We start from the raw sequence: 72,089 nt of genomic DNA on the forward strand, positions 1-72,089 counted from the left end.
TTAAAGCTGAATGTGTTAAGTTGCACCCTAAAGAGTGTTTATACTGTAACTATCGCGCTTATTACAAACATCTTAGTTGTTTTCATGAATACATTTGGAAAGGTTGAAATTGCCATATACAGTAAAATCACTAATGCTAATAGTAGCCGGTCTATAGTAAATCCAATTACCATCGAGCTAGCACATTTTGGAAGAGTGGAGCCCTACTTTACGTTAGAGCATTTTCCATTAAGCGTCCTTGCTTTTTTGGTGTTGAAAATTGTAAATTACTTAGAGGGAGTTTGACTGAGTAAGCCCTGAGTGATTGTTTCTTTGAGCCGGTGTTTAGTATGCATCTCACAAAGGTATCGAAACATGGCACTGTTTGATTTTACGTGAATCGATATCTAATAACCCTATCATGTTTACCTTTTGTAAATGACGAGACTAAATTGCAAGAAAAGAGAAACCTTTTGTGCTTATTGGAGAACATTTAGATGTTTACTGGCCGTACAGCTTTGCACACGCTGCAGGGCTGCTTGTATCGGAGCATTTAAATGTTTCTTTATTTCTTGCATACTCTACCACGTCAAACTCCTTGTGTGTTGAACATATATTGGCCAATAAATCTGAGTCTGATTATATCGGACCTGTTAAATGCAAGATTATGTATTGTAATCCCATTCTTGTGTTTTGCTCTTTACACACACCCCTGTCAGAAATGGTTTTGGTCAATCCAGTTTTCACAAACTACTTCCAAAACTACTTCCGTAACGTACATGACCGCCATAATCACAACACTAGGGGGAGCTCTACAAACCACGTTAATACCCAGATTCCGTTCTAACAAAGGTCTTAACTCATTCTCCTTCTTTTCCACATCAATATGGAATGCACTCCCAACAGGTGTAAAAGAAAGTGCATCTCTATCCTCCTTCAAAACCGCACTAAAAGAACACCTCCAGGCAACTACATCCCGAGACTAACACCCTCCCCCCACCACATCCCACATCCCCGGATTGTAATTAATCAAATGTTAATAATCAAATGTATATACTTGTTCTTATGCTTTCTGAGCTCACTATGTTCATTGTTCGGTGTACATATCCTACCAAGTCTGACCTACACTGTTACAATGTCCATTTCTCAGATGACATAATTGTTGATGACTGAAGTGCTGATATCAACCAAACCTAACTCCCCCGCCCCAAACCCCTCCACATCCCACCCCCCGGATTGTAAATAATGTGAATAATTAAATGTATATACTCTGATGATTAACTTGTGTGATGACTGTATTATGCTGATAGTATATATTTGTACCATGAATTGATTAATGTGGACCTCGACTTTAACAAGTTGAAAAACTTATTCGGGTGTTACCATTTAGTGGTCAATTGTACGGAATATGTACTGTACTGTGCAATCTACTAATAAAAGTTTCAATCAATCAAAAAACATTTCTTTGAAGTACAGTTTACATGTAATAGTCTGGTCAAACGTTGACTGCCTCCCAAACCTTAGGAGACGATAGTGCTCATTTCATTAATTCCGCGTTCAGCTATGTGATTATCTCAATAAGTAAGAGAATGTTGCTTACCAATAAATAGCGAACTGCTAACTACGGCTGATCAAATACATAACAGCCTTCGTACAAAAATGTGTGTTTTTGAAAATATTTGTGTAAACATGCCTAAAAAAATATCACGTTTGTCCATATCTTTCCAACATTCCACTTCCATTTACCGTATTTTTCGGACTATAAGTCGAAGTTTTTTTCATAGTTTGGCCGGGGGTGCGACTTATGTGTGAAATCATTAACACATTACCGTAAAATATCATCCTAGTCATGTCCGTTGTGCCCTTGGGCAAGACACTTCACCCCTTGCTCCTGATGGCTGCTGGTTAGCGCCTTGCATGGCAGCTCCCGCCATCAGTGTGTGAATGTGTGTGTGAATGGGTAAATGTGGAAATACTGTCAAAGCGCTTTGAGTACCTTGAAGGTAGAAAAGCGCTATACAAGTATAACCCATTTATCATTTATTTATTTACCGTAAAATATCAAATAATAATTTTCTTATGTGGTGACTTTAATATTGACTTATTGAACCCTAACAAGCAAAAGTCTATTGATGACTTCATTGATACAATGTACAGCATCAGTTTATATCCTAAAATCACAAAGCCAAGCAGAATTACAGGACACTGTGCCACGCTTATTGATAATATTTTTACCAAAGATTTTGATAATAACACTACAAGTGGTCTACTTATAACCGATGTTAGTGATCATCTGCCAGTTTTTACAATATATGATGGAAACTACAAGAAGAACATGGAAGACAAAAGGACATTTCGAAGACTGTGCACAGAGAAGAGGATGATTGCTTTCAAAATTGAGCTACAAAAGCAAGATTGGGACAATGTGTACAATGAAAATGAGGTTGATGAAGCATATGAACATTTCTTAAACAAGTTCATAATACTTTATAACAAACATTGTCCATGGATACAACTCAGTAATAAGCAGAGAAAGAATAATCAACCATGGATGACAAAAGGATTAAAAAATGCTTGCAAGAAGAAGAATACACTATATAGGAAATTTATAGCACAAAGAACTACAGAGGCAGAAATTAAGTACAAAAAGTATAAAAACAAGTTAACATACATACTACGATTATGTAGAAAAGAATATTACAGTGAATTATTGGACAAGAACAAAACTAATATGAGAGCAACATGGGGCATCCTCAATAGCATTATTAAAAATGGCACTAAGAGGGACTACCCTCAATACTTCTTAGACGGAAATAAAAAAAATGACAACATAAAGGAAGTAGTTGAAAGCTTCAATAATTATTTTGTAAATATTGGACCAAAATTGGAAGAAAGGATTCCAGACCCAGTTTCAATTGAGGACTATAATGATACCATAGAGCGAAATCCCAACTCCATGTTCCTCAGTAATGTGACACAGGAGGAAATAGTTACAATCGTGAAAAAATCTAAATCCAAAACTTCAACTGATTGTAATGAAATTGATATGGAAACGATAAAAAATGTTATTGAAGAGATCTCAGGACCATTAATGTATATTAGTAACCTATCATTTCAAACAGGTACATTTCCAAACAAAATGAAAATAGCTAAAGTTGCACCAATTTACAAGACTGGCGACAAACATCAATTTACAAACTATAGACCTGTTTCCTTACTTCCACAATATTCTAAAATCATTGAAAAACTGTTCAATAACAGATTAGAGAGTTTCATAAATAAAAATAGAATACTCGAAGAAAATCAATATGGATACAGAGCTAATGTTTCAACTTCGATGGCTTTAATTGAAATTACAGAAGAAATTACCAATGCTATAGATGATAAAAAATGTGCGGCAGCAGTTTTTATGGATCTAACTAAAGCATTTGACACAATTAATCACAATATTTTAATCAAAAAACTAGAACGATATGGCATCAGAGGGTTAGTCTTAAACTGGATAAGAAGTTATCTAATGAACAGGAAACAATACGTGAAGGTAGGCGAACACACCTCTACAACGCTAAATATATCCTGTGGTGTACCTCAGGGATCAATACTAGGACCTAAATTATTCAATCTATATATAAATGACATTTGTAAAGTTACAAAATATTTAAAGTTAGTATTATTTGCGGATGATACAACAGCGTTTTGTTCAGGAGAGAACACACAGAAGATACTACAAATAATAACAGAAGAAATTAACAAATTAAAAAGATGGTTTGACAAAAACAGACTATCGTTGAATCTCAGTAAAACTAAAATAATGCTATTTGGTAACAGTAGAAGAGAAAGTCAAACACAAATACAAATAGACGGAATAGAAATTGAAAGAGTAAATGAAACCAAATTTCTAGGTATAATGATTGATGATAAATTGAACTGGAAATCTCACGTAAAAAATATACAACATAAAGTAGCAAGAAACACGTCAATAATGAATAAAGCAAAACATGTTCTAGACAAAAAATCACTTCATATTCTCTACTGCTCACTAGTGTTACCATATCTGAGTTATTGTGCAGAAATATGGGGAAATAATTACAAAAGTACACTTCATTCATTAACGGTGTTACAAAAAAGATCAGTTAGAATAATACATAATGTTGGATATAGAGAACACACAAATCCTTTATTTATTGAATCAAAGATTCTGAAATTCTACGACATAGTGAATTTGCAAACAGCTAAAATTATACACAAAGCAAACTATAACCTGCTACCCAAGAATATACAACAATTCTTCTCAAAAAAAGAGGAGAAATATAATCTTAGGGAGAAATGTAATTTAAAAATTTGTATGCACGTACAACACTTAGGACCTTCAGTATATCAGTATGTGGAATTAAATTATGGAATGGATTAAGCAAAGCAATCAAACAATGTACTAATATGATCCACTTCAAGAAACTCTTCAAACTTAAAGTGTTTACAAAGTACAAAGAAGAAGAACCATGATAAACATTCTGAATGTATTTAACTCATCCATTCTTTCATTCTTTCACTCACAAAATAATCTTATCTCAACATATGAAATGTAACTTACTTCACCAATTATTATTTATTTACTTATTTTATTGTGATTACTTATGGAGTATATTGTGAATAAATTGAGAACAGGAAGTGAACAAAAGTTTTAGCAAATGTTATGTAAAAGAAAAGGGGTAGGATTAAATAAACTCTGCTTCTTCCTTCTCCTTTTCGAACATGTTGAAAAGAGAAACTGGAGATTGTGATGTATCATGTTGTATACTTGCATGTTCGAAATAAACTCAAACTCAAACTCAAACTCAAACTCAAACTCAATAATATTTGTGAAGATGTCTCTGGCTCGGGTTCTTCTTGGACCACCAGAAAAGGCACAACACTCTCAGATGCAGCTTTTACAATCGTTTTAATTTTTCCTGACACAATGTCTTTTGGCTTTTCAGCTCTCTCTCCCATCCAATGTCTCTCCTGGCTTTTCAGCTCTCTCGCTCATGTGTCCTTGCTTTCCAGCTCAGCCCCCTCTCATGGTCTCCGACGCTGCTAATAAAGGAACAGGTGATTAAAAAACTTGTTCCAGCTGAGTCATCCACTCACCTGTCTGCTGCTTCATGGCCGGCCTCCGCACACACCCCGCCCGCAGGGAACGCGTGAACCACACCCCCCTCCACATGCCTCCACCCCCAGATTCAGGCCGGGCAGCCGTCCGGCCGCGCCCACTCCCCCCACCCCCTATAGCGGGCCGAGAGAGGAAATTGGCCATGGCCATCTGCGCGCCCGGCCTGTGGACCACCCAGAAGTTGTAGGGCTGTAATGCCAGATACCACCGGGTGATCCGTGCGTTGGCGTCCTTCATGCGGTGGAGCCACTGGAGCGGTTTGTGGTCTGAGCAGAGACTGAAGGCACGCCCCAACAGGTAGTAGCGGAGGGCCCCAACCGCCCACCGGATGGCAAGGCACTCCCTCTCTACCGTGCTGTACCTTGCCTCCCGGTCCGAGAGTTTCCGGCTGATGTACAGCACGGGGCGGTTGACGTCCCCCACCCGCTGAGACAGCACCGCCCCCAGTCCCCGGCCCGACGCGTCCGCCTGCAAACAGAAAGGGATGTCAAAATTAGGCATGAGCAGCACCGGCTCCTCGCAGAGTGCTGTTTTTACCTTCTCAAACCCCCGCTGGCACTGCTCCGTCCACTGGACCAGTTCTGGAGCACCCTTTCGGGTGAGGTCAGTCAGTGGGCCGGTCAAGTCCGCGAACCGTCCCAAAAACTGCCTCACCTCTTTTTTTGTCTTGTGGGGTGGACAGGCCGCGATTGCCGCTGTTTTGTCTACCTGCGGCCGCACCTGTCCCCCTCCCAAGTGGTACCCCAGATACTGTACCTTCCTCCGGCCAACCGCGCACTTCGCCGGGTTGGCGGTGCGCCCCGCCCGCTTCAGGGACTCGAGCACCGCCCCCACCCGCCGCACGTGTTGTTCCCAGCTGCTACTCTGGATGATGACATCATCCAGGTAGGCAGCTGCGTAGGCAGCCGCGTAGGCAGCCGCGTATGCAGCACGGGGACGCAGCACTTGGTCCATGAGACGCTGGAACGTGGCGGGCGCACCGAACAAGCCAAACGGAATTGTCACAAATTGGTACAAACCGTCCGGAGTGCAAAAGGCCGTTTTTTCTCGGGACTCTGGTGACAAGGGAATCTGCCAGTAGCCCTTGGTCAAATCCAGTGTCGTGAAAAATTGAGCAGTTTGGGAAATAATATGAAACTGTGACTTCCGGTTCTGGTTCACCGTGCGTGACTGCTCGCTGACTAATCGCTGTTTCGAAAAAGCTAAGTATCGTTCTATTTGTGTGCTTTTAATTGTTCTGCAGCTTTCTTTATTACTTTCTCAACATATTTAGTAGTACTATTTAATTTGAAAATCACCCGATCTCTGTCTCACCACCCCTCCCGCAGCTAGCTAGCAGCTAGCTGCTAAGCTAACGAAGCTAGCGCGGAGAAAGGCGGCGCCGGTCGCCGGTCAGAAGGAATGTACTCCTGCACACCGTGACCAGGACTTCTCGGAAGACAGCAGGAACTTCACTCGGTGACAGAAAACACCGTGAGTATGGCTTCCTGCGCGTTTTGCACCTTACTCACGGAGAGGCTGGCTCTGCTAGAGGGCTGTGTCCGCCAGTTAGAGCAGAGTAATCTCGTAACTTTAGATGTTGCGGACACATCTGCTAGCGTTAGCTGTAGCGAGCTAACTAGCCCAGCCTGTAGTAGTCCTAAGCGGCCTACAAGCTACGGTGTACCGGTTGAGACGCATAATAGATTTAGCTCTTTAGCTAGTCCTACACCCCAGTCTACCGGGCACCACACCTTAGTCATAGGGGACTCCATCACCCGAAACATAAAGCTTAGCAAACCAGCCACAATTAAGTGTATCCCGGGGGCCAGAGCACCTGACATTGAGGCTAATCTTAGGGAGCTAACTCGCAACAGGCCTAGTAAACACGTACGACAGGCTAATCGCACCACTAGTTATGCGAATATAGTTGTACACGTTGGCTCCAATGACACTAGAATGAGACAGTCAGAGATTACAAAGAGAAACATAGCCAGGACTTGTGATCTCGCTAGAAAGATGTCCAGGCATCGAGTAATTGTCTCTGGCCCCCTGCCTGCGAGAGGCAATGATGAGAGATATAGCAGATTAGTCTCGCTTAACAAGTGGCTGGCTAGCTTCTGTAGACAACAGGGACTAATGTTTATTGATAATTGGCCCTCTTTCTCGGGCAAACCAGGCTTGCTGATGAGAGACGGCCTTCACCCTAACCAGGAAGGCGCCATCATCCTGTCTAAAAACATAGACTACTGTTTAAGTCACATTTGACTAACTACACTAGAGCAAGCCCGGTCACAGGCAATTACAGAGCCTGCTAGTCCGGGTGAGGAGTCAGTTAAGCTAGAACTAGCCAGCGCCAGGCTGGATAATTCCTGTACGCATAGCAATTTTCTTAGAATAACACACAACTCACATAATGTGTTTTCTGTTGTGAATGTGTCAAGGGTAGATATGCATTCTACTGAGGTGGCAAATCATGATGCGTTCAGTCGATCGCAGCATCAAGCAAACAATCTGAAAATTCCCGTCGTATCAATTCCTAGATAAGGTCGAAACTATTTAAAGTGCACTACGTATAATAAACGCAACATTATTAATATTGCTACTACGGATAATTTAAACAAAAACTCGTCAAAACAGCCCAATACTTATAATATGGGCTTTTTAAACATAAGATCATTGTCTCCCAAAACGTTATTAGTTAATGAGGTCATTAGAGACAACAATCTTAACGTCATTGGTCTTAGCGAAACCTGGCTCAAACCAGACGATTTTTTTGCGCTAAATGAGGCATCTCCTCCTAACTATACGAATGCGCATGTTGCCCGTCCCCTTAAAAGGGGTGGGGGGGTCGCACTAATATACAATGAAAACTTTAACCTTACCCCTAACCTAAATAATAAATACAAATCGTTTGAGGTGCTTACTATGAGGTCTGTCGCACCGCTGCCTCTCGATATGGCTGTTATCTACCGCCCCCCAGGGCCCTACTCGGACTTTATCAATGAATTCTCAGAGTTCGTTGCTGATCTAGTGACGCACGCAGACAATATAATCATAATGGGGGACTTTAATATCCATATGAATACCCCATCGGACCCTCAGTGCGTGGCGCTCCAGACTATAATTGATAGCTGTGGTCTTACACAAATAATAAATGAACCTACGCATCGCAACGGTAATACAATAGATCTAGTGCTGGTCAGGGGTGTCACCACCTCCAAAGTTATGGTACTCCCGTATACTAAAGTAATGTCCGATCATTACCTTATAAAATTCAAAGTTCTGACTCATTGTCAACAAACTAATAATAATAATAACTGCTATAGCAGCCGCAACATTAATGCTGCCACAACAATGACTCTTGCTGACCTACTGCCTTCGGTAATGGCACCATTCCCAAATTATGTCGGCTCTATTGATAACCTAACTAACAACTTTGACAATGCCCTGCGCAAAACCATTGATAGTATAGCACCGCTAAAACAAAAAAGGGACCCTAAAAGGCGCACCCCATGGTTTACAGAAGAAACCAGAGCTCATAAATTATCATGTAGAAAGTTGGAACGCAAATGGCGCGCGACCAAGCTTGAGGTTTTACATCAAGCATGGAGTGATAGTTTAATATCGTATAAACGCATGCTTACCTTAGCTAAAGCTAAATATTACTCAAATCTCATCCGCCTCAACAAAAACGACCCTAAATTTTTGTTTAGTACAGTAGCATCGCTAACCCAACAAGGGACTCCTCCCAATAGCTCCACCCACTCGGCAGATGACTTTATGAATTTCTTTAATAAGAAAATTGAACTCATTAGAAAGGAGATTAAAGACAATGCATCCCAGCTACAACTGGGTTCTATTAACACAGATACAACTGTATCTACGACGGATACTGCAATACAAAATAGTCTCTCTCTTTTTGATGAAATAACATTAGAGGAACTATTACGGCGTGTAAGTGGGATAAAACAAACAACATGTTTACTTGACCCACTTCCTGGGAAACTTATCAAGGAGCTTTTTGTATTATTAGGTCCATCAGTGCTAAATATTATAAACTTATCACTTTCCTCTGGCACTGTTCCCCTAGCATTCAAGAAAGCGGTTATTCATCCTCTGCTCAAAAGACCTAACCTTGATCCTGACCTCATGGTAAACTACCGACCCGTGTCCCACCTTCCCTTTATTTCGAAAATCCTCGAAAAAATTGTCGCACAGCAGCTAAATGAACACTTAGTGTCTAACAATCTCTGTGAACCTTTTCAATCTGGTTTCAGGGCAAATCACTCTACGGAGACAGCCCTCACAAAAATGACTAATGATCTACTGCTAACGATGGATTCTGATGCGTCATCTATGTTGCTGCTTCTTGATCTTAGCGCTGCTTTCGATACCATCGATCATAATATTTTATTAGAGCGTATCAAAACACGTATTGGTATGTCAGACTTAGCTTTGTCGTGGTTTAACTCTTATCTTACTGACAGGATGCAATGCGTCTCCCATAATAATGTGACCTCGGACTATGTTAAGGTAACGTGCGGAGTTCCTCAGGGTTCGGTTCTTGGCCCTGCACTTTTTTGTATTTACATGCTGCCGCTAGGCGACATCATACGCAAATACGGTGTTAGCTTTCATTGTTATGCTGATGACACCCAACTCTACATGCCCCTAAAGCTGACCAACACGCCGGATTGTAGTCAGCTGGAGGCGTGTCTTAATGAAATTAAACAATGGATGTCCGCTAACTTCTTGCAACTCAACGCCAAGAAAACGGAAATGCTGATTATCGGTCCTGCTAAACACCGACATTTATTTAATAATACCACCTTAACATTTGACAACCAAACAATTACACAAGGCGAATCAGTAAAGAATCTGGGTATTATCTTCGACCCAACTCTCTCGTTTGAATCACACATTAAGAGTGTTACTAAAACGGCCTTCTTTCATCTCCGTAATATCGCTAAAATTCGTTCTATTTTATCCACTAGCGACGCTGAGATCATTATTCATGCGTTCGTTACGTCTCGTCTCGACTACTGTAACGTATTATTTTCGGGTCTCCCTATGTCTAGCATTAAAAGACTACAATTGGTACAACATGCGGCTGCTAGACTTTTGACAAGAACAAGAAAGTTTGATCATATTACGCCTATACTGGCTCACCTGCACTAGCTTCCTGTGCACTTAAGATGTGACTTTAAGGTTTTACTACTTACGTATAAAATACTACACGGTCTAGCTCCGTCCTATCTTGTCGATTGTATTGTACCATATGTCCCGGCAAGAAATCTGCGTTCAAAGAACTCTGGCTTATTAGTGATTCCCAGAGCCCAAAAAAAGTCTGCGGGCTATAGAGCGTTTTCTATTCGGGCTCCAGTACTATGGAATGCCCTCCCGGTAACAATTAGAGATGCCACCTCAGTAGAAGCATTTAAGTCCCATCTTAAAACTCATTTGTATACTCTAGCCTTTAAATAGCCCCCCTGTTGGACCAGTTGATCTGCCGTTTCTTTTCTTTTCTCCTCTGCTCCCCTCTTCCTTGTGGAGGGTGGGGGGGCACAGGTCCGGTGGCCATGGATGAAGTGCCGGCTGTCCAGAGTCGGGACCCGGGGTGGACCGCTTGCCTGTGCATCGGCTGGGAACATCTCTGCGCTGCTAACCCGTCTCCGCTCGGGATGGTGTCCTGCTGGCCCCACTATGGACTGGACTCTTACTATTATGTTGGATCCACTATGGACTGGACTCTCACAATATTATGTCAGACCCACTCGACATCCATTGCTTTCGGTCTCCCCTGGGGGGGGGGGGGGGTTACCCACATATGCGGTCCTCTCCAAGGTTTCTCATAGTCATTCACATCGACGTCCCACTGGGGTGAGTTTTTCCTTGCCCTTATGTGGGCTTTGTACCGGGGATGTCGTTGTGGCTTGTGCAGCCCTTTGAGACACTTGTGATTTAGGGCTATATAAATAAACATTGATTGATTGATTGAAGGGTACTGCTTCGGGATAACGCGTTGCGTAATCCACCAGGACTAACACAAAGCGGTATCCCCGTGTGCTCGGGTGAAATGGTCCGATGAGGTCCATCCCAATTCTCTCGAACGGGACCTCCATGAGCGGTAATGGGCGCAAGGGCGCCTTTGGGGTGGCCGCTGGGTTCACCAGCTGGCAGTCCGGGCAGGCAGCGCACCAACGGCGCACGTCTGCCCGGAGGCCTGGCCAATAGAATCGGACCGTTACCCGATTAAGTGTCTTATCATACCCTAAGTGGCCAGACATGGGATTAAAATGCGCCGCCTGGAAAACCATTTCCCCGCGGCGTTTTGGCACCAACAACTGGGTGTGTTCCTCCCCGGTTTGAGTGTCACGGCCCACTCTGTATAATCTATCCCGAATAATTGAAAAATGGGGGAATACCCGTGCTTTCCCCGGGCGCACCAGCTGACCGTCAATATAATCCACCTGGTCCCAGGCCTCGCGCAAGGTTTCATCACGGGACTGCTCGAGGGGAAAGTCCTCAGTAGGTTGCATTGGGGGACCGGAGGGGCCTCCCGTGAAGCCCCCACGGGTTCCCGCTCGGCAGTACTGGATGAAGCCGCAACGCCGCTGAGAACCGCGCGGATACTCCCCTCGCCGACTGTCCGTGAACGCACCCCCACACATTGTGTCACCAAATGGTTAAATCCCGGCCAATTCGTCCCTAGAATTACGGGGTGCGTAAGTTGCGCGCTTACGGCAACCTTAACCTTATGCTTTTGTTCCTTATATACAATTTCCACTGGCACCATAGGGTACTCGTGCACATCCCCATGAATACACCTAATTTTCACCCGTGTCGCCTGCCTCAACGCCCCGGGCCAAACCAGGTTTTGTTGGATCATGGACTGTTTGCAGCCCGAATCCACCATCGCCCGATATGTACCCCCGTCTACCCTTACCAAGACACAGTACGTCTCCCCCAGATCGGGGCGGGTGGTGGAGGCCCGACAACCCGCATCACCTGCCCCACCTCCATCATGGAGCACTCCCGGCGCACGTGTCCGGGCCGTCAGCACCTCCAGCACACCGGTCCTGGGGTTTGAGGTGCCATCTGCGAGGGAAGCCCTCTCCCCGCAGCGCCGGTACCCTGGAATGCACAAATCGGAGATATTTTATGACCCCGTGTTCCCCCCCTTGTCGTCTGTCTCTGGGTGCGTGTTCTTTTTTTATGTCCGTGTGGGGAACCTGTTCGCTGGCTCCGGGTGGCTCAGGCTGGCGTGGTCGCCGCTGCAGAGGCCCCCCCCCCCCAACCCCCCCATAGCGGGGCGAGTCGCCGGCGGGGTGCTGGGGTGGGTCCCTCGGCCGTCTTGGTTGCTGTCTCCCGCTGTACCGCAAGGTGTTCCTCCGCCAGTTTCACCGCAGATTTGACGTCTGGGGGGCTGTGGTAACGTACCCAGGCGGAGGTCCTGGCCGGGATGGCCTCCACGAATCGCTCTAGAACGATGGCCTCCAGCATTTTTGGATCCAGCCCGTTGGGCTGGAGCCAACGGGTTGCTGCGTCTCGTAGCTGGAACGCCAGCACGAAGGGCCGGTCCCCTGGCCCCAACATCATGGCCCGGAACTTCCGGCGATGGTCTTCGGGGCTGCTGTCGACCCGGTCCAGTATGGCGCAGCGCAAGTTTGCATACTGCATGCGGGCGGTCGCTGGGAGACTCAACGCCGCCCGCTGCGCCTCACCAGGAGCGGCAGCAGCTTCGCGCCCCATTCCTCCTCCGGCCACCTGCACGATGTCGCCGTGGCCTCGAAGCCATCGAGGAATGTCTAGGGGTCCTCCCCCTCCACCATGCGTTTCATGGAGGACATTCCTCCCGCCGCCTCTGCTCTGTCCATTACTGCCTGCAGCACCTGTGTCTGCTGCCGGCTTGCCGTTGACACCTCGGCCAGTACTTGGCCAAGCGCCTCCAGCGGGGATGTTGTCGACATTTCTGTGGTCCGCCTTGTTGGGTGCCACTGTGAAGATGTCTTTGGCTCGGGTTCTTCTTGGACCACCAGAAAAGGCACAACACTCTCAGATGCAGCTTTTACAATCGTTTTAATTTTTCCTCACACAATGTCTTTTGGCTTTTCAGTTCTCTCTCCCATCCAATGTCTCTCCTGGCTTTTCAGCTCTCTCGCTCATGTGTCCTTGCTTCCTTGCTTTCCAGCTCAGCCCCCTCTCATGGTCTCCGACGCTGCTAATAAAGGAACAGGTGATTAGATAACTCGTTCCAGCTGAGTCATCCACTCACCTGTCTGCTGCTTCATGGCCGGCCTCCGCACACACCCCGCCCGCAGGGAACGCGTGAACCACGCCCCCCTCCACAATATTATTTAGCTCATTCAGCGATTAGGAGTGACAGATTGCTTGGTAAACGTATAGCATGTTCTATATGTTATAGTTATTTGAATGACTCTTGCCATGATGTGTTGCGTTAACATACCAGGCACGTTCTCAGTTGGTTATTTATGCCTCATATAACGTACACTTATTCAGCCTGTTGTTCACTATTCTTTATTTATTTTAAATTGCCTTTCAAATGTCTATTCTTGGTGTTGGGTTTTATCAAACACATTTCCCCAAAAAATGCGACTTATACTCCAGTGTGACTTATATATGATTTTTTTCCTTCTTTATTATGCATTTTTGGCCGGTGCGACTTATACTCCGGAGCGACTTATACTCCGAAAAAAACGGTAGTCTGAATTCAGTAAATCTAACAATGCTACCAGCTCACGACATTATTTCAAAGAGGCAACATTCTGTGATTTATCTACCGTATTTTCCGGACCATAGGGCGCACTGGATTACAAGGCGCACTGCCGAAGAAAGGTCTATTTTTAATCTTTTTTCATATATAAGGCGCACCGGATTATAGGGCGCATTAAAGGAGTCAGTTTTTTTTTTCTAAATGTAAAACACTTCCTTGTGGTGTACATAACATGTAATGGTGATTCTTTGGTCAAAATGTTGCATAGATTATGTTTTACAGATCCTCTTCAAGCTGCTTTCTGACAGTCGCTTCTGGATGCGCCGTTTTGTGGGCGGTCTTATTTACGTGGCTAACCTTCGACAGCGTCTTCTACCCGTCATCTTTGTTGTAGCGGTGTAGCGTGCAAGGACGGGAGTGGTAGAAGTGTCAAAAGATGGAGCTAACTGTTTTAATGACATTCAGACTTTACTTAAATCAATAACAGAGCAGCATCTCCTCGTCCGGAAACAACTACACCGGAAATGTGTCCCGTGAAAAAACGTCCGACCGTAACTCTAATAACTAAAGTTCTGTGGGTGAATAATGTAAACTCACTACACCGGTATGTTTTAGCACTTTCATGGCGAGATATAAGTAAAAACTGGTGAGATGCATGATTTATGATCCAGAATAGACTTACAGGGAGCAAGGAAGCAGCAGACCACTCGATGATGTAAACATAGGGTCAAACGGGAGTGATCACGGCGCCGCTATAAATAGCTATTCTTATAATATAAGAATAACTATAATAAAAAACTTATAATAACAAGATCACTTATACTTGGTTAATATTCAAATCATAAAATGTAAATGAGTATTGCTGGCGGTTTTTGAATGGTTATTTATTGGATTTTATGGGCGAAATGGAGGAGCTCCCATTGGCTCCACTGTAAGCAGACTTTTTTTCTTTACAAGTTAGTGTATTAAAAAAAAAAATCCACCCGGTTATATGTATTTCATAAGGGTTGTGAAGTATAGGCAAAATTCCAAAAATAGTGCAGTTCCCCTTTTAATTACAAAGACTACTTCTTGACTATGACAGCTTATTGTAGTCTTTACACTACTTTAATCTAATATCTTGGAATTGCAACAGCAATTTAAGTGAGAGGTGTAAGACAAGATACAACAGCACAGCACCGTTATGATCATCCATCCATCTTCTACCGTTTGTCCCTTTCGGGGTCGTGGGGAGTGCTGGAGCCTATCCCAGCTGCATTCGGGCAAAAGGCGGTGTACACCCTGGACAAGTCGCCACCTCATCACAGGGCCAACACAGATAGACAGACAACATTCACACTCACATTCACACACTAGGGCCAATTTAGTGTTGCCAATCAACCTATCCCCAGGTGCATGTCTTTGGAGGTGGGTTTTTATTATAGTTATTCTTATGTTAAAAGATGAACTATTTATAGTGGCGCCGTGATCACTCCCGTCTGTCCCTATGTTTACATCATCGAGTGGTCTGCTGCTTTCTCTCTTCCTGGCTCCCTGTAATTTTATTCTGGAGCATAAATCCGGCATCCCACCTGAACAGAAGAAGTCTGAGTAGGTATTCCGACAAGATGGTACACTTTGACAGCCATTTAGGACCAGAAACTGGCGAGGATGACATAAAAAGACGCTTGGTTAAACGAGTACGTCACAGGGAGAACATTCAAACTCCACACAGAAAGATCGAACCCAGGACCATTGTATTGCGAGGCATATGCACTAACCCCTGTACCACCGTGCTGCCCCGTCATGATCATCCATCCATCCATTTTCTACCGCTTATTCCCTTCGAGTCGCGGGGGGCGCTGGAGCCTATCTCAGCTACAATCGGGCGGAAGGCGGGGTACACCCTGGACAAGTCGCCACCTCAGCGCAGGGCCAACACAGATAGACAGACAACATTCACACTCACATTCACACACTAGGGCCAATTTAGTGTTGCCAATCAACCTATCCCCAGGTGCATGTCTTTGGAGGTGGAAGGAAGCCGGAGTACCCGGAAGGAACCCACGCAGTCACGGGGAGAACATGCAAACTCCACACAGAAAGATCCCGAGGCCGGGATTGAACTCACGACTACTCAGGACCTTCGTATTGTGAGGCAGACGCACTAACCCCTGTTTCACCGTGCTGCCCCCGTCATGATCATATGTTTTTTTAATTAAACAAATGAACATTTATTACCACATGAACATTTACAAAAGTATAAACACATTGGTACGGTTGAGTGCTGGTATTGATTACCATTTGACACGTCTCAGTTTAAATTTTTCATTGTACTGCCTGTTATTTCACTGAAAGTACATTATTTTTATTCATTTAAGCCATGTTTAAGTGAAATATGTTGGCCTGCTCTGTCACTCACAGCTTTAAGAACTTAAGGATGCCACAGAGGCTCCATCACTTCAAATTAGCTAACACATTCCACCTACGTAATTGAACAAAATAAATGGGTTCAATCAAGGCTTATCTGTTCCACTTAAAAGTACAAGGCTCAATCTCAGAACGAGAAAACCACACCTTGTTAAGTAATTGGGCACCTCTGCCCTTAATTATTCTTTCAATGCGTTGCTCTTCTTCCAACCAGCCTCTAATGAATAGAATTGTCCAACTAGATTGCTTTTGGATGCCTCTACCAACCGTGACCGTACATATCAAAACAGAAAGGATGGAAGAACAAAGTTCAAGCAAATTGTTGCATTGTGATCAATGATTCTTTTCACTTAAATTTCCATCCACTTTTGTACAATCTTCCTCAGTGTCTGATAGCTGAGCTGCAAGGAGAACTCTATCGACGTTTTGTCATTGGTCGTAGATAAAGACACATAACGTGTCAGGCTTGCTTGGCCTCCAGGGCCCCGCTGTCGTTTTCTTTCACTGCGCTTCTTCCTCTGCTACGCCACTGAGACTTATGATTTCATCAATTCTTCTTTCTGAGCTCGAGAACCAGACAGATAGGCCAATTACAGCAAGACAAAATTAGATCAAATGTAAGGATTTGAAACCTAGCCGTCATAGGAAGATGGATCACTTATGATAGGCAAAGTTAAATCTCTGAGGCTGCGTTTTTTTTTTTATTGTGTGGGTAAGAGGAATGAAAACCAAACATAATAATGTTAAGCGTCTATGCACACAATATTCATGAATTAAGCAGAATATGGTAAAGGGCAGGTGGTTGTCTTATTACAACTCATCATGGTCACGAACGCACCCCTATACATTAATTTCAAACAAAGTAATGATCTGTAAGTACAAGACCTGTATACAAAGTATAGTTAGAATGAGATATAACGGTATGTGTCTAACACGTAGCTACAATGAGGAAGAATAACATCGCTTATTAATAAAGGTGTCTCAATACAACTTTTTTACTTTCGATACAATTCCGAAATTGGAGCTTTGATTATTGGTAATTACTGATGTTGATCACCAGGAATCATAGACACTTTGTTATGATCCGTTGCCCGGATCATAGTTTGTTTACGTTTTATGTCACTCGTTGGCATATTTACCAACCCTCCCGAATTTTCCGGGAGACTCCTGAAATTCAGCGCCTCTCCCGAAAATCTCCCGTGACAAATATTCTCCCGAAAATCTCCCGATTTACAGCCGGAGCTGGAGGCCACGCCCCTTCCAGCTCCATGCGGACCTGAGTGAGGACAGCCTTTATTTACGTCCGCTTTCCCAAGATATAAACAGCGTGCCTGCCCAATCACGTTATTCCATACGCCGATGAGCATGGTGCAGATGGAGAAGATCTTCTCACCGTCCGTGTTGGCGCACATGTTGCCAAAGCCGACGCTGGTCAGGCTGCTGAGGGTGAAGTAGAGGGCGGCGATGAACGAGCTGCGCACCGAAGGGCCGCCGACCGTGTTGTTGACGTAGGGCATGTCCAGGCGTTTGCCCAGCTCATGGAGCCATCCTCGGGGAAGAGACGGGAGGATAACAGGGTGACAAGAACTAAGTCATCCAGACCAGAGATAAATTGTATAATTATGTTTATCTTACCTAAAAATAAATATATGTATTAATGTAAAAAATAAAATAAAAATACATTTCTACTATATTTTGCTAAAAACATCAAAATTAATTGTATTTTTATTTGTATTTTTTCTGACTCCTTATTACATCCAGCCATATAATTATACATTAAAATAAACATATTTGAAATAATTAAATTTAAATGATCATAAAAATGTATTTAAAATGACCATATTTAATCATTAAAATAATTGCTTGTTTATCAACAACTTTAGCATTTTATTCAATACATTTTGAAGCTCTCAGAAGCCAAATTATGTTATATTCCTTAAGATTTATTTATGCAAGTTTGAAGTATCCATTATCTAAACACAGTTTTGTTTGCATCCTTTCAGGATGTACATATATATATTTATATATATATGAAATACTTGACTTGGTGAATTCTAGCTGTAAATATACTCCTCCCCTCTTAATTACGCCCCCAAGCACGCCCCCAACCATGCCCCCGCTACACCCCCGACCAAGCCCCCCACTTCCCGAAATCGGAGGTCTCAAGGTTGGCAAGTATGCTCGTTGGCTTAGTTCTGTTTCAGCACCCTTGTTTTGTGTCTCCTTGATTACCATGTTTATTTATTGTTTTCACATGCCTCTGATTAGTGTTCGGCACGCTCACCTGTTCCCGGGCACTAATCAGAGAGCTATTTAGTCCTGCCTTTTCACCACACTCAGCCCGGTGCTTTTGTTTGCTTTACGCAACTGTGACATTTGATGATTTCTGGTTCCCTGTGTTTGTCTTGCGCTAAGTCCCGCCTTAGCGCTCCTCGTGAGCGATCCCGTTAGCTTCCAGTGCTATATGCACGTTTGTTTTGTAGCGTTTTCCCTGATTTATGAGAATAAATCATTCTTCTTACCGGCAAGCTGCTTCCTGTCGTCCCGCCGCTTCCTGGAAAGACGACCTCCGGCATCAATATGCCTCGACCATGTTACACACTTTTTATTATTGTGTAGTGTGGAATGTTAGAAAAAGTTTAATAAGTGAAAGTATTTAAACACAGAACAATGGTAGTTATGAGAAACACTAACCTATTTATTATTATCTGTCTACATTGGACTTATGCTGTCGTTAAGTTACAACCCCCGTTTCCATATGAGTTGGGAAATTGTGTTAGATGTAAATATAAACGGAATACAATGAGTTGTAAATCATTTTCAACCCATATTCAGTTGAATATGCTACAAAGACAACATATTTGATGTTCAAACTGATAAACTTTATTTTTTTTTTGCAAATAATCATTAACTTTAGAATTTGATGCCAGCAACACGTGACAAAGAAGTTGGGAAAGGTGGCAACAAATACTGATAAAGTTGAGGAATGCTCATCAAACACTTATTTGGAACATCCCACAGGTGTGCAGGCTAATTGGGAACAGGTGGGTGCCATGATTGGGCATAAAAGTAGATTCCATGAAATGCTCAGTCATTCACAAACAAGGATGGGGCGAGGGTCACCACTTTGTCAACAAATGCGTGAGCAAATTGTTGAACAGTTTAAGAAAAACCTTTCTCAACCACTTATTGCAGGGAATTTAGGGATTTCACCATCTACGATCTGTAATATCATCAAAGGGTTCAGAGAATCTGGAGAAATCACTACACATAAGCAGCTAAGCCAGTCACCTTTGATCCCTCAGGCTGTACTGCATCAACAAGCGACATAAGTGTGTGAAGGATATCACCACATGGGCTCAGGAACACTTCAGAAACCCACTGTCAGTAACTACAGTTGGTCGCTACATCTGTAAGTGCAAGTTAAAACTCTCCTATGCAAGGCGAAAACCGTTTATCAACAACACCCAGAAACGCCGTCGGCTTCGCTGGGCCTGAGCTCATCGAAGATGGACTGATACAAAGTGGAAAAATGTTCTGTGGTCTGACGAGTCCACATTGCAAATTGTTTTGGAAACTGTGGACGTCGTGTCCTCCGGACCAAAGAGGAAAAGAACCATCCGGATTGTTGTAGGCGCAAAGTTGAAAAGCCTGCAACTGTGATGGTATGGGGGTGTATTAGTGCCCAAGACATGGGTAACTTACACATCTGTGAAGGCACCATTAATGCTGAAAGGTACATACAGGTTTTGGAGCAACATATGTTGCCATCCAAGCAACGTTACCATGGACGCCCCTGCTTATTTCAGCAAGACAATGCCAAGCCACATGTTACATCAACGTGGCTTCATAGTAAACGAGTGCGGGTACTAGACTGGCCTGCCTGTAGTCCAGACCTGTCTCTCATTGAAAATGTGTGGCGCATTATGAAGCCTAAAATACCACAACGGAGACCCCCGGACTGTTGAACAACTTAAGCTGTACATCAAGCAAGAATGGGAAAGAATTCCACCTGAGATGCTTAAAAAATGTGTCTCATCAGTTCCCAAAAGTTTAATGAGTGTTGTTAAAAGGAAAGGCCATGTAACACACATGCTCTTTCCCAACTACTTTGGCACGTGTTGCAGCCATGAAATTCTAAGTTAATTATTATTTGCAAAAAAAAAAAAAAAAGTTTAAGAGTTTGAACATAAACTTTTTTTTTTTTTTTTTTTTTTATGTCACTCGTTGGCATATTTACCAACCCTCCCGAATTTATGAGTTTGAACATCTCCTCTCTGAGCTGCCACCTTAATGTGGTAGAGGAGTTTGCGTGTCCCAATGATCTTAGGAGCTATGTTGTCCGGGGGCTTTATGCCCCCTGGTAGGGTCTCCCAAGACAAACTGGTCCTAGGTGAGGGATCAGACAAAGAGCAGCTCGAAGACCTCTATGAAGAAAACAAGCAAGGAACCCAGATTTCCCTTGCCCGGACGCGGGTCACCGGGGCCCCCCTGTGGAGCCAGGCCCGGAGGTGGGGCACGATGGCGAGAGCCTGGTGGCCGGGCCTGTCACCATGGGGCCCGGCCGGGCACAGCCCGAAGAGGCAACGTGGGTCCCCCCTCCAATGGGCTCACCACCCATAGCAGGGGTCATAGAGGTCGGGTGCGATGTGAGCTGGGCGGTAGCCGAGGGCAGGGCACTTGGCGGTCCGATCCTCGGCTACAGAAGCTAGCTCTTGGGACGTGGAACGTCACCTCGCTGGGGGGGAAGGAGCCTGAGCTAGTGCGCGAGGTGGAGAAGTTCCGGCTAGATATAGTCGGACTCACTTCGACGCACAGCAAGGGCTCTGGAACCAGTTCTCTCGAGAGGGGATGGACTCTCTTCCACTCTGGCGTTGCCGGCAGTGAGAGGCGACGGGCTGGGGTGGCAATTCTTGTTTCCCCCCGGCTCAGAGCCTGTACGTTGGAGTTCAACCCGGTGGACGAGAGGGTAGCTTCCCTCCGCCTTCGGGTGGGGGAACGGGTCCTGACTGTGGTTTGCGCTTACGGGCCAAACCGCAGCTCAGAGTACCCACCCTTTTTGGATTCACTCCAGGGAGTACTTGAGAGTGCTCCCCCGGGTGATTCCCTCGTTCTACCGGGGGACTTCAATGCTCATGTTGGCAGCGACAGTGAAACCTGGAGAGGCGTGATTGGGAAGAATGGCTGCCCGGATCTGAACCCGAGCGGTGTTATGTTATTGGACTTTTATGCCCGTCACAGATTGTCCATAACGAACAACATGTTCAAACATAAGGGTGTCCATATGTGCACTTGGCACCAGGAAACACTAGGCCGCAGTTCCATGATCGACTTTGTAGTTGTGTCATCGGACTTGCGGCCTCATGTTTTGGACACTCGGGTGAAGAGAGGGGCGGAGCTTTCTACCGATCACCACCTGGTGGTGAGTTGGCTGCGATGGTGGGGGAGGATGCCGGACAGACCTGGCAGGCCCAAACGCATTGTGAGGGTTTGCTGGGAACGTCTGGCAGAGTCTCCTGTCAGAGAGAGTTTCAATTCCCACCTCCGGAAGAACTTTCAACATGTCACGAGGGAGGTGCTGGACATTGAGTCCGAATGGACCATGTTCCGCGCCTCTATTGTCGAGGCGGCTGATTGGAGTTGTGGCCGCAAGGTAGTTGGTGCTTGTCGTGGCGGTAATCCTAGAACCCGTTGGTGGACACCGACGGTGAGGGATGCCGTCAAGCTGAAGAAGGAGTCCTATCGGGTTCTTTTGGCTCATGGGACTCCTGAGGCAGCGGACAAGTACCGACAGGCCAAGCGGTGTGCGGCTTCAGCGGTCGCAGAGGCAAAAACTCGGACATGGGAGGAGTTCGGTGAGGCCATGGAAAACGACTTCCGGACGGCTTCGAATAAATTCTGGACCACCATCCGCCGCCTCAGGAAGGGGAAGCAGTGCACTATCAACACCGTGTATGGCGAGGATGGTGTTCTGCTGACTTTGACTGCGGATGTTGTGGATCGGTGGAGGGAATACTTCGAAGACCTCCTCAATCCCACCAACACGTCTTCCTATGAGGAAGCAGTGCCTGGGGAGTCTGTGGTGGGCTCTCCTATTTCTGGGGCTGAGGTTGCTGAGGTAGTTAAAAAGCTCCTCGGTGGCAAGGCCCCGGGGGTAGATGAGATCCGCCCGGAGTTCCTTAAGGCTCTGGATGCTGTGGGGCTGTCTTGGTTGACAAGACTCTGCAGCATCGCGTGGACATCGGGGGCGGTACCACTGGATTGGCAGACCGGGGTGGTGGTTCCTCTCTTTAAGAAGGGGAACCGGAGGGTGTGTTCTAACTATCGTGGGATCACACTCCTCAGCCTTCCCGGTAAGATCTATTCAGGTGTACTGGAGAGGAGGCTATGCCGGATAGTCGAACCTCAGATTCAGGAGGAACAGTGTGGTTTTCGTCCTGGTCGTGGAACTGTGGACCAGCTCTATACTCTCGGCAGGGTCCTTGAGGGTGCATGGGAGTTTGCCCAACCAGTCTACATGTGTTTTGTGGACTTGGAGTAGGCATTCGACCGTGTCCCTCGGGAAGTCCTGTGGGGAGTGCTCAGAGAGTACGGGGTATCGGACTGTCTGATTGTGGCAGTCCGCTCCCTGTATGATCAGTGCCAGAGCTTGGTCCGCATTGCCGGTAGTAAGTCGGACACGTTTCCAGTGAGGGTTGGACTCCGCCAAGGCTGCCCTTTGTCACCGATTCTGTTCATAACTTTTATGGACAGAATTTCTAGGCGCAGTCAAGGCGTTGAGGAGATCTTGTTTGGTGGCTGCAGGATTAGGTCTCTGCTTTTTGCAGATGATGTGGTCCTGATGGCTTCATCTGGCCAGGATCTTCAGCTCTCACTGGATCGGTTCGCAGCTGAGTGTGAAGCGACTGGGATGAGAATCAGCACCTCCAAGTCCGAGTCCATGGTTCTCGCCCGGAAAAGGGTGGAGTGCCACCTCCGGGTTGGGGAGGAGATCTTGCCCCAAGTGGAGGAGTTCAAGTACCTCGGAGTCTTGTTCACGAGTGAGGGAAGAGTGGATCGTGAGATCGACAGGCGGATCGGTGCGGCGTCTTCAGTAATGCGGATGCTGTATCGATCTGTTGTGGTGAAGAAGGAGCTGAGCCGGAAGGCAAAGCTCTCAATTTACCGGTCGATCTACGTTCCCATCCTCACCTATGGTCATGAGCTTTGGGTTATGACCGAAAGGACAAGATCACGGGTACAAGCTGCCGAAATGAGTTTCCTCCGCCGGGTGGCGGGGCTCTCCCTTAGAGATAGGGTGAGAAGTTCTGCCATCCGGGAGGAGCTCAAAGTAAAGCCGCTGCTCCTCCACATCGAGAGGAGCCAGATGAGGTGGTTCGGGCATCTGGTCAGGATGCCACCCGAACGCCTCCCTAGGGAGGTGTTTAGGGCACGTCCGACCGGTAGGAGGCCGCGGGGAAGACCCAGGACACGTTGGGAAGACTATGTCTCCCGGCTGGCCTGGGAACGCCTCGGGGTCCCACAGGAAGAGCTGGACGAAGTGGCTGGGGAGAGGGAAGTCTGGGCTTCCCTGCTTAGGCTGCTGAGCCCGCGACCCGACCTCGGATAAGCGGAAGAAGATGGATGGATGGATGGAGTTTGAACATCAAATATCTTGTCTTTGTAGTGCATTCAATTGAATATGGTTTGAAAATGATTTGCAAATCATTGTATTCCGTTTATATTTACATCTAACACAATTTCCCAACTCATATGGAAACGGGATTTGTAAAATGGAGGGGTAATTATTTTGTTGAGACACCTAGTTTTAGACTGTAAGATTGTTCAATTAAAATTACGTACAACTAGCTTGTGTGCTATTGTGTCCATAGCTGTTGTGTAGCTTCTCGCTCCTAGCAGCTAATAGCCTACCATAGTTACCTTTTGTAAATGACTTGATCTAAAATACAAGAAAAGACCAACCCTGTGTGCTTATTGGAGGACATTTAGATGTTATCTGGCTGTCCAGCTTTGCACAAGTAAACACGCTGTGGGCCTTATGTCGGAATTTACATGCAAGCTGACATAATCCAACTTGTTGCTGATATCGGACTGATATCTGATATCAATATTGGATCTGGACACCCTTAATTATTAGCTAGCTCTTTGCACTTCATTTTGCCTCCCAAGTGAAAATTCAACTTATCTGGTGACAATGCACCAAAGAAAACAAAAAAATTTAAAATTAACATAATAAAAAGCTCAGTTTGACTGTTGCCACCATCATTACGGATAAAGATGGTATCCTAGAGCCTGTTTAAAAAGGTTTGCTTCAATGACCGCAAGATAATTACCAAGCACTGAAGGGGTCCATACACTGAGACCATTACTACTGAGACGGAAATGGAAAGGTTGGTTGTGCTTTGGCTGGAAGAACAAAAAGCCAATCTGTATCCCAGCGAGCTTCATGTTGATTCAGGAGAAGACAAAATATTGTTTGAACCTTAAAAGAGGGCGTGGAGTGAAAGCCAAGTGTTGAGGAAAAGTTGCTTTATGCGATTTAAGGCTCCTTCTAAATTGCATAATCTTAATGTTTAAGGCGAAGCTGCTGGTGGGAATGATAAGGCAGCAAATGAGTTTCCCGATGTGTTGGCTGAGATTACAAAAAGAAATAGATGCATGGAATTAGTCTCTTTTTTACTTGTTCATTCAATTCTGGTAATTAGTATTTGTATTACTGTATTTAGTTGTATTTTGCCCGTTATGTGTTCTAAGTACAATGTGAGCAACTTCAGTGTTAAAACTGTACTATCATAAAACTTTTTGCAGTGACTGGACTACTAACTACATTATTGCCAAAAGTATTTGGCCACCTGTCTTGACTCACATATGAATTTGAAGTGGCATTCCATTCCTAACCCATAGGGTTCAATATGATGTTGGTCCACCTTTTGCAGATATTACAGCTTCAACTCTTCTGGGAAGAGTTGAAGCTGTGTTCTGTGGTTACTTTTTGGTTGGCCAACGGTTTACGTTGTATTGCGCACACCCCCTCCCCTCCCCACACCCACACCCACACCCACACCCAGACACAAACAGAGCGCGCCTCCGGCTTGTGACACAAGAAATTCAGAAGGACGACACTGCAGCGCTCCAATAAAACACACTCAGATCATCTGTTTCTAGCCGATACTACATAACAAATAACATAACATAACGCATTAACGCATCATGTAGTAACGGTAACTGAGTTACTCAATATAAAAAATAACGCGTTAGATTACTAGTTACCGCCGAAACTAACGGCGTTAGCGTTAGTCCCAACACTGGTGAGGTCACACACTGATGTTGGTCGAGAAGGTCTGGCTCTCAGTCTCCGTTCTAATTCATCCCAAAGGTGTTCGGTCAGGTTCAGGTCAGGACTCTGTGCAGGCCAGTCAAGTTCATCCACACCAGACTCTGTCATCCATGTCGTTATGGACCTTGTTGGCAGAGGCCCGCTCCAAACTGTTCCCACAAGGTTGAGAGCAAGGAATTGTCCAACATGTTTTGGTATCCTGGAGCATTTCACTGGAACTAAGGGGCCTAGCTCAACTCCTGAAAAACACAGGTGGCATCCTATGACAGTTCTACGCTGGAAATCACTGATAGCGGCCCATTCTTTCACAAATGTTTGTAGAAACAGTCTCCATGCCTAAGTGCTTGATTTTATACACCTGTGGCCGGGCCAAGTGATTAGGACACCTGATTCTGAGCATTTGGATGGGTGGCCAAATACTTTTGGCAATATAGTGTATGTATTTATGTTACTTGTGTGCAGTATTAAACTTGTGGGGTGACCCCAAGATTCAAAGACAGAAGGCGACATGCAGGTAAAACTATTTCAATCATGAAAAAGCAGGTTGCGTCAGGGTAGACGAAGCAAGGGACTCAAAAAAAAAACCTTTTAAAGCCCAGCTTCAAAAAGGACGACAGAAAACAGAGGCATACAAATTGCAGAAAGTAAAACAACGCAGAATACAAAACATCGCGCAGTAGAGCAAAGCACAAAACAATGGCTTTGAGAGGCTTCCTGATTGCCAACCAGGTGCAGGTGTCTCTTGATCGCCAACTCGTAACAGGTGTGTCTCCTGATTTTCAAACTGGGACAGGTGAGAGAGCCAGCACAACACACAACAAAAAGTAGTGGAACTAGACAATAAGAGGAATTGAAAATCCTAATATTGTCATGTCTGTGACCATGTTGTGTTTGGTTATGTTTTGCTTGGTTTTTGGACACTTTTAGTTCCTGTTTTCACTACCTTGCTTTGTCACCATAGCAACCATTAGTTTCACCTGGTTCACATCCTCATGTCACGCACCTGTCTCATGTTTTCACATTTTGCGTCACGCACCTGCTGGCGACATCACATTCACTCTCTACACACCCTTTTTGATGATCCGTGCTGCTCTTTTTCATGTCCTTTTCTCGTTTCAAGTAAGTTCTATTTATTCAGGCCATAGTTTGCAAGTTTTGTTTTATGTCCATAGTTCTGCCTTCGTGCTAGTGTTTTGTTTTCATAGCCACGTTTTGTACCTCCGCTGTGAGCGCCTTTTGTTTGTTCCTTTTGAGTGGTAAAATTAAAAGATGTCATTACCTTCACGCCATGTCCGGTCCAAGTTCACTTGCATCTCGGGAAAACAACCACTCCATAGTCCACGTCCTGACAAATATAAACCTGAGAAATACTAAAAATGCAATGGGGAAGCTCATCTGTTTACTTTGTGTTTACTCTGTGGTTCAGTAAAAACTGTTTCCAAGAAATAACCTGTAGAGGCACTTTTAAGACAAAACTTCACAATTTTGACGGAATCCATCCCGCAATATCCCGTGATAATTGACGGGTGGGGTGTATCTTGATTTGAAAATGTGGACCTGTGAAAGACTCTGGGCTTTTGTGACTTATTGTGATGAGTAGATGCCCCCAATAGAGCGGAGGAAATACTGCATGAATGTGCACTCCTCTAGTTTCACTGACTTCATTATTTGGGGGATGTATGGTGGACCAACTAAAAAGCTATGGTGCGCCGTATGTGGCGCGCAGGCCGCCTCTTGAGAACTCCTGTTTTCTGTTTTTTTCGTTGACCATTTTTGTGTTTAATTGTAGCATTTGGACCATTACTGACCGTTTTCCCTGTTGGCCACCGTATTTATGTCATCATTTTTTTCTACCTTAAAACACTTCATTGTGGTCTAAATAACATGTAATGGTTAAAGTGAAAGTTAAAGTACCACTGATAGTCACACACACACTAGATGTGGTGAAATTACCCTCTGCATTTGACCCATCCCCTTGTTCCACCCCCTGGGAGGTGAGGGGAGCATTTTGGTTCTTTGGTCAACAGTTTGCATCGATTATATTTTACAGACCATCTTGAAGCCAGTCTGGAGAAAAAGAAGGAACATATTGACTTCAACGTCTGACTCGCGCAACGATCTTCAGGTAAATTTCTACCATTTATGGAGATATCCGCTCAGGTCATATGTTGGAAACACGTCACACATTGGGCAAACTCCAATTGACTCGTTTTGAGGAAGTATGAAGGAAGGCAATATATTTTTTTAAATTAATAGTTCCTCCAGGCCTCCAGGGTTTGATTTCTAATTTCCAGCCCAAATACACAAAAACAGGTACCAAAAGTTAAGAAAAACTGGTTTTGCAAAAGTTTGATTATACAAGCAGAAAACCTATGTAAATATGACTAATTTGAAGCCACTTAAATACTAACTTACAGATAGCACACATACAAATATATGAAAACAAAGTGGTACCTCAGGATATTAATTTAATTGTTTTTTTATGCACCTCGTACAATGATAAACTTGTGTTGCAAAACAGCGTTGCCCATTGAAATAAATCCATTTAATCCATGCTCGGTCCCCTCAAAACATAATTTTAATATGTAATATGCCTTCTAAAAATAAAAACTAACTTTGAGATAAGAACTATTGAATGAAAAACAGTACAATGGAATGAGGTCCGAAAAACTACAGTAGTTTCGGGAATTTCTACAGTATCTCCTTACAGGTGCTTCTCTGTCAGCGTCTTCATATTTTAATGGATAAATGTCCGCCGTTTAGATATTTATTATTATTATTTATTACTGGCTGGTCACCAGTGATGGTACTAGCCGTTATTTTCGGTGGTAACTAGTAATCTAACGCGTTATTTTTTATATTCAGTAACTCAGTTACCATTACTACATGATGTGTTACTGCGTTATTTTACGTACTTTTTTATGTAGTATTGGCTAGAAACAGAAGTTCTGAGTGTGTTTTATTGGAGCGCTGCGGTGTCGTCCTTCTGTGTCACAAGGAAAAGAAAAGTCATGCTTTGTGTGGGTGGGGGTGGGGGGCTCCCAGACCGTAGTTGAGGAGCGCAGGGGAGAGGTTCCTCCAGGGCCTATGTACTTCGGGGCTAACAACCTTCACTTTACCCGGCAATGGGTCTTTACAGCTCCGGACTCGAGGGTGAATGACGAGGCCTGCGGTTTGTTGCAACTTTGTGACTTTATGGGTGTCTTGCACGCAGCCATCCACCAAGCTAGAGCACCTGCTCTCACTCACTGTTGCCACTCCCTCACCTCTCTCGCCCACTCACTCACTGACGTCACTCACCTCACATGCTGTCATATCTTAAAGGGCCACACACACACATAAGTCGAGTTTCTAAACATGGAGACATTCTCAATACTTTTCTTTTGTCGAGCACAAAGAAAATAACATTTTAGTTAAATGTAAGTTGTGTCTTGGATCAAAGATCCTATCTACTTAAAGTTAAAGTTAAAGTGCCATTATGTTGCAGCTATTTAAAATAGTTTTGTCAATTTGTTCTGGCCTGAAATAAATTGGCCCTTTGAAACAAACCTTTGTCTTTGTGTGTTGTATGTAGACCACATTGCTTTCTGAATTCAGTGATGCAAATGCATGTCAAGTTGATCAACAGATTGTATTATTCTCCAGTGCAATAACAGTACTGAAATGAAGGCTGAAAGGGCATTAATGGGAGCTTTTAAAAAAAAGAAGAGAAAAAAAAAGTAACATAGTTACTTTTCACAGTAACACATTACTTTTTGGTGTAAGTAACTGAGTTAGTAACTGAATTACTTTTGAAATAAAGTAACTAGTAACTGTAACTAGTTACTGGTTTTCAGTAACTAACCCAACACTGCTGGTCACTGCCCTTCACATTTCCATCTCTAGCTATAAGATCATACTAGCGAGTAAGAGTGGATGTTTTGGTCAGATCTTACGGGGTTCACTGTGACATTCGCTACACCATCTAAGGCATACCAATTATCTAAGTGACAAAACTTGTGAGCTGGAGTACTCGTATCTTGGGGTGCTACTGTATTGCATCGCAAAATACCAATATCTCTAAGAAATACATAGATTAGCAGTTAAAAAAAATCATCATCCGTTATCTCTGCCTGCAACATATTCAGCAGGGAAATACATTTGCAAAAGCACTAATTAGGTCACTACCAGCTTCGCTAAATTACATTTTTCCTAAAAAGACTATTTATCAACACTTGTACTTGTAAATCAGCATCTTCCTGCAAATCACGTGTCTCTATCTACTGGAAAAAAGACTGTGAGCTGAACCAGACCGCCTATCCCCAAAGCAGCAATCAGTGATAAATGTTGAGCATACAGGAATAAATTATTTGGGGGTATTTAACGTTGACAACACTTGCAATGCCGTGTGGCTATTTTCAGCCAACTTTTTCCCAGCTGATTAATTTGAAGAGGTCATGAAGCTGAACATGAGATAACAAAAGTGACACTGTGCTTAGAAGATGTTTCTCTGAGTTATTAAAGATGATTTATAGTTCAATTTAAGCATACCTGGCCTCCAAATTTACACACAAAAATGTCTTGTTCATTAGTGCTAGGTTTAAGATGTTTTGTGCTACACTTTCCTGTTATGTGATGGTAAACAGGGCGTTGGATGCAGTGGTGGAACACGTGTATGACACAGAAAGGGTCTTTAACTTCATTAAGGCACAATGTATAAAACAACAGAGAAAAAACAAAAAGTAAATCAAGTGATCCCTTGATTATATAACGGGGGTGTGGCAGACGTTATGGCAATGCTATTCAACTGGCGGCCCGAGTTCAATTCAAAGGGAGAGACTTTCTTTTGCAGACAATTTCCTAAATCACTGGTGTGCTTCTGTTGTTTTGAGTATTTAATAAGCACATTGGCAGATCCCGCCAATGACATTTTAACCACTGTAGTGCACACTTGCATTTTACATAACAGGGCTATCTTGTCCTGAAATGTGGGACTCGGAAAAACAAAATAAATAGCCCAAAAACATACATAGGATGCTGGCTCTCGTAATAGTGAAGGTCATACTTGCCAACCCTCCCGGATTTTCCGGGAGACTCTCGAAATTCAACGCCTCTCCCGAAAAAGTAGTGGACTACCAAGTGCTTGGCAGTGAAGATCTTCCTCAGGAAGCAAAGATTGACCAGTTTTGGGCCATGCTAGGGAGAGATGGAAGATTACAGACTCTAGTGCATTTGATGAAAGCACTTTAGTGCGTGCCACACAGCAATGCATCATCAGAGAGGTTGTTCAGCATGGTTAGAAAAATAGTGACAGAGAATAGAACAATGATGGACAATTCAACCCTTAACTCCTCAACAATGAGTAGATGAGTGTTATGTGTGTGTATATGTGTAAATAAATGAACACTGAAATTCAAGTATTTATTTTATTTATTTATTTATTCATATATATATATATATATATAATAAATATATATTTATAGCTAGAATTCACTGAAAGTCAAGTATTTATTTTATATATTTATATACTGTATATATATATATAAATATATATATATACATATACATATATATATATATATATATATATATATATATATATATATATATATATATATATATATATATATATATGAAATACTTCACTTGGTGAATTCTAGCTGTAAATATACTCCTCCCCTCTTAACCACGCCCCCAACCACACACCCCTCCCCACCTCCCGAAATCGGAGGTCTCAAGGTTGGCAAGTATGGTGAAGGTGCAAGTCTGACCACAGGGGCCATATTTATCAAGCGTCTTAGAATTACTCCTAAGAAGTCTGCTAAGAGTTGACTTATGAGTAAAGAAATTCTTCGCTGAAAGCTGCACTTAAAAGTTAGTTATCAAGCGTCTTACTCACACTTTCAGCGAAGTGTAGGACTGAATCTTAAGTGTCACACTCGGAGCTGAATTATGACATTACTATGTGCCGTAAATGGAATTTTAGGTGACGTCATTTCTGTGTCCATAGAAATGACCAATCACGGAAGAGAATCCCTTGTCTAAGAAGGAGAGGTGTTTGTTATGGGAGATTAATTTGCGGCATATTAAATATAAGCCTGGTTGTGTTGTGGCTAATAGAGTGTATATATGTCTTGTGTTTATTTACTGTTTTAGTCATTCCCAGCTGAATATCAGGTCCCACCGCCTCTCACAGCATCTTCCCTATCTGAATCGCTCCCACTGCCCTCTAGTCCTTCACTCTCACTTTCCTCATCCACAAATCTTTCATCCTCGCTCAAATTAATGGGGAAATCGTCGCTTTCTCGGTCCGAATCGCTCTCGCTGCTGGTGGCCATGATTGTAAACAATGTGCAGATGTGAGGAGCTCCACAACCTGTGACGTCACGCTACTCGTCTGCTACTTCCGGTACAGGCAAGGCTTTTTTATCAGCGACCAAAAGTTGAGAACTTTATCGTCGATGTTCTCTACTAAATCCTTTCAGCAAAAATATGGCAATATCGCGAAATGATCAAGTATGACACATAGAATGGACCTGCTATCCCCGTTTAAATAAGAAAATCACATTTCAGTAGGCCTTTAAGTTTATGACATCTTGAGCATGCCGTCTCTTTTGTTTTTCAGGCCGAGGTGAGTGATTGCGACTCAGCAGAGGAGACAGATGATCTGCAGGCACTGCGGAGACAAAAAATTAAAAGTGCTGCAGCTCCAAGAGGAGTACTACAGCTTGGCTTTAAAAAAAAAAGAAAAGATACCGAGTGACTAATAAAATGAATTGATAAAAGCCACTGTATCAATGATTTATTGTTCTTACCCAAAGTGGAGGTTGGCGAAGTGTTGTCTGAAGGCTGCCCCATCACACGGATGGATGTTGCCAGGGACGCTCGCGTCTCCATCTCCTCCCTCATCGTCATCATCGTCTGCTGGTGGGAGTGGGACATTGCACTCCTTACAAATGTTGTGCAGTATTGCACATGCCATAATGATGGCACTCCAGACAGAGTGTGCCGTATTTCTGAATGCAGAACATGAAATCTGCGTTTCCACTGGCCAATCCCCCTCTCCACCACACTTCGTGTGCTTTTGTGTGCCCTGTGATAAGAATGAACCCTCCGATTAAACCATGTATGATGTATATGTTTTTAATTTAAAACAATTAGGCATTTTGTTTGGCTTACCTATTATAGTTAATTTGTGCTTGTGTCTGTGGCATCTGAAAAGGGGTAAGAAGCCAGCGGCGTAAAGGATATCCTTCATCCCCAATTAGGTGACATCCAGGTGTCACAATGTGCCCCTCAAAAAGCTGCTTCAGACCACTTTCATTTAGTATCCGTGCGTCATGGGTGGACCCAGGCCACTTGGGTACCACATCCAAGATTTTATAGTCTGCATCGAACACTACTGGTACCTCTTCCTATTAACAAACACATTCTCGTCCACACTTGGAGCGATGATTCTTACATGTGTACCCTCGATTGCCCCGACCACTCCAGGGAAGCCAGGTACCTGCATGAATGCAGTTTGCTTCTGCTGAATTATCCGGGCTGTAGTTGGAAAGTCAATGAAACGCATGACGAGGTGAAGAGCAGTAAGGGCCATTATTGTTTCCATAACAATTCTGCTTACTGATGGTTGTGATGGCCCCAAATCATCAGCGTTACACTGTTGCATTTTCCCAGTGGCGAGATATCGAAGCATTGTGATGACCTTTAGTTCTGCTGTGAAAGCTCTGCTGCGTGATGTTGCTGATGAGATGACGCCCCTTATTAAATCTGTGACAAAAATAATACCCGCTCTGTCTAAACGATACCGTTTCATCAGCTGCTCGTCATCAAACAAAGTTTGCGCACGTCTCTCTCGCCTCAGTGCCATCCCCCGCTGGCAACTCCTAACCACTTAGGACACCTCTGAAGGTCTCTTAAATATCGTGGAGAGTCGGAGTGATTCTTAGACTTAAGAAAGTTGATAAATAGCTTTTATTCTTAAGTTTGAGAGTAGGACTAAATTTCGCAAATTCTCAGGACTTAAGTGTAAAATGGCACTCTAAGACGCTTGATAAATACGGCCCCAGGTCTTTATCTTTCTGAAAATGTGGCCCCTAGAACAACTTAGTTGAATAGCCATGCATACCTCTCCCAGCATGACGACCCAACTCGGGTGTCAATTTTGTGGCTGAAATGATTCAAGGGTTCTAACAGAGCAAACCGACTGCGTGGTTCTGGCATGAGGATGCTTTATTCAAAAGTAATGGGGGTATTTCTAAAGACCACTCCATGTGCTACTTGGTTGTCGCCGCTGTTGACTCACTGAGTCAACTATAGCGCAAATAAATTGTTATAGGATGTTGGGGACGTCTCTGCGCTGCTGAGCTGTCTCCACTCAAGATGATCTCCACCTGGCCCCACTATGGACTGGACTCTCACACTATTAACTAGATCCACTATGGACTGGACTCTCCCGATATTATGCTAGATCCACTCGACGTCCATTGCACCGGTCGCACGGGAGGGGTTGGGGGGGGGGGGGGTTGCCATGTGGGATCTGAGCCAAGGTGGTCGTTGTGGCTTGTACAGCCCTTTGAGACACTCGTGATTAAGGGCTATATACAAATCGCGTTTCCATATGAGTTGGGAAATCATGTTAGATGTAAATATAAACGGAATACAATGATTTGCAAATCATTTTCAACCCATATCCAGTTCAATATGCTACAAAGACAACATATTTGATGTTCAAACTAATAAACATTTTTTTTTTTTTTTGCAAATAATCATTAACTTTAGAATTTGATGCCAGCAACACATGACCAAAAGTTGGAAGAGTGGCAATAAATACTGATAAAGTTGAGGAATGCTCATCAAACACTTATTTGGAACATCCCACAGGTGTGCAGGCTAATTGGGAACAGGTGGGTGCCATGATTGGGTATAAAAACAGCTTCCTAAAAAATGCTCAGTCTTTCACAAGAAAGGGTGGGGCGAGGTACACCCCTTTGTCCACAACTGCGTGAGCAAATAGTCAAACAGTTTAAGAACAACGTTTCTCAAAGTGCAATTGCAAGACATTTAGGGATTTCAACATCTACGGTCTGTAATATCATCAAAAGGTTCAGAGAATCTGGAGAAATCACTCCATGTAAGCGGCATGGCCGGAAACCAACATTGAATGACCGTGGCCTTTGTTCCCTCTGACGGCACTGTATCAAAAACCGACATCAATCTCTAAAGGATATCACCACATGGGCTCAGGAACACTTCAGCCAAGAACACTAAATACAGTTGGTCGCTACATCTGTAAGTGCAAATTAAAGCTCTACTATGCAAAGCGAAAGCCATTTATCAACAACATCCAGAAACGCCGCCGGCATCTCTGGGCCCGAGATCATCTAAGATGGACTGATGCAAAGTGGAAAAGTGTTTTGTGGTCTGACGAGTCCACATTTCAAATTGTTTTTGGAAATATTCAACATTGTGTCATCCGGACCAAAGGGGAAGCGAACCATCCAGACTGTTATTGACGCAAAGTTGAAAAGCCAGCATCTGTGATGGTATGGGGGTGCATTAGTCCCCAAGACATGGGTAACTTACACATCTGTGAAGGCGCCTTTAATGCTGAAAGGTACATACAGGTTTTGGAACAACATATGCTGCCATCTAAGCGCCGTCTTTTTCATGGACGCCCCTGCTTATTTCAGCAAGACAATGCCAAGCCACATTCAGCACGTGTTACAACAGCGTGGCTTCGTAAAAAAAAAAGAGTGCGGGTACTTTCCTTGCCCGCCTGCAGTCCAGACCTGTCTCCCATCGAAAATGTGTGGCGCATTATGAAGCGTAAAATACGACAGCGGAGACCCCGGACTGTTGAACGACTGAAGCTTTACATAAAACAAGAATGGGAAAGAATTCCACTTTCAAAGCTTCAACAATTAGTTTCCTCAGTTCCTAATCGTTTATTGAGTGTTGTTAAAAGAAAAGGTGATGTAACACAGTGTTGAACATGCCCTTTCCCAACTACTTTGGCACGTGTTGCAGCCATGAAATTTTAAGTTAATTATTATTTGCAAAAAAAAAAAAAAGTTTATGAGTTTGATGTTGTCTTTGTAGTGCATTCAATTGAATATGGGTTGAAAAGGATTTGCAAATCATTGTATTCCGTTTATATTTACATCTAACACAATTTCCCAACTCATATGGAAACGGGGTTTGTAAGTAAACTTTGATTGACTGTTTGATATGTTTCATCTTCAGTTGAGGCTTTCCATGGATGTCGGCGATCCATGCTGCCAGACAACCACCAAAAGTACCAATAGGCCCTCCCGCACGTTCCTAATGGCACACAAAGACCTCCACAGCTCAAAAGGCAGGTGCAGCAAAAGAAGCCTCCTGCCTCTGGTGACTAAGCGGCCGCAGCTAACCTGCCCCTGCCTCCTTCGCACAGAGTGCTGACTCCGTATGCCGGGGCTTCCAGCGTCTACCAGGGCACAGTGGGGGAGCAGCCCTGCCGCCAGTTGTGTCGTCTCCTTGCTGTGGTCAAAGCTGGACCTTGCTAGCTGCAGAGGCACCCGTTCAACGTTCCTCCACCGACTTGAAGACACTGGGTGAAGGATGCTATCAAGACATGACTGTGTCCAAGTGCATAGTTGGGGACAAAAGGGGTTCAGCAGAATGAGGAGACAATCTTTTATCAGCAAGTCTGCAACCGCCCCTCCGACTACCACCAAACATTCATACAACAATGTGGGTTGCACTGGAGGTAAGGTGGGTGAAGTTTATCACACCAGGACACAACAGCAGTGACTGGGATAGAAGGAACAGAGTTTGAACCACCAACCTCCACTTTCTGCACATTGTGCTCTTCTTCCTAAGCCAGGGGTCAGCAACCCGCAGCTTTCGAGCCGCATGCAGCTCTTTAGTGCCGCCCTAGTGGCTCCCTGGAGCATTTTCAAAAAACGATTAAAAATGGAAAAAGATGGTGGAAAAATATTTTTTGTTTTAGTACCGGTATGTGTTTTGTTTGAGGACAAACATGACGCAAACCTTCCCAATTGTTAGAAAACCCACTGTTTAATATGTTTGTGTGTATGCTTCACTCATGACAGTATTTGGTGAAAATCGTTTTGTCCTACTAATATCGGTTCTTGAACTCACCATAGTGTGGATTGTGATGCAAAAGTTTGTTTACATGTAAAATCTTCCACTCCTTTGTCTCATTTTGTCCACCAAATGTTTTCTACTGTGCGTGAATGCACAAAGGTGCACTTTGTTGATGTTATTGACTTGTTGGAGTCCTAATAAGGCATATTTGGTCAGTGCATGACTGCAAGCTATTCAATGCTAACATGCTAGTAAGGCTATACAGGGTGTACATATTGTATCATTATGCCTCATTTGTAGGTATATTTGAGCTCATTTAATATCCTTTACTTTTATCCCCTTTGTATATTATTTAGTTTCGCATGTCTCATGACACATATATGTATGTAATATTGGCTGCATTTCCGATAGTTGTTTGTGTGCCATGTTGTTCCAGACCACAGCAAACATTACCTAGCTTGCCAAAGATTGTAATAAATCTATTAAAAGAAGGCAGCCTGCCGTTTCCTTTAACTTGGACACACACATCTATACCTTTTGGCCATTAAAAACCAGTGATTTCCAGGTGTTATCTCACCTTCTGAGTAGCCTCTGATTTACTAATAGTTTCTAATGTTGTAAAAATGTGTAGAATAAATATTACATTTCAACATTTCTGTCAACGAAGATTTGCTTATAATATATGAATATTAGTCATTTTGATAGTAGGCTAATATAGCTTAATATAGACACTTACATAATGTGTTGCCTTCATTCTAAGTCTTTTCATTTTTTGCGGCTCCAGACAGATTTGTTTTTTAACATTTTTGGTCCAATATGGCTCTTTCAACGGTTTGGGTTGCCGACCCCTGGTCTAACCTTTCCCAAGACTGGATTGCATACTATACAGATACTTACAAAACACAGACAGATTATAGGTAAAAAACTAAAAAAAACAAAGACGGGTGGCACAAGTTTAAGCAAAGCAAAATCAGGTAGAGTCTATCAAGGCTACAACACAGCATGGCAGAAAAAGAATGTACCTGATCCAGTGAGCAGGTGGTTTTAAGCAGGGTGGGAGGATGAATGGTGGACCGGGATTGGCTGGCTAATTAACAGGAGGAATGATGAACAGCTGGGAACAGGAACCGGTTGATTGGCAGCAAAGACAGTGAATGAGTGTGACATGCAGAAACAATAGGGGAAGAAACACAAACAAACCACCACTACGTGGAACATAACATACATTCACACAAACATACACACTCACACACACACACACACACACACACATATATATATATATATATATATATATATATATATATATATATATATATATATATATATATATATATATATATATATATATATATATATATACACACACACACACATTTAAAGTTAAAGTACCAATGATTGTCACACACACAATAGGTGTGGTGAGATTATCCTCTGCATTTGACCCATCACCCTCACCCCCGGGGAGGTGAGGGGAGCAGTGAGCAGCAGCGGTAGCCTTGCCTGGAAATATTTTTTGGTGATTTAACCCCCAATTCCAATCCTTGAGGCTGAGTGCCAAGCAGGGAGGTAATGGCTCCCATTTTTATAGTCTTTGGTATGACTCGGTTTGAACTCAGGACCTATACATGTACATTATATATAACTACGTATATATTTATAATGTATGTATGTGTATATATATATATATATATATATATATATATATATATATATATATATATATATATATATATATATATATATATATATATATATTTATATATATATATATTTATGTGTGTATGTATATATATAATGAATGTATGTGTATATATCAAATCAAATCAAATCAACTTTATTTATAAAGCACATTTAAAATTTACCACAGGTATAAATATATATATATATATATATATATATATATATATATATATATATATATATATATATATATATATATATATATATATATACACACATACACACGAAGGTAGCAAAACATTACGAACCAATTAGGACCGCCGGGTGGGATTTCATAGATGTGACGTAGGGACTGTTTGATTCAAACAACAATGGCAGCACGGAGCGAGGAGTCGTGTGCTGACATAGATTCTGCTATTGCAACCCTTTTGCGACATCGATCAAATATTAATTATTTAAAAGGTGAACAGAGAACGGATTTGAAGGCATTTATTGCTGGCAAGGATGTCTGGGCTCTTCTTCCAACCGGGTTTGGATTTCCCAGCGTCGCTCTCATCAGCGACACGTGTTGATTTTCATGTGAGTGGTTGAAGTAGCACGTCATTCAAGATAATGGACAAGGGGTTTATCCAATCACATACAATGATTTTTTTTTTTTTACAAGGCCCCGCCTTCTGAAATACATCTCCTATTGAGAACTCCCAGATCCTTGTGTGGAGCTCGGCGAACGACAAGGATCTGGCGAGAGTCAGGTTAGGTGTGACATTCACACTAAGCTGAGTCATGATGCCATTTGCTTGTCATTGTGGTTGTCCAAGTAAACAAAGCTGGACAGCTGGCAGATCCTACTTACAGCACTTACGTTTTGTGAATGAGCGGTGCTCTTTGAAAGGTGAATGGGCTCTCCTGGTACAGAGTGGCTCCTCCATGCTTCATTATTTTTACATGCACTCAGTAAAACTGAAGTTCATGTCAGGCTAATGAGGCACATGGTAAGGGCCAGGAACAGCATAAAAGTCTTCCGGTTATTGGGGGAGGATCACAAGCCACGGCGGTGCTTATTCTAAAATAACCACGTCTGATAGAAATTCAAAGCTAGGAGCCGCTGAGGTGCACGAACCTGTGTTGTTCTACGCTCAGGGAAGCACATACACTTTTATTGAGAAATGATCCATATATGCTGCTCAAAGGATCCTAGCCAACATTTGCAACTTTTCAGACATATGTATAAGTTTAAAATGTTGTATTCTTGTTAGGTGTGTCACAATCTGATATTGATATAGGATATCGGTTCAATATTAGCAAAGAAACAAGGTATCAGTATTGGCCTATATCTAAAACGTCTGATACAAGCAGCCTGTCCTGCTTTTGCCAATGCCTCTTTTTGCTAACTTAGCAGACAGCCTTTGCTTCAAACTACTTTTAAAACTGAACATATATAAACTAGGGTTGTAGGGTATACGGGTACTAGTATAGTACCGCGATACTAATGTATCATTTTCGGTACTATACTGTCTCTGAAACGTATCAGTCCCCCACCCCTGTGCCCGCGTCGAAGTCACGTCGTGTCGTCGTGTCATTGCTGATTTACTAGCAAAGAAGCATGTTCCGCAGCACTCAATCACGGAGTACTTACAAACAGACAATGTGTGTAGACAGAAAAGGGAGAATAGACGCATTTTGGTCTAAAAACTAAGGATACAGGTGAAGTTATAACACTAAAACACCCTCAGGAAGAGGTGCTTTAAGACATGGCTATCTAGCTAGCGGCTAACGTCCATCCGCCGTCGACAGTGTTTTAGCTACTTGTAAATCACTAATCCTCGCCTCCATGGCGACAAATAAAGTAAGTTTCTTACAAGTATCATTGTTACTGCAGGACGAGGAATAGCTAAACATGTTTCACTACACACCGTAGCTCACCGGCATCAAAATGTAAACAAACGGCATTGGTAGATCTACACCTGAAAGCCACTGTAATGATACCAAGTACAGGCATGTATCTAGTCGATACTACCATGATTACGTCGTAGTAATCATGGTATCACAACATCTTCTTTGTATGATACTGTAACTACGTGGTATCAAATTGATACCCATATGTGCGGTATCATCCAAAACTAATGTATAGTATCAAACAACAGAAGAATAAGTGATTATTACATTTTAACAGAAGTATTGATAAAACATGTTAAAAGAGAACATAAGCAGATATTAACAGTAAATGAACAAGTAGATTAATAATTAATTTTATACCACTTAATCCTTAATAATGTTGACAAAATAATAGAATGATAAATGACACAATATGTCACTGCATGTCAGCAGCTAAATTAGGAGTATTTGTTTGTTTACTTACTACTAAAAGACAAGTTGTCTAGTATGTTCACTATTTTATTTGGGACTTAACTGCAATAAGAAACATTGTCATGATCCTTCACCCAGGTCATGGCATGATTTCTGTTAAAGGCCTATTGAAACCCACTACTACCAACCACGCAGTCTGATAGTTTATATATCAATGATGAAATCTTAACATTGCAACACATGCCAATACGGCCGGGTTAGCTTACTAAAGTGCAATTTAAAATTTTGCGCGAAATATCCTGCTGAAAACGTCTCGGTGTGATGACGTCAGCACGTGACGTCACGGATTGTAGCGGACATTTTGGGACAGCATGGTGGCCAGCTATTAAGTCGTCTGTTTTCATCGCAAAATTCCACAGTATTCTGGACATCTGTGTTGGTGAATCTTTTGCAATTTGTTCAATGAACAATGGAGACAGCAAAGAAGAAAGCGGTGTATTGCGGCAGGTGTTGTGCTGGATAACGCACCCCCGCCGTAGAATGCACCCCCTGACTGTTGTGCCGGATAACACAGCCGGTGTTTCATTGTTTACATTCCCGGAAGATGACAGTCAAGCTTTACCATTGGCCTGTGGAGAACTGGGACAACAAAGACTCTTACCAGGAGGACTTTGAGTTGGATACGCAGACACGGTACCGTGAGTACGCATGCAGCTGTGGCTTCCAAACATTTGATCGCTTGCCCGTACGTGCGTGCCGCTATGTGCATGTCACGTACGTAACTTTGGGGACTTTAGGGAAATATATGTGCTGTATGAACTTTCGCGCCTTTGCACAGCTGCGCTTATTCAGAAATCAACACACCGGACGCTGATGAGACTCCACATAAGCCGGTGCGCCTTGCGTCTCAGCGCCAGACCATAGCCATCTGTATCGCACAGTAAGCTTCTAACTTATCTAGCTCCTTCCCGATGACCATTTTTGCTCTCTGTGTCCACTCTCATTGTGTTGTGTCCTTTTCCCTCGTCCCGCAGTATTCGTTGGTGTCCTCGTTACAAGCTGTGTGTCTTATCTCCCCGGACCTCATCTGGATCTCTTACTGCCTGCCCGGATCTCGACCCCTCGCCTGCTTACGGACTCGGACGCCTCTCTCCTACCCTCAACCTCTCGCCTGCTCACGGACTACCGAGCCAGCCTCACCCCCTTTGGACTTCCGCACGCTTCTCAACATACACTTTCAACACCTCCTGGTAACACTGTCATTGTAAACACATCACTTGTTATTTGATTACACACTCATCGCTATATCTAGAATAAATATGCCTAAGGCTAAACAGTATTCCTGCCTAAGTGCCGTCTTCTTCTCCCCTGAAACGTTACAGTATGTTCTGGCCATGTGCGAAACAGACGGCACAGGGAGAGCTAGATCCACGCCCCCTTCCCGACCTGTCGGCTATGTACGCTGTCCTCCAGCAGCACCAGTCCCGCTTCTCCAACCTGGAAAATAAGCTTGAGGCTGCCTTTGCTAGTTTACTGGCCAGAACTGCCACTTTTAGCCCGAGTCTTCCTTCTCCACCTGCGCTGGACCCGAGCGCCTCTTCGGCAGCCGCTGCCTGAAACCCCCCGTACGTCTGGGAGCCCAAGATTGCTAGCCCCAGATCATTCTAAGAGGATTTTGATCCATGCCGGGAGTTTTTGGTACAGTGTGAATTAATTTTCAAACACCAGCCCTCAGTCTGACGGTGCCAAAATTGCATTTATTTGTTCACTCCTTTCGGGTAGGGCTCTTAGATGGGCCACAGCAGCAATCGACCGAAACAATGGGTTGGGCACCGACTATGCTGCTTTCCACGCTGAGTTCCGAGCAGTATTCCACCTCCCGGTGGACGGGGGGTTTGCCCCCTCTCGTCTCCATTCTATTCAACAGGGCTCCCGCTCTGTTGCCGAGTACACCCTTGAGTTCCGCACCCCTGCGGCCGACAGCGAGCGGGGGGACTAGGCTCTTCAGAGCGCGTACAGGCGCAGACTTAGCGAGGCCGTGAAGGACGGATTATTGCGGGACCGGCCAACTTCCTACCAAGCTCTCATTGAGCTGGCACTCCAAATGGACTAGCGTCTTATCGAGCGAGCCGCGAAGCGAGCACAGCGAGCCAGCACCATAGACTCCAGACCGGCATTCCTTGAGGCACGGACTCCCGTAAGCTCCACCTCGCTTCCCAAGGCCCATCCAGCTGACCGCCCTTTTTCAATCTGTATCTCCTCCCGTGCCGGTCAGAATGGAGGAGCCCATGCAGCTAGGCAGATCACGCCTAGCGGCGGGGGAACGTGAAAGAAGGTTCCGACAGCTCCTTTGCCTCTATTGCGGGATGGCCGGGCACGTCATCAGGAGCTGTCCTACCCGGCCAAAAGACAAGGCTCACTAGCTAGTGGAATCCTGGTGAGCCATACCTCTGTTCCCCAAACCAACAAGGACCCTGGCATTCCCCTTCCTGGCGACCCTGTCCTGGAGCTCTAGAAGTCTGACCGTTGGGGCCTACCTGGATTCTGGGGCGGACGACAGTTTCATGGACATTGAGTTTGCTTGGACGGACCCCCCCTCGGGCTCCTATCCTTGACCCTATCTGGAAATCATACAGAGGCCTTAAGCCTCTGGGTTCTCATCGCTCCACTAGTCCTCGGTCGCTCGTGGCTTCGCAAACACAACCTCCACATCTCTTGGTCCACAGGTGGGGTCTTAGCATGGAGCACAATGTGCCACGCCCACTGCCTTAAGTCGGCAGTTCCCCCGTCAAGAAGTCCTAAGAACCATCTTTATGTGAATGCTGAAAAATGTGAATTCCACGCACCTTCGGTGGGACTTTTGGGGCATATTATAGAAAAAGGACATATCAGACATGACCCCAAGAAGGTCGAGGCAGTAAGGGAGTGGCCCCAACCCACCACACGTATGAAACTGAGGCGATTTTAGGGGTTCGCTGGATTCTACCGACGATTTATTCGGAACTTCAGCAAGGTAGCTGCCCCTCTCCATGCACTCACCTCTACACTTACTCCGTTCAAGTGGGCCAAGGAGGCCAGTATCGCCTTCAGAGGCCTGAAGGAGAGCCTTAAGTGCCGTCTTCTTCTCCCCTGAAACGTTACATACTCTTACCGTTACTCCACCTGCCTCTGGTGGTGGCTGATTTCATCTCTCGGTTTTCTTCTTTTCTTTTGTCCAACATTATTATCACATATTGAAGCGCTAAGGCAGGGGTCCCCAAACTTTTTGACTTGGGGGCCCCATTGGGTTAAAATAATATAATGTAATTTATCCATCCATCTTCTGCCGTGTATCCGGGGCAGCAGCCTAAGCAGGGAAGCCCAGACTTTCCTCTCCCCAGCTACTTCTTCCAGGTCCTCCCGTGGGATACCGAGGCGTTCCCAGACCCGCTGGGAGACATAGTCTCCCTAGTGTGTCCTGGGTCTTCCCCGTGGCCTCCTACCGGTCAGACATGCCCTTAACACCTCCCCAGGGAGGCGTCTGGGGTACATCGTGACCAGATTCCCGAATCACCTCATCTGGCTCCTCTCGATGTGGAGGAGCATTGGGTTTACTTTGAGCTCCTCCCAGATGACAGCGCTTCCCACCCTATCTCTAAGGGAGAGCACCACTACTTGGCGGAGGAAACTCATTTCGGCCGCTTGTACCCGTGAGCTTGTCCTTCGGTCATAACCCAAGGCTCATGATTATAGGTGAGGATTGAAACGTTGAATCGACCGGTAAATTGAGAGCTTTGCCTTACGGCTCAGCTCCTTTTTCACCACAACAGATCGATGCAGGGTCCGCATCACTGCAGACGCCGCACCGATCCATCTGTCGATCTCATGATCCACTCTTTCCTCACTCGTGAACAAGAATCCGAGGTACTTGAACTCCTCCACTTGGGGCAAGATCTCGTCCCCAACCCGGAGATGGCACTCCACCATTTTTCGGGCAAGAACCATGGACTTGGAGGTGCTGATTCTCATCCCAGTTGCTTCACACTTGGCTGCAGACCGATCCAGTGAGAGCTGAAGATCCTGGCCAGATGAAGCCATCAGGACCACATATTATGCAAAAGCAGAGACCTAATCCTACAGCCACCAAACCGGATCCCCTCAACCCCCTGACAGCGCCTAGAAATTTTGTCCATATAAGTTATGAACAAAATTGGTGACAAAGGGCAGCCCTGGCAGAGGCCAACCCTCACTGGAAAAGGATCTGACTTACTGCTGGCAATTCGGACCAAGCTCTGACACTGATCATACAGGAAGCAGACTGCCACAATCAGACAATCAGATGGTCCGATACCCCATACTCTCTGAGTACTCACCACAGGACTTCCCGAGAGACACGGTCGAAGGTCTTCTCCCAGTCCACAAAGCACAAGACCGGTTGAGCAAAATACCATGCACCCCAAGAACCCTGCCGAGAGTATAGTAATAATAATAATGCAATTTAATTATAGACAAATCCAATGCAATTAATTCAATATCTACATTACCACACTAAATTCAGAACTGTCTAAGATAACGTTTTAATAACTTGTAGTTAAAAATTTTAAGGAAAGAAATGTTACTTTCTGATTATTTGTTCCATATTATGCACAACTGAGAGTGTGTGTGTGTGTGCCTGATTTTAAATGTTTACCAAATTGCAGAGGGAAGTTTGCCAAACATGATAAACATTTAAAAATATAGTACAACCAGCTTCGATGAAGCCCGTTTTTTGGGGAAAATCAATCCAGACACTGTCATGTGGACCCGCGCGTGCCAACACATGCACTTGTAGCAGACACCACACGCACACACATGCGCACGCACGCACGCACGCACGCACGCACGCACGCACACACACACACACACACACACACACACACACACACACACACACACACACACACACACAAGCACACACCAACAATAACCCTTTTTAGCCACAGAGCACAGCGCTGATTAAAACATAATTGTGTTTTTGTGAGAATCTTATCCTTTTGCTGGCTGGTAAGTACAGCAGACACAAACATCAGCGTGGATCTATGTGCTGCAGCTTTATTTTCAACTCCTATGTATACAACTTAGCAATGTAGGTAACTGCACCAACTTAGCAATGTAGGTAACTGTACATTCCCAGTCCTTCAACAAGCGCTGTCTTTTTAGGACTCAAAGTACCGTATTTTCCGCACTATTAGCCGCCCTGGGTTATAAGCCGCGCCTTCAATGAACGGCATATTTCAAAACTTTGTCCACCTATAAGCCGCCCCGTGTTATAAGCCGCATCTAACTGCGCTAAAGGGAATGTCAAAAAAACAGTCAGATAGGTCAGTCAAACTTTAATAATATATTAAAAACCAGCGTTCTAACAACTCTGTTCACTCCCAAAATGTACGGTAATGTGCAAATGTGCAATCACAAACATAGTAAAATTCAAAATAGTGCAGAGCAATAGCAACATAATGTTGCTCGAACGTTAATGTCACAACACACAAAATAAACATAACGCTCACTTTCTGAAGTTATTCTTCATTCATAAATCCCTCGAATTCTTCTCCTTCGGTGTCCGAATTAAAAAGTTGGGCGAATACGGGATCCAAAATGTCCGGCTCCGTCTCGTCGAAGTAATCGGAGTCAGTGTCGCTGTTGTCCAGCAGTTCTGTGAATCCTGCCTTCCGGAAAGCTCGGACCACAGTTGTGACCGAAATATCTGCCCAGGCATTTACGATCCACTGGCAGATGTTGGCGTATGTCGTCCGGCGCTGTCTCCCTGTCTTAGTGAATGTGTGTTCGCCTTCGGTCATCCATTGTTCCCACGCCGTTCGCAGTCGTGCTTTAAATGCCCTGTTGACACCAATATCGAGCGGTTGGAGTTCTTTGGTTAATCCACCCGGAATGACGGCGAGTGTTGTATTTGTGTGCTTCACTTGTTTTTTGACACCATCTGTGATGTGGGTGCGCATGGAGTCGTATATCAACATGGACGGAGCTGCGTGAAAAAAGCCACCCGGCCTCTTTGCGTAAACTTCCCTTAACCACTCGCTCATCTTTTCTTCATCCATCCATCCCTTCGAGTTAGCTTTTATGATGACGCCGGCTGGAAAGGTCTCTTTTGGCAGGGTCTTCCTTTTGAATATCACCATGGGTGGAAGTTTCTGGCCATTAGCATGGCAAGCTAGAACCACAGTGAAGGACGACTTCTCATTCCCTGTGGTGCGAATATTCACCGTACGTGCTCCCGTTGTATCCACAGTGCGGTTCACAGGAATATCAAAAGTCAGTGGAACCTCGTCCATGTTGATAATGTTCTCTGGCCGGATCTTTTTTTCAGCTATCTTGTTTTTACAATATGCACGGAAAGTAGCCAGCTTTTCTTGAAAGTCTTTAGGCAGTTGCTGTGAAATAGTAGTCCGTGTGCGGATGGAGAGATTGCGTCTTTTCATGAACCGGAAACACCAAGAAGCACCACCTTTAAAATCATCCAGGTGAAGTTCGCTTGCTAGCGCTGTTGCCTTCATTCGAATAGTGATGGTGCTGACACTTCTGCTTTCTGCTCTCTGCTCAACAACCCACTGTTCGAGTTTGTCCTCCAACAGTTGCCATCTTGCTTTGTTCCCTCGGAAACTCTGTTTTGTCTTCTTTACCTGGCGCAGGTCATCTTGTTGCTTCCTCCACCTACGCACCATTGATTCATTTATGTTATATTCTCTTGCTGCTGCTCTATTTCCGTGTTCTTCGGCATGACTTATTACCTTAAGTTTAAATTCTGCGTTATACGCGTGTCGCTTAGTAGGAGCCATTTTGTGGTCTTTACAGATGTAAACACACAAAGGAAATGAAACGTAATACCTGCGCGCTTCTTCTACGGGGGCGGGTGGTTGCTTACCGTAGAAGAAGAAGCGCTTCCTCTTCTACGGGGGCGGGTGCTTACCTTGGCAGTTGCTTACCATAGAAGAAGAAGCGCTTCCTCTTCTACGGGGAAAAAAGATGGCGGCTGTTTACCGTAGTTGCGAGACCGAAACTTTATGAAAATAAATATTTATATTAATCCATATATAAGGCGCACCGGGTTATAAGCCGCACTGTCAGCTTTTGTGAAAATTTGTGGTTTTTAGGTGCGGCTAATAGTGCGGAAAATACGGTATATACAAAACCCAAAACCAGTGAAGTTGGGACGTTGTGTAAATCGTAAATAAAAGCAGAATACAATGATTTGCAAATACTTCTAAACTTATATTCAATTGAATAGACTGCAAAGACAAGATACTTAACGTTCGAACTGGAAAACTTTGTTATTTTTTGCAAAAAATAGCTTTTTTGGAATTTGATGCCCACAATATGTTTTAAAAAAAGCTGGCACAAGTGGCAAAAAAAGACTGAGAAAGTTGAGGAATGCTCATCAAACACTTATTTGGAACATCCCACAGGTGAACAGGCTAATTGGGAACTGGTGAATGCCATGATTGGGTATAAAAGTAGATTCCATGAAATGCTCAGTCATTCACAAACAAGGATGGGGCGAGGGTCACCGCTTTGTGAACAAATGCCTGAGCAAATTGTCGAACAGTTTAAGAACAACATTTCTCAACCAGCTATTGCAAGGAATATAGGGATTTCACCATCTACGGTCCGAAATATCATCAAAAGTTTCAGAGAATCTGGAGAAATCACTGCACGTAAGCGATGATATTATGGCCCTTTGATCCCTCAGGCGGTACTGCATCAAAAAGCGACATCAGTGTGTAAAGGATATCAAAACATGAGCTCAGGAACATTTCAGAAAATCCCCGTCAGTAACTGCAGTTGGTCGCTACTTCTGTAAGTGCAAGTTAAAACTCTCCTATGCAAAGCGAAAGACATTTATCAACAACACCCAGAAACGCCGCCGGCTTCACTGGGCCCGAGCTCATCTAAGATGGACTGATGCAAAGTGGAAAAGTGTTCTGTGGTCTGACGAGTCCACATTTCAAATTGTTTTTGGAAACTGTGGACGTTGTGTCCTCTGGAACAAAGAGGAAAAGAACCATCCGGCTTGTTATAGGCGCAAAGTTGAAAAGCCAGCATCTGTGATGGTATGGGGGTGTATTAGTGCCCAAGACATGGGTAACTTACACATCTGTGAAGGCATCATTCATGCTGAAAGTTACATACAGGTTTTGGAGCAACATATTGCCATCCAAGCAACGTTATCATGGACGCCCCTGCTTATTTCAGCAAGACAATGCCAAGCCACGTGTTACAACAGCGTGGCTTCATAGTAAAAGAGTGTGGGCACTAGCTGCCTGTTGTCCAAACCTGTCTAAAATGAAGCCTAAAATACCACAACGGAGACCCCGGACTGTTGAATAACTTAAGCTGTACATCAAGCAAGAATGGAAAATAATTCCGCCTGAAAAGCTTCAAAAATGTGTCTCCTCAGTTCCCAAACATTTACTGAGTGTTGTTAAAAGGAAAGGTGATGTAACACAGTGGTAAAAATTCCCGTGTGCCAACTTTTTTGCAATGTGTTGCTGCCATTAAATTCTAAGTTAATGATTATTTGCAAAAAAAAAAACATGTTTCTCAGTTTGAACTATAAATATCTTGTCTTTGCAGCCTATTCAATTGAATATAAGTTAAAAAGGATTTGCAAATCATTGTATTCTGTTTTTATTTACGATTTACACAACGTGCCAACTTCACTGGTTTTGGGTTTTGTATATCTACAGTAAAATACGACAGCAACAACGATCATTTTGAATAAAATGATCAGGGACAACTCAATTTGTTTAGGCATTATTTAAAACGAGCTTCAGCTGAACAACAACAACACATTGACACCCCCCATCACTACAATATGAAGTATAAACAATATAACATTGAATATTAAGAGTATGTGAACCACTCCTACCTCCTTGACTTCCCGGGCAACCTCCTTAGAGTTTTGTAGTCCATTAGAAATGTCAAGCAGCTAAAATGCGTCTAACATGTCAAAGTGTGCAGAATGTTGTGCATTTTACCCACAATGCTTGGTAATGGATTTACATTGGTATAGATGTGAATTGTGTGTGGTGATTGTCATGTCTGTGTAATCATGCTTTGTTTTAGTCATGTTTTGTTTTGTTTAGTTATTGGACTCTTTAGTTTCTGGTTGTTCACTACCTTGTTTTGTTTCCATAGCAACCCATTAGTTTTCACCTGTCACGTCACGCACCTGTTTCACGTTTTGAGTCACGCACCTGTTTTCGTTAATCATGTTAAGCTTTTCTTTTTTTGTTGATCAGCCTGGCGACATCGCATTTATGCTCTGCACACTCTTTATGATCACTCTTCTTCATGCCATGTTCACAGTCCCATGCCAAGTAAGTTTTTGTTTTATGTTTATAGCTTTTTGCCTTTGTGCAAGTCTTTTGTTTTCATTAACCACGTTTTTTACCTCCGCCATTGTGCGCGCTTTTCGTTTGTTCTTTTTTTGATAATATTTAATAAATCATGTACTCACATTCCCGTCTCGCCTGAGCCAACTTTCCGTTGCCTTCTGGAAAAACAAAATCCAAGGATCAAGTCTTGACAGCGATTAGACATTTTTTATAGTGTCCACATAATTCAGTGGGCAAGTTGTGTGTTTTGTACCACAAGCATGAACTGTTTTTTTAATTTTTTGTTTGTTTTTAATGACTCAGTCCATAGGTTTGGTCTGTATGGAACTTATGTGATGCTTCTATGCACCCACATGACAATGTAATGCACAATTGTTCACGGTCAATGCAATGACTAACAATACTTACCATCAGACAAAGTTTATTGTCCCCTTATTCCAAGATGGGGGCCGGATTCTGGACGCCGGTGGGTCAAATCTGGCCCGCGGGCCGTAGTTTGCAGACCTTGCTCTAAAGGCCCCTAAAGTGATTCTAATCACTTAGCACATATTACTTCAGATATTAGCTTGGCTTCCTATAATTACACAGAACTCCCCCAATGTGATCAGTCTGAAGTTGAGTGAATAACCATGAAATGAAACAAGACATTTAACAAGAAAAAAATGTGGGAGAGCGTTAAAAAAACGGTTTCAAGTGTGAGGCAGAGAAGTGAGAGCTAGTTGTTAAAAGGTAGAGCACGCGCTGTTGTCTTATGTCTTATTTTTGCTGAGGAACAAAGAGAATATAGCAGAGTTTGTGTTTGGCTGCTTGGACATAACAGAAGGTAGGATGAGTGTGGGAGCCAATGTGTGGTTTGGAAGTGAAACTACTCCACACACCAACTGTGCAGCTCTTCTCCTCAGAACTGACCAACAAAGACCCATCTCTCAAGCTGGCAAGTGGAAAGACGGCTAAAAAAAAACAGTGGCAGAGTTGCAACATTCGGTTATTTTTACACCAAATGGATTTTGTATAATTCACACATGGTCCCAATTTACAGCTTTGAATATACTATAATCCCTTAGCAGCTTCACTTTTTTTTTTTTTTAATACATTACATTTTTTTCAGTGTCTCATCTGTACCTTGTGTCTCCAAAAACAGTTATTGCGAAAAAGCATCGCACATTGAATTTATTTGAATTTTTCGGCGCTTGGCCCCCCCAAAAAAATCATAATAACATGTAACATGCCTTTTAAAAAGCAAACAACTGTCGGATAACCATTATTGTGTTATGAAGTCGCATGGCTGCGGTAGTTGTGATCCAAAAATACAGAAGACGGGGGGGAAGACGTGCAGGTAAGACAAGTATTGAAGTATATTCAACACAGGATGAGCAGTTATGCATGCAGCTAACATAGTCAGTAAAACTGACTGGAGGGCGAGGCAGCCATAAATAGCAGCCTGATTGACAACAATGACCAGGTGTGGCCCAGCTGCCAATCAGATACAGGTGAGGGGAAAAGGCGCTTTGGGAGACAAACAGGAAAAGGAACCAAAATAAGAGCGCTGACCAGGAAACAAACACAAATTAAGGAAACAACCCATGATGTTTGACGTGACGGATCGTCATATAGTGTATGAAAAACAATGCAATAGCGTGTAGTACAAACAAGTGTTTTGAATAATGTAATTATAATGTGAAGCATTTAACTTGGAGAGTGGACTTCTACGGTATCGCCTTCCATCTGCTTCTCTGTCAAACACACCATTAGCTGCTTTCAAATGTCCGCCCTTTATATTAGTTAGCTACACACTCTATCATGTTTTTGATTATTTCTTTCTATAACTCAATGAATATTACCCACTTTTTCTTCTCAGTACTGTCCTTCACACTTACTTTCTTCCTTCCCATGCTTGGAAAAACTAACTTTAACTAAAGGTCTTAAGGTTTGTACACTTGTACACAAATGTTTTAAATTAGATTCTCCTCTAAGGTAATATTTCTACTCTTTTGTTGAGAAGAATTGTTGTACATTCTTGGGTAAGAGGTTATAGTTTGCTTTGTACATCATTTTAGCTGTTTGCAAATGCACCAAGACATTGAATTCCAATAATTGTGATGTAATAAATAAAGGGTTTGTATGTTCTCTATATCCAACATTATGTATTATTCTAATTGATCTTTTTTGTAGCACAGTTAGTGAATGAAGTGTACTTTTGTAGTTGTTTCCCCATATTTCTGCACAATAACTCAGATATGGTAACACTAGCGAGCAGTAGAGGTGAAGTGATTGTTGGCCCAGGACATATTTTGCTTTATTTATTATTGACATATTTCTTGTTACTTTATGTTGTTTTTTACATGAGGTTTCCAGTTCATTTTATCATCTATTATTACACCCAAAAGTGTGTTTTATTGTACCCTTTCAATGTCTACTCCATCTATCAGTATTTGTGTTTGACTTTCTCTTCTACTGTTACCAAATAGCAATATTTTAGTTTTACTCAGATTCAAAAAGTCTGTTTTTGTCAAACCATCTTTTTATTTATTAATTTATTCTGTTATTTGTATTATCTTCTGTGTGTTCTCTCCTGAACAAAGCACAGTTGTATCATCTGCATATAATACTAACTTTAAGTCCTTTTTAACTTTACAAATGTTGTTTGTATTAAAAAAAACATGTTGTCCCAGTATTGATCCCTGGGGTACTCCACAAGATATTTTTAGCTCTGTGGAAGTGTGTTCGCCTGTCTTCACGTATTGCTTCCTGTTAGTTAAGTAGCTTCTTACCCAGTTCAAGACCAACCCAATGATGCCATACCTTTCTAATTTGTTTATTAAGATGTTATGATTGATTGTGTCAAATGTTTTTGTTAAATCCATAAACACTGCAGCAGCACATGTTCTACTATCTATTGCATTGGTGATCTCTAAGTTCCGTTATTTCGATTAAAGCCATTAATGTTGAAATGTTGGCTCTGTATCCGTATTGGTTGTCTGTGAGTGTTTTGTTTTTATTTATGAATTTGTCTAATCTGATGTTAAACAGATTTTCAATAATTTTAGAAAATTGTGGAAGAAGAGAAACAGGTCTGTAGTTTGTAAACTGGTGTTTGTCTCCAGTTTTATAAATTGTTACGACTTTTGCTATTTTCATTTTATCTGGGAATGTGCCTGTTTGAAATGATAGGTTGCTGATATATGTTAAAGGTTCTGAAATCTCTTCAATAACATTCTTTATCATTACCATATTAATTCCATTATAGTCAGCTGAAGTCTTGGATTTGAATATTTTCACAACATTGATTATGTCCTCCTTCGTCACACCATCGAGGAACATCAAGTGGGGATTTATGTCTCTAGTGTCATTCAAGTCCTCAACTGACTCGGGATATGGAATATTTTCCTCCAGATGTGGTCCAATGTTCACAAGGTACTTATTGAAGCTTTCAACTACTTCGGTCATATTGTCATTTTTTATATTTCCGTCTGAGAAGTATTTAGGATAATCCTTCTTAGTTTAGTTCATATCCTTCCAGGTCAAAATCCATTAATTTTTTGCATCCATCCATGTTTTTGAGATAACGATAACTTTGAAAGGGTTTGTTGAATTGTTCCAAATGCTTCACGTTGTTGTAGTTTACATACAACATTCTGCTGTTTAAAATGCATAATCAACAGTTTGTCTATTTTAATGTTTCTGTCATATTGTTAGTCTGTATAATAAAAAACAATTATTCCTGGTAAGAAGGAAAAACATTGTGTTATAAATTGTTGGTGACGAACCCCAAGATGCAGAGAAGGCAGGATTGATGCAGGAAAACATGATTTAATGTCGAAAATAAGAAGATAAAACACAAACCAGGAACTAGGCGACAGGAAACAGGATACCAGGAAACAGGAACTAGGAACTAGGAACAAAAAGACAGCACGCTGCAAATAGCTACAGGAGACAAGTCCAGCTTCAACGACGACAAGTATTAGCGACAATACTCCAGCACTGACTGGAGGTGAAAGCATGTCTAAATAGCAGCTGGCTGATTGACACCAGGTGTGGCCAGGTGCCAATCAGCCGCAGCTGAGGGGAACAGCGCTCAGGGAGACTAGCAGGAAACTGAACCAAAATAAAAGCGCTTAGGGGAAATACAGACAGAGGGAAAACCAAAACATAACTAAACTGTCAGTGACAAACCTGACAGTAGCCCCCCTTCCCATAACGGATACCAGACGTTCTATAACCAAAAAAAAACAGTCCAAAGTCACGGGAGGGTGGAGGGAGGACAAGGCGGTGGGCCACCAGGCCAAGTGTCCCCGCAACCAGCGGGGAAGAGTCAGGTGGCGACGGCGAGTAGAACGCCGCTGCAATTGGTGAGGCGGTTGCCCATGAAACGACCACATCCGTAGCCGACGAGAGGTTGGTGGCGCCCACTGCTGGCCCACCGGAAAGGATGGTGGCGCCCTCTGCTGCTGGCCCACCGGAGAGGATGGTGGCGCCCTCTGCTGCTGGCCCACCGGAGAGGATGGTGGCGCCCTCAGCTGCTGGCCCACCGGAGAAGATGGTGGCGCCCTCTGCTGCTGGCCCACCGGAGAGGATGGTGGCGCCCTCTGCTGCTGGCCCACCGGAGAGGATGGTGGCGCCCTCTGCGGCTGGCCCACCGGCGAGGATGGTGGCGCCCTCTGCTGCTGGCCCACCGGAGAGGATGGTGGCGCCCTCTGCTGCTGGCCCACCGGAGAGGATGGTGGCGCCCTCTGCTGCTGGCCCACCAGAGAGGATGGTGGCACCCTCTGCTGCCGGCCCACCGGAGAGGATGTTGGCGCCCTCTGCTACTGGCCCACCGGAGATGATGGCGGCGTCTGCCAGCCCACCGGAGATGATGGCGCCGTCTGTTGCAGACCCAGCGGAGATGATGGTGGCGTCTGCCGGGCTACCGGAGATGATAGCACCGTCTGTTGCAGACCCACTGGAGTGGATGGCGCCGTCTGTTGCAGACCCACCGGACTGCATGGTGGCGGGGGCTGTTGGCCCACCAGACTGCATGGTGGCAGCGTCTGCTGGCCCACCGGACTGCATGGTGGCGGCGTCTGCTGGCCCACCGGACTGCATGGTGGCGTATGCTGGCCCATGGGAGTGCATGGTGGCGTCTGCTGGTCCACCGGAGTGCATGGTGGTGTCTGCTGGTCCACCAGAGTTCATGGTGGCATCTGCTGGCCCACCGAAGAGGATGGCGGCGTCTGTTGCAGACCCACTGGGGTGGGAAGTAGCTGTGCCTCCCCACCTGCACAGCTACTCATAGTCCCCCCCTCAAGAACGGATTCCAGACGTCACCAGATAGGCCCACAGACGACAGGGGTGGGTGAGAGAGGGCTTGGAATGAGGCCAAACTGTTCTTTAATTTAGCCATCATCACCAGAATCCTGTCAAGCCTCTCCGCCATTGAAATCTCTGCGGAGTTCGAATTAGGCTAGAGTATTCTGTCACAAGTTGTTGGTGATGAACCCCAAGATGCAGAGAAGGCAGGATTGGTGCAGGAAAACATGATTTAATGTCGAAAATAAGAAGGTAAAACACAAACCAGGAACTAGGCGACAGGAAACAGGATACCAGGAAACAGGAACTAGGAACTAGGAACAAAAAGACAGCACGCTGCAAACAGCTACAGGATACAAGTCCAGCTTCAACGACGACAAATATTAGTGACAATACTCCAGTACTGACTGGAGGTCAAAGCAGGTCTAAATAACAGCTGGCTTATTGACACCAGGTGTGGCCAGGTGCCAATCAGCTGCAGCTGAGGGGAACAGCGCTCAGGTAGACTAGCAGGTAACGGAACCAAAATAAGAGCGCTTACAGGAAATACAGACAAAGGGAAAACCAAAACATAACTAAACTGTCAGTGACAAACCTGACACATTATTTCTTGATCTATATCCTTATCTAATTCCAGACTATTGTGATCGATGCTGCTGAAGATTTTCAGTTTCATATATTTCTGATCATCAATCATTTGTGTTGCTCTATGAATATCTATAAGTGTAGATGAATGTGCACCTGAGTGAAGATCATCTTCTTCGGTAATCCCTTGGAGCGTTGTCATTTTGTAGTTGAACGTCAATGTTTGTTTTTACTTCAGACTCCATTATCGTTGTTGTTGTAGTTGCTGGGAGTTCTGATATCCGTCCAAATCCTTGATGTCATTGACAACCCTTGCTTGTGGACCTTCATTCAGCTTTATGTAAATTTTGCAGTTGCCTGAATTTTCCCCCGTTTCCTCAAGTCGCGTGCTTTCTATGCGATTTCAGCATTGCGTTTAGAGAGCTATTAGTTCATGTACACCATTGTGCCCTTCAGCTTTTTTCCCTGTGTCAGCAATGCCATTTTGGATTTCCTGTTGGCGAGCTTCACGATGGTGACGGGCGTGTTGTTGTTGTTGTCTCTTCTATTCAGTGAAATGCACGCATCAATGGTGTTGATATCGAAATCAATTCCCTTTGATTGCAGAAAGTTGACCACTTGTTGCTCTGTTCAAGCAGCGTCTGTGTCATCTGGTTTTCCTCTGTTGTCAACTGCTCTTGCATAGGATCTAGGTTTGATGCATAGCCCTGCAATGATGTCATTCTGCTGTGTAAACTGATTCACTTCCTCTTCGATGTTTTCCAAAACAGATTTGTGATATCTTGCTGTTGTCTGGCATTGAGCTGTTGTCTCAATGTAGCCATCTCCTCCCTGAAGTCAAATCAGTGTTATTTACAAACCCCGTTTCCATATGAGTTGGGAAATTGTGCTAGATGTAAATATAAACGGAATACAATGATTTGCAAATCATTTTCAACCCATATTCAGTTGAATATGCTACAAAGACAACATATTTGATGTTCAAACTGATAAACTTTTTTTTTTTGGCAAATAATCATTAACTTTAGAATTTGATGCCAGCAACACATGACAAAGAAGTTGGTAAAGGTGGCAATAAATACTGATAAAGTTGAGGAATGCTCATCAAACACTTATTTGGAACATCCCACAGGTGAACAGGCAAATTGGGAACAGGTGGGTGCCATGATTGGGTATAAAAGTAGATTCCATGAAATTCTCAGTTATTAACAAACAAGGATGGGGCAAGGGTCTCCACTTTGTCAACAAACGCGTGAGCAAATTGTTGAACATTTTAAGAAAAACTTTTCTCAACCAGCTGTTGCAAGGAATTTAGGGATTTCACCATCTACGGTCCGCAATATCATCAAAGGGTTCAGAGAATCTGGAGAAATCAGCTAAGCAAAAGCAGCTAAGCCTGTGACCTTCGATCCCTCAGGCTGTACTGCATCAACAAGCGACATCAGTGTGTAAAGGATATCACCACATGGGCTCAGGAACACTTCGGAAACCCACTGTCAGTTACTACAGTTGGTCGCTACATCTGTAAGTGCAAGTTAAAACTCTCCTATGCAAGGCGAAAACGCAGTCGGCTTTGCTGGGCCTGAGCTTATCTAAGATGGACTGATACAAAGTGGAAAAGTGTTCTGTGGTGTGACGAGTCCACATTTCAAATTGTTTTTGGAAACTGTGGACGTCGTATCCTCCGGACCAAAGAGGAAAAGAACCATCCGGATTGTTATAGGCGCAAAGTTGAAAAGCCAGCATCTGTGATGGTATGGGAGTGTATTAGTGCCCAAGACATGGGTAACTTACACATCTGTGAAGGCGCCATTAATGCTGAAAGGTACATACAGGTTTTGGAGCAACATATGTTGCCATCCAAGCAACGTTACGATGGACGCCCCTGCTTATTTCAGCAAGACAATGCCAAGCCACGTGTTACATCAACGTGGCTTCATAGTAAAAGAGTGCGGGTACTAGACTGGCCTGCCTGTAGTCCAGACCTGTCTCCCATTGAAAATGTGTGGTGCATTATGAAGCCTAAAATACCACAACGGAGACCCCCGGACTGTTGAACAACTTAAGCTGTACATCAAGCAAGAATGGGGAATAATTCCACCTGAGAAGCTTAAAAAATGTGTATCCTCAGTTCCCAAACGTTTACTGAGTGTTGTTCAAAGGAAAGGCCATGTAACACAGTGGTGAACATGCCCTTTCCCAACTACTTTGGCACGTGTTGCAGCCATGAAATTCTAAGTTAATTATTATTTGCAAATAAAAAATAAAGTTTATGAGTTTGAACATCAAATATCTTGTCTTTGTAGTGCATTCAATTGAATTTTGTTACAGAACAGTCCGCCTTTCCCTCTTCTACAGGAGCACTCAGCGGCTCCACTGTGAGCGCTTCGGGACACGCCCCCCACACACGCTGCGCAGACCGCGCCCACATGCCGCCGCAGCCGGCGGCAATCTTCAATCAGCACAGCTGGCAGTGATTACGGACAACGGGATAAAGAGCTTCGCCGCTGACTAATTGACGTCGGAATGTAGCCCTGTTCGCAGTAAGCTTCACGTCTCTGACTTCCCACCAGTATTATCTCTTGTTGCTTGTTTCCTTGTGTCCTGGTCTGATCATCTTCGTCTCCCTTTTGTTCCCCAGTCTTGTGTCTCAGTGTCAACTTTCTTTTTCCCCTGCATCCGGATTGCCCTCCTGATATCGACACCCTGCTTGGACCTTGGACGCTCTCTCCTGCATCACGACCCCTTTTGGACACCGGACTTGCTCTCTCCTACCACGACCCCGTTTGGACACTGGACTTGCTCTCTCCTGCACCACGACCCTCATTTGGACATCGGACTTCCCTGCCTCTTTCCTCTAGATTTGGACGCCCTCATTCAACACACTTGACAACACCCCTTAAGGTATCTTCTTATGTTAATCCCAGCACATAGATCACATTCAAACACATAGTAGCATACACACCCTATGTATTCATCAATCACTCAATAAATATATATTGAGTTGTACTTCTGCTGTTGTGCCATCTCCTTCCACCCGTCTATAGAAATAACAGTATGTTCCGACCAAATATGGAACCAGACGGCGCAACAAAGGCTCCACCCGGCACTTTAGTCCGATCCTCCCCTCCTAAAGAACTATCTACTATCGAGTCTGTCCTTCGACAACACCAGGCAGAATTTACCACCTTGGAGGACAAACTTGATGTTGCGTTTGCTACTCTGCTGTCTAGAAAAGACAAGCTCAGTCCCGGTCAAGAGACACCTCCCACACCCAGTTTAAGCACTTCCGAGACACTTGCCACCGAAGGACCGTCTTCCCTTCGCGAACCAAAAATAGCCATTCCTAAAATTTTTGAGGGGGATTTTGAACTTTGTCGCGGCTTCCTGACTCAATGTGAGTTTATTTTTCTACACCAGCCCTCTCACTATGCTAACGATGGGGCCAAGATAGCCTTTTTGTTCTCCCTATTTTTGGGACCTGCTTTAAAGGGGGCCACTTCTGCCCTTAACAAAACTTTGGGATTCAACTCTAATAATGCCGCTTTTCGTAAATAATTTTTGGCTGTTTTTGATCATCCTGCGGATGGAAGAGATGCTGCCTCTCGGCTTCACTCCCTCAGACAGGGCCCCCGATCTGTGGCTAACTACACCCTGGAGTTCCGTACTTTCGCAGACGAGAGTGGTTGGGATGACAAAGCTCTTCTGAGTGCCTACAGGATAAGGGCTTAATGAGACTATCAAGGATGGATTGATGCGAGACCGGCCGTCTTCTTGTCATGAACTTATTGAACTAGCCCTCTTGTTCGATCAGCGACTTTCGGAATGAGAAGCGGAAAGGGAGAGCGACTTCGGCAGCACGGCTATGACAAGACTTTCTCGTTCTACCAACCGGATCTTCCCGAGACAGACAGGCACAGTTAATCCGAGTCCAAGTCCTTCCCCAGAACCCATGCAGATTGGTAGATCTCAACTTACCTTTGAAGAACGTGAACGAAGGTTTCAACGACATCTATGTCTATACCGTGGTATGGCAGACCATCATATTTGCAACTGCCCCTTGCGGCCAAAAGATCGGGCTCACCAGTCAAGGGGATCCTGGTGAGCCATACCACAACCCCCACACCTTTTTCCAGGAGGGACCCAAGTATTCTGTTCCCTGCTACCTTGACTTGGGAGGATAGGACACTATCGGTGGAGGCCTATGTGGACTCCGGGGCCGACGAGAGCTTCCTCGACTTAAGGTATGCCAATGAAAATGGTATTCTGTTAATTTCACTCGAGACTTTTGTTCCTGCCCAGGCCTTAGATGGTCATCCTTTAGGGCCAATTAAACATTGCGCTAAACCTTTATTTCTCACACTTTCTGGTAACCACACAGAGACCATCAGCTTCTGGGTTCTGGATGCTCCGGTAGCGCCCCTTGTCCTCGGCCGATCCTGGCTGAGTCTTTATGACCCCCACATTTTCTGGTCGACTGGTAAGATACTGGCCTGGAGCAACCATTGTCATGCTAAGTGTCTCCGTTCTGCTGTGGTACACCCTGAAGGATCTAGATCGGTTTCTCCCCCGATTGACCTCTCCTGTATCCCGAAGACTTATCATGACTTGGCCGCAGTCTTTAGTAAGGACCAAGCCTTATCTTTCTCACCCCACAGACCATACGACTGCGCTATTGATCTTGTTCCCAACGCAGTCCTTCCATCCAGTCGACAATACAACTTTTCCCTTCCTGAGAACAAAGCCATGAGGGACTACATCTCTGAGTCCCTGGCCTCTGGTATAATCACACCATCCAAGTCACCTGTGGCCGCTGGGGGTTTTTTTGTCAGTAAGAAGGATGGATCCCTCCGGCCATGTATCGATTACCGGCAACTCAACTACATCACCATAAAGAATAAATATCCTTTACCCCTACTCAATTCATCCTTCGAACCTCTCACTCCGGCCACCATCTTCACAAAACTAGATCTGCACAACGCTTATCATCTGGTACGTATCAGAGAGGGAGACGAATGGAAAACTTCATTTAATACTCAACTGGGCCATTTCGAATATAGAGTAATGCCCTTTGGACTGACCAATGCCCCCACAGTTTTCCAGGCCCTCGTTAACGACATCCTCAGGGACATGATTGACTGGTTTGTAGTCGTTTATCTGGATGATATACTTATCTTGTCCAAAGACCCACTGGAACATCAAGAGCATGTCCGCCTCGTCCTGCAACGCTTACTGGAGAACCGTCACTTCATCAAAACTGAGAAATGTGAGTTTCATTCCTCTTCTGTTGATTTCCTTGGTTTTGTCATTGAAAAGGGTCATATCAAGGCTGACCCCAAGAAGGAGAAGGCAGTGGTAGAATGGTCTGAACCCACTACACGAACTGAGCTGCGACGTTTCTTGGGATTTGCTGGATTCTACAGACGCATCATAAAAGACTTCAGTAAGTTGGCCGCACCTCTCCAAGCACTGACTTCAACCAACATACCTTTTCAGTGGGACCGAGAAGCGGGAATGGCTTTTTGGTGCCTCAAGAGGAGTTTCGTTTCTGCACCCATCCTCGTGTATCCGGACCCAGACTGCCCATTTATCGTGGAGGTGGACGCTTCCGATTCCGGTATTGGGGCAGTCCTCTCCCTACGCTACAAGCAGGACAACAAGGTCCATCCTTGTGCTTTCTTTTCGAGACGTTTATATCCTGCGGAACGAAATTATGACGCTGGTAATCGGGAGTTTCTCGCTGTCCACGAGGCCTTGAGAGAGTGGAGACATTGGCTGAAAGGGGCTAAACATCAGTTTCAGGTCCTCACGGACCACCGTAATCTTCTGCATGTCCGGTCGGCCAAAAGACTTAATGACCGACAGGCCCGATGGTCCCAATTTTTTTAGTCATTTTGACTATATACTTTCTTTCAGACCTGGCTCTTGAAACACCGAGGCTGATGCCCTCTCCCGTTAGTTCTCGGAGGAGACCACTTATAACACCCGGGAGGAAGCCATCCTCCCTTCCTCCAGAATTATCGGCATGGTCACATGGGAAGTGGAAGGTCTGGTTAAAGACGCCCTGAAGGTTAGTCCGGGACCTGGGGGGGGGTACCTCCAAACAGACTCTTTGTTCCTCACGAGCTACGACCTCGGGTTCTGGACTGGGGGCATTCCAGTGTTTTCTCCTGCCATCCGGGATTTCAGCATACCCTTTCCTTCATCCGCCGGCGGTTCTGGTGGCCATCCATGGCTAATGATACCCGTGAGTTTATCGCTGCATGTAGTACTTGTGCTCGAAATAAACCGTCCCACAGACCGCCGGCAGGACTGCTGTGTCCTCTTCCCATCCCCAGTCGCCCTTGGTCACACATCTCTCTGGATTTCATCACTGGCTTTCCCCCTTCCCAGGGTAACACCACTATATTCACCATCATTGACCGATTTTCCAAGCCCGCACATTTTGTCCCTTTACCCAAACTTCCATCTTCCTCCGAGAATGCTGATCTTTTCGCTACCCACATAGTCAAGCAACATGGCATTCCTGTGGACATTGTCTCAGACAGTGGTCCTCAGTTCACATCCCGTGTGTGGCAGACTTTTTGCAAGGGAATTGGGGCCACGGTTAGTCTTACCTCTGGTTATCATCCTTGCCTGTCTTGATGATATCAAGGCCTGGATGGCCCTAAACTTCTTAAATTTCAATGACAAGAAGACAGAAGTAATAGTGTTTGGACCTAGTGGTACCTGTGAGCTCCCCCCTGTTGACTTTGGCCCTTTGGCTTTGCACATTAAGCCCATGGTCACCAACCTGGGCTTTCGTATTGACTGTGATTTTAAATTGGACCGTCAGATTGGCACAGTGGTGAAAGCCAGCTTTTTTTTTATTTACGTCAGCTGGCCAAGGTTAAAAACCTTCTTTCTAGGCAACAGTTAGAGACAGTAATCCATGCCTTTATCACATCTCGGCTGGATTACTGTAACTCTTTGTATTTTGGAATAAATCAATCCTCCCTCTCACGTCTGCAGCTGGTCCAAAATGCAGCTGCCCGACTTTTAACTAACACAAGAAAAAGAGAGCACATTACTCCTGTTTTAGCCTCCCTCCACTGGCTGCCTGTGTCTTTTAGAGTCCATTTTAAAATTATCTTACTTGTTTTTAAATCCTTACGTGGTCTTGCCCCACCGTACCTCTCTGAGCTGCTCCACCTCTATGCCCCCACCCGGTCCCTCAGGTCAGCTGATCAGCTGATCCTGGAGGTACCCAAAACAAAGCGCAAGCTCAGAGGGGACAGAGCTTTCTCTGTTGCGGGTCCCAAAGTCTGGAACGATCTCCCTCTCCATGTGAGACAGGCCCCTTCTTTGGCTATTTTTAAGACCCTTCTTAAAACCCATTTTTATTCACTGGCATTTAACCCAGCATGAGACTTTGAACTGTTTTTAGCTTTTAACTTTTTGAACTGTTTTTAACTTTTAAACTGTTTTTATTTAACAAACTGTTCTTAGGGTAATTTATATTTGCTTTTTAAATGTGTAATTTTATTTCTGTTTTAAATGTTATTTTTTAGTCTGTCCTTTGCCTTCATTTCTTTGTGGTGTACAGCCCTTTGTTTTTCAACTGTGCTTGTTTTTAAAGGGCTTTATAAATAAAGTTGGTATGGTATGGTATGGTATGGTATAGAGCAACGGCCAAGCAGAAAGAGCAAACCAGAGTGTGGAAACCATGATGCGTTGTATATCCACCAGACAACCTTCTTCGTGGAGCAAGTTTCTGCCCTGGGTTGAGTTTGCCTACAATTCTTTGAAGAGCTCGGCTACCGGGTTGTCACCATTCGAGTGTTCACTGGGATACCAGCCACCTATGTTTCCTCAACAGGAGATTGAAGCAGGTGTTTTTTCATCCCGCAAACACATCAAGAGATGCCGTCAAGTCTGGAAAGCCTCTCTGCTAAAGTCCTCCGAGAGGATGTGCCGCAGTGCAAATAGAAGATGCATTCCGGCCCCTTCGTATTCCCAGGGTCAACAAGTTCTTTTACTGGCTAAGGATCTTCATCTACCGGCATCATCCAGTAAACTTGCACCCTGTTTTGTCGAACCTTATACTATTGAGGCCATAATCAACCCGGTTGCAGTAAAATTATCCTTACCCCCCTCAGTCAAGCGGCACACTGTGATCCATATTTCCCAAATTAAGCCTATTGCTAGCTCTCCACTTTCTTCCCCTAACCCCACCCCTCCCCCAGGATTTGGACAACGGTGACTCAGTTTGGACTGTTAAGGAAATCCTCGGGGTCCGCAGGCAATTTAGGGGGTTAGTTTATTTAGTCGATTGGGAGGGTTATGGGCCTGAGGATTGGTCTTGGATCCCTGCTTCCTACCTTGCCGATACCTCACTACTGGAGGAATTCTATCGAGCCAATCCAGGAGCTATTCGGCGCTCGTCGGGGGCCTCGCATAAGAGGTGGGGGGGACACTGTTACAGCACATGCGCAGTCCGCCTTTCCCTCTTCTGCGGGAGCACTCAGCAGCTCCACTGTGAGCGCTTCTGTACACGCCCCCACACACGCTGCGCATACCGCGCCCACACACCGCCGCAGCTGGCGGAAATCTTCAATCAGCACAGCTGGCAGTGATCACGGACAACGGGATAAAGAGCCTCGCCACTGACTAATTGATGTCGGAACGTAGCCCTGTTAGCAGTAAGCTTCACGTCTCTGACTTCCCACCAGTATTATCTCTTGTTGCTTGTTTCCTTGTGTCCTGGTCTGATCATCTTCGTCTCCCTTTTGTTCCCCAGTCTTGTGTCTCAGTGTCAACTTTCTTTTTCCCCTGGATCCGGATTGCCCTCCTGATATCGACACCCTGCTTGGACCTTGGACTCTCTCTCCTGCATCACGACCCCTTTTGGACACCGGACTTGCTCTCTCCTACCACGACCCCGTTTGGACACTGGACTTGCTCTCTCCTGCACCACGACCCTCGTTTGGACATCGGACTTCCCTGCCTCTTTCCTCTAGATTTGGACGCCCTCATTCAACACACTTGACAACACCCCTTAAGGTATATTCATATGTTAATCCCAGCACATAGATCACATTCAAACACATAGTAGCATACACACCCTATGTATTCATCAATCACTCAATAAATATATATTGAGTTGTACTTCTGCTGTTGTGCCATCTCCTTCCACCCGTCTATAGACATAACAAATATGGGTTGAAAAGGATTTGCAAATCATTGTATTCCGTTTATATTTATATCTAACACAATTTCCCAACTCATATGGAAACGGGGTTTGTAGTTGCAACTGTTGGCGCAATTATTTCTATCTCCATTTTAATGTTCTTCACGACACTGCTGTTGTCTCAATGGGTGTTGTCTTGCTGCTTGGCATTCGACTGTTGCCGCATTGTTGCATTCTCCTCTTTCAGCTTCTCCACCTCACGTTTTAATGCTGTGTTGTCTTCACTGAAAATGTTCATTTCTTCTCTGAATTGTCTGTATTCCGACATATCATCACAAGACTCCTTTCTGTGCCTGATAATTTTTTCTTGGAGATCTGCAACATATTTTTGTACACCTTTGATAAGCTGTTCATGGATATTGTTGACATCGCTTTGTAGAGTTCCTACTAACGCTTTTAAGTCCGGTTCCACCTCTGTTAACACTGTATTGCTTCGATGACGACTTCTTGTCGGGCTCACGGTTGCTCGGCAGCGAAGAGAAGCCGTTGGTGTTGTTAGCTTCCGCGGCAAGAGGCAGCTCTATGGTATTGTAACCCTGATATTTTGTTCTCTCACCAACTCCGACGACTGTGGGTTAAAAGCGGGTTACAGTTGAGTTCATTCCAAGATAGATTGGTTGTCTTCCTTGTAAAAGCACCACAAACAGGACACTCTTGACTCCACTTTATTTTGCGTACTCACACAGCACTGTCACCTCTTCTCCGACTCCCGCTCTCTTTCTTATTTCTTGTCCGTATAATCTGTATATATTTCTACCGTATTTTCCGCACTATAAGGCGCACCGGATTATTAGCCGCACCTTCTATGAATTACATATTTCATAATTTTGTCCACCAATAAGCCGCCCCGGACTAAAAGCCGCGCCTACGCTGCGCTAAAGTGAATGTCAAAAAAACGCTGCGCTAAAGTGAATGTCAAAAAAACAGTCAGATAGTTCAGTCAAACTTTAATAATATATTGAAAACCAGCGTTCTAACAACTCTGTCCCAAAATGTACGCAAATGTGCAATCACAAACATAGTAAAATTCAAAATGGTGTAGAGCAATAAATAGCAACATAATGTTGCTCGAACGTTAATGTCACAACACACAAAATAAACATAGCGCTCACCTTCTGAAGTTATTCTTCATTCGTAAATCCTTCGAATTCTTCGTCTTCGGTGTCCGAATTGAAAAGTTGCGCAAGCGTGGGATCCAAAAATGGCCGGTTCCGTCTCGTAGAAGTCATCGGGAGTCAGTGTCGCTGTTGTTGTGCAGCAGTTCTGTGAATCCTGCCTTCCGGAAAGCTCGGACCACAGTTGTGACCGAAACTATCTGCCCAGGCATTTACGATCCACTGGCAGATGTTGGCGTATGTCGACCGGCGCTAGCTGCCCGTCTTAGTGAAGGTGTGTTCGCCTTCGGAGCTGTGTGAAAAAAGCCACCCGGCCTCTTCGCGTAAACTTCCCTTAACCACTCGCTCATCTTTTCTTCATCCATCCATCCCTTCGAGTTAGCTTTTATGATGACGCCGGCTGGAAAGGTCTCTTTTGGATGGGTGGAAGTTAGCATGGCAAGCTAGAACCACAGTGAAGGATGACTCCTCATTCCCTGTGGTGCGAATATTCACCGTACGTGCTCCCGTTCCACAGTGCAGTTCACAGGAATATCAGTTGCTGTGAAATACGGTAGTAATCCGTGTGCGGATGGAGAGATTGCGTCTTTTTATGATCCGGATCCTTGTCGCGTAGTAGGAGCCATTTTGTGGTCTTTACAGATGTAAACAGGAAATGAAACGTACGGTGATATCCGCGCGTTTTTTCTTCTTCTTCCGGGGGCGGGTGAAGCGCTTCCTGTTCTATGGGGGCGGGTGCTTTCCTTGGCGGTTGCTTGCGTAGAAGAAGAAGCGCTTCCTGTTCTACCGGGAAAAAAGATGGCGGCTGTTTACCGAAGTTGCGAGACCGAAACTTTATGAAAATGAATCGTAATAAAGCGCACCGGGTTATTAGGCGCACTGTCAGCTTTTGAGAAAAATTGTGGTTTTTAGGTGCGCCTTATAGTGCGGAAAATACGGTATATGTGGAAACATATAAAATAAAATAATTTAAAATACAACAAATGTGTTACCTGAAAATAACAGACAGTAATGTGACTCAATAATATGTAAATAAATTCCTGTCTAAGAAATTACTTACATACATAAATAAGAATTACATACCAAATCAAATGTTACAGTATTTGTTCACTTATCTTGCACCAGCCAGAGCTGTGTCAGTCTTTCTTGTAGATCACTTGTGTGGTCAGAAGCATTTAAAAAATGTCCAACTCTTTCGGTTTTGTTGTTTAGCTTTGTGTTGCAATGGCTTTGCGCTAGCATTTACCGAGTTAGCCCCCAGCTTTTCGGCACCTTCAGTTCGCTTACTTTAGCGAATCTGTGCCTGCCGCCGGGCAAAGTTGAAGTCGAATATCTTAGCAAGTTATCCAGTAGCTGTGATCACAATCAGTCGTCAGGAATTACGTTTTTTTTAGTCAAAACTGTAGTGTCGGAAGAGGACCTATTCTAGTTTACATCCTCCCTCGGAAACAGATATCTGATTTTTGCAGGAAGATTTGAGCCTCTTTGGTACTCAGAGAGTTTGCGTGCTGCTTGCTGTACAACAGCCATCTTAGCTTGGTGGTCAACCAAGCTAATGTTTTTCACTCCTGGGAAAAAGTCAGGTGCAGAAATACAAGCAAGTATGTTTGATAGCTCCCATGAAGTCTGCAGTGAGTAATAATCAGTGATGTAGTAAAAAAAAACAAAAAAAAAACAACGTTGTGATGCGTTTTTGAAATTAATGCGCCGCGTATGCTTAAAATGATCAAAATACCTAAATATTACATGTTATTACCAATGTGCCTGTAACTACAAGACATACTTACTAACAGCATGTATATAAAACCTTAATAGAGGTGTTTTTTTTTTTTTTTTAAGGGCTCTGTTGGCAGAATAGAGCGACTCCCGTAGGCTCTATGTAACTACTTTATTTACTATTTTATTTTGAATGCATTAAAAAAATAAATAAATTGCAGTTCACCTTTAAAATATTTAGTAAATTATGGAATGGACTAAACAAATAAGTAATACAACGTATTAATAGTATCCAGTTTAAGAAACTGTTCAAGATACAGTGTTTACAGAGTACAAAGAAGAAGAATTTTGATAAACATCTTGAACTTTATTGAAAAATGAGATAATATTAATCTAATTATGGGAATCACAACTGTTGTATTTAAAATTAATTACAAAATGACAACAGGAAGTGAATATATGTGTTAGTAAATGCTATTCATTAGAAATGTGATAGGATTTAATAAATTGTTTCTTCCTACTCTTTTTTGGACATGTTGTAAGGGGAAATATATGATGTGTCATACATTTTCACTATTGACAAGGAATAATATTGTCACGATACATCTTCAAAATTAATTTCAACCAACCATTGTCAAGTGTAGCGTCACTACCATCAAGTGTCAATATCATAAAGTGTAGAGCGCCATTATGTAGTGTAGTGTCAGCGCAAATATTTTAGGAAGAGACAGGCTCGCCGGAAGATGACAATCACGACTCACAACACACAGCATTGCGTTTGCCTGCACAAAGCATCAACCTACTGCAGCCATTTATTGATAATTAGATGCAGAGGTGTGTTAGCTACACAAGAACATACAATAACAAAGTTCAAAATTTAGTGTCACTATCGTCAAGTGTAGTGTCAATATCAAAAAGCTGGACACTCTTATGTCAGGGATTTCAAAGTCAAATACATCGGAGGGCCAAAAAAAACAAATTCGCTACAAGCCGAGGACCAGACTGGTTCAATGTTTATTAAAACATATTGAAATGATTGCCTATAACCTATTGAACCAAGACCTAACACAGTGTACTGTACTTTATTTAATGATTAAATGAATAATCCAAACATTTTGTTATGGCTCTGTTACCGTATTTTTCGGAGTATAAGTCGCACCGGAGTATAAGTCGCACCTGCCGAAAATGCATAATAAAGAAGGAAAAAAACATATATTAGTCGCACTGGAGTATAAGTCGCATTTTTTGGGGAAATGTATTTGATAAAATCCAACACCAACAATAGACATTTGAAAGGCAATTTAAAATAAATAAAGAATAGTGAACAGCAGGCTGAATAAGTGTACGTTATATGAGGGATAAATAACCAACTGAGAACGTGCCTGGTATGTTAACGTAACATATTATGGTAAGAGTCATTCAAATAACTATAACATATAGAACATGCTATATGTTTACCAAACAATCTGTCACTCCTAATCGCTAAATCCGATGAAATCTTATACGTCTAGTCTCTTACGTGAATGAGCTAAATAATATTATTTGATATTTTACGGTAATGTGTTAATAATTTCACACATAAGTCGCTCCTGAGTATAAGTTGCACCCCCGGCCAAACTATGAAAAAAACTGTGACTTATAGTCTGAAAAATACGGTACTAATTTCCAGTGAAAACATTTTTTTTAACAGGCCCACAGACAAAAACAAACTTCCTTCAAAAAAGGTGGCTGTTGCCTGCGGGCCGGTTCTAATACTAATCAAATATCATCCCGGGGGCCATAGATAATTCATTTGCGGGCCGGATCTGGCCCGCGGGTCTTGACTTTGACACCTATGCTCTATGTTTATGGTAAATAAGTGTTTTGTGGACAAGACATCCTTTTTATAACAACAAGAGAGCAGAATTGCTAAATGATACTTCTAATAAAGTCAAATAGCAATACCGCTAACTTTAAGTGTTGCCTACTGTCCCTTGAAAGATTGAATCATCCGGTATTTAAAAACCCAAGTAACGCGTTTATTACTGAACTGTCAAAGGACACACTTTTTTTCATACAAACTTTATACATTACACTAATTTGTATTCTAACCATAGTAAAAACATGGGACAAAGTGTGTCCTTCGCCAGCTCAGTAGGGAATGCATACTTTTGTTTCTAAATACAAGGACAAATCCAATCTTCAAGGGATGGTTGGCAACCTAAGTGGTAACACCAGTGACTGCGAGAGACAAATTCCAGCACGGACGCCTCTAATGCCACTCAGTAAAAGGAGCGTTGAGTGAGGCACTGAGCCTCATAAGTGGTTTGCCCTTTCTAAATAGTCGACTTCAAATGAAGTAAAAATGTTGCAACGCGGTGAAATCGCTCTTTAAAAAGTCACTTGGGAGAACAGCAGATAAGATTTCCTACAGTCTTTTGATTCCGACAAGCAAATGTGAAGATGACCTTTGAGAGCAGGCATGAAGCATCATTATTATGACAAGCAACGCTCCACTTTTGCATGGACGCATTCTGCCCAAGGTTGAACAAAACATTTGGTGAATAGATCAGAAGACTTCTCCCTGAATTACAGCAGGGATTTTCTTCTAAAAGGTGCCTGCAGCAAAATTAATCTGCTTTGAAATTGAATTTTTCAGCTTGTGTTGTGGCTCTTAAAAAGAGTGGCTTTGATGTAATCGCTGCAGAGTTTGCTTGCGTTCCTCGGAACCAGCAATAGAACATGTAATCATTGAGTGGTTTAATCTTTTAGAGAATAATCGTACATGTATTCGTACTACCCGTTTTCGACACACATTTGTTTTGCAAACATTTTCCCCCCGGTTTCGTGCGGCTAAATGTTACGCTTAACAAACTACTCTGTGTGTCAGGTATTGTTCCACGGACTGGAATGTCCAAACAAAGAATCTCACACGTTGATGACTCAGCCTCTGTACTTTTTATTGAGTTTGGTTGCAAAATAATCTAACTTGACTCTCGCCAGATCCTTGCAGTTAGCTGAGCTCCACACACGGATCTGGGACTTCTCAATAGGAGATGTATTTCAGAAGGCGGGGCCTTGGAAAAGAAATCATTGTATGTGATTGGATAAACCACTTGTCCGTTATCTTGAATGATGTGCTACTTCAACCACTCACATCCTAATCTGCGAAATCCAAAACAGAACAGCCGACATATTGGATAACGACAGAGCGAAAAGTTAGAGAAGTTTTACTAAAACAACGCAGCAATGTCAGCAGACGATCGATGTCGCAAAACAGTTGCAATACCAGAATCAATGTCAGCACACGACTCCTCGCTGCGTGCCACCATTGTTCTTTGAAACAAACAGTCGCTTCGCCGCTACATCACATCTATGAAATCCCGGCTGGCGATCCTGATTGGTTCATTATTTTTTGCTATCTTGAAGGAGTTTGCAATGCCCTCGAACCCAGACCCTTGTGTGGAGCTCAGCGGACTACAAGGATCTGGCGAGAGTCAGGTTAAAAATAATCTACTATGGGGCCAAAAAAAATATTGACTTTTAGCACTTTGATAAAGAAGGTGAAATACTACAGACTAGAGATGCGCGGATAGGCAATTATTTCATCCGCAACCGCATCACAAAAGTCGTCATCCACCCACCATCCACCCGCCATCCACCCGAACCAACATTTTATCAAAACCACACCCGCCCGCCACCCGCCCGTTGTTATATATCTAATATAGACGATGCAAGGCATTAGTGAGGTTAGAAAGCTTTTGCCTGTTAAAGAAAGGAGACTGATCCAATGTAGCAGAGACATCCAATGCGTACCACGCATTAATATCTCTTGGCCACGCATTAGTGGCTAAGAGATATTAATGCGTGATAATATTATTTATCATTATTATAATATTATTGTCATTTCCATTAAGAAAGTGTTGACTATTGTTGCCAATGCCCTCAGATCAGGAGTGCGTTCCTCACACTTTGTGTGCGCAGTTGCAGCAAGCAGAACGATGCTTTTAAGAAGTTAAACAAGTGTTTTAGAAAGACTAGGCCTATATTTTCGTTAGGTAAAAAAAAAATTCTGAATTTATTTCAATGAATATTAACTTGTTAACGTTATAATGCTCAAATAGGGACGAGGGCGGGGTGCACAGTGAAACA

This window comes from Nerophis lumbriciformis, linkage group LG09 (genome assembly GCF_033978685.3).
Source record: "Nerophis lumbriciformis linkage group LG09, RoL_Nlum_v2.1, whole genome shotgun sequence".
Taxonomy (NCBI): domain Eukaryota; kingdom Metazoa; phylum Chordata; class Actinopteri; order Syngnathiformes; family Syngnathidae; genus Nerophis; species Nerophis lumbriciformis.